Source organism: Pseudonaja textilis, chromosome 3, assembly GCF_049901715.1.
Source record: "Pseudonaja textilis isolate UNSWEBS1 chromosome 3, rPseTex1.2, whole genome shotgun sequence".
Classification (NCBI taxonomy): domain Eukaryota; kingdom Metazoa; phylum Chordata; class Lepidosauria; order Squamata; family Elapidae; genus Pseudonaja; species Pseudonaja textilis.
Genome location: NC_141992.1, coordinates 200,506,894 through 200,567,841, shown reverse-complemented (window position 1 = coordinate 200,567,841; position 60,948 = coordinate 200,506,894). Strand labels below are relative to the sequence as shown.

General features: G+C 56.1%; 3 protein-coding genes and 2 long non-coding RNA genes across 10 annotated transcripts; 3 read left to right on the top strand and 2 right to left on the bottom strand.

Annotated features, from left to right (window-relative positions):
- The first annotated feature begins 868 nt into the window (after positions 1-868).
- On the top strand, positions 869-3,114 carry LOC148126508 (uncharacterized). The gene is made up of 3 exons (XR_015743347.1): positions 869-899; positions 997-1,219; positions 2,280-3,114. It is a non-coding gene; the product is annotated as an uncharacterized LOC148126508 (long non-coding RNA).
- A 7,934-nt stretch (positions 3,115-11,048) lies between these two features.
- LOC148126507 (uncharacterized) lies at positions 11,049-15,420 on the bottom strand. The gene is made up of 3 exons (XM_087930414.1): positions 15,323-15,420; positions 11,967-13,668; positions 11,049-11,619 (listed from the first exon to the last, which is right to left on the bottom strand). The coding sequence occupies exons 1-2, from the start codon at positions 15,418-15,420 to the stop codon at positions 12,066-12,068; spliced, it is 1,701 nt and encodes a 566-aa protein (XP_087786540.1). The 3' UTR covers positions 11,049-11,619; positions 11,967-12,065.
- Positions 15,421-17,878: 2,458 nt separating this feature from the next.
- LOC148126506 (uncharacterized) lies at positions 17,879-21,361 on the top strand. The gene is made up of 3 exons (XR_015743346.1): positions 17,879-18,018; positions 19,859-19,942; positions 21,223-21,361. It is a non-coding gene; the product is annotated as an uncharacterized LOC148126506 (long non-coding RNA).
- A 1,174-nt stretch (positions 21,362-22,535) lies between these two features.
- PARP10 (poly(ADP-ribose) polymerase family member 10) lies at positions 22,536-29,863 on the bottom strand. 2 transcript variants are annotated; one of them, XM_087931907.1, is made up of 10 exons: positions 29,568-29,863; positions 28,772-29,017; positions 27,966-28,202; positions 27,032-27,876; positions 26,568-26,780; positions 26,323-26,446; positions 25,245-26,198; positions 24,966-25,099; positions 23,979-24,153; positions 22,536-23,211 (listed from the first exon to the last, which is right to left on the bottom strand). In XM_087931907.1, exons 1-10 carry the CDS (start codon positions 29,731-29,733, stop codon positions 22,889-22,891), a joined length of 3,417 nt encoding a protein of 1,138 aa, XP_087788033.1. In that variant the 5' UTR covers positions 29,734-29,863; the 3' UTR covers positions 22,536-22,888. The 2 variants fall into 2 exon arrangements, with proteins under 2 accessions (XP_087788033.1, XP_026577652.2); XM_026721867.2 differs by having other exon boundaries at positions 25,245-26,162; positions 29,568-29,837.
- Positions 29,864-32,504: 2,641 nt separating this feature from the next.
- GRINA (glutamate ionotropic receptor NMDA type subunit associated protein 1) lies at positions 32,505-54,282 on the top strand. Of its 5 annotated transcripts, none has more exons than XM_087931904.1 (7): positions 32,505-32,770; positions 51,042-51,347; positions 51,641-51,753; positions 52,282-52,482; positions 52,637-52,765; positions 53,163-53,306; positions 53,431-54,282. In XM_087931904.1, the coding sequence occupies exons 2-7, from the start codon at positions 51,059-51,061 to the stop codon at positions 53,578-53,580; spliced, it is 1,026 nt and encodes a 341-aa protein (XP_087788030.1). In that variant the 5' UTR covers positions 32,505-32,770; positions 51,042-51,058; the 3' UTR covers positions 53,581-54,282. The 5 variants fall into 5 exon arrangements, with proteins under 5 accessions (XP_087788030.1, XP_087788029.1, XP_087788031.1 ...); XM_087931903.1 differs by lacking the exon at positions 32,505-32,770 and adding an exon at positions 40,623-40,743; XM_087931905.1 differs by lacking the exon at positions 32,505-32,770 and adding an exon at positions 44,916-45,143.
- The last annotated feature ends 6,666 nt before the right edge of the window (positions 54,283-60,948 follow it).

The following is a 60,948-nucleotide window of genomic DNA, read 5'->3' as shown; positions in this document are numbered from 1 at the left end:
GATGTTCCCCCGCGGCCCCCACCATCCTGGGTCCCGAGGGACCCCATCTGACCCTTCCCTTCCTGCTCCCTAAGAGCTGCATCCGTTAATGGCCACACGGTATTAATTTATTACCTTCTTCCCTTGCATCGCTTGCTTTCAGAGTGGGATGTAGTCCCCCCCCCCCCCGCCGCATCTTCCATGGAAGGATCACTAACAATTCCTCCTCCGACCAGGATCCACAAGAGAGAGAGGAGAATCCTTCCAGCCCTGTCACACAAACACACCACAACCCGCTTTCCACTCTGCCTCGGGTGCTTGGAGCCACCTCAGTCCAGCTAATCCACTTCTGTCTGCAGGAAACTCACCCTGGAGGCAACCAGTGTGCAGGTGCCCAGTGTCACCTTTGGGCTCCATCTCAGTCTGCCCTTAAAGCCTCCAGGCTCTGGGACAAGAGGCTGCCGCCACTCCTGTCTGGTCAAGGGAGAGAGTGGGGGACGAAATCCCACCACTCTCCCTCCCCATTACAGCCTGATCAAGTGCCAGAGCCAGGGGGGACCTTGGAGATCAACTAACCCAACCCTCCCATCCAGGCAGGAGGCAGCCTCCATCAGCCAACCCGCAAGGCAGCCTCTTACCAGGGGCCACAAATCCAGATGGCCCCTCCCTGGGTCTCCTGTCACCTCTGCCGAGGAGGATCCTTGTAAAAGAGGAATTGTTCCTTACTGCCTCCCCTGGAAGAAGGGAGCTGGCGGGGGGAGGGGAGGAGGAGAAGGGATGGGGGGATATGGGAGGAGACCAGCATTGATGGGCTACAGGTGGCTAGTGGACGGTCTGTCCGGACTGCTGAATCAAAGCAGTTTCTTCTCTCGTTCCTGCCTCCATCCAGTCCTTAGGCTGCCCTACAGCTTGGGAACCTGGTAAGTACAAGTACGTACTGACAGGAGAGAGTATTTGTGGCTCAGGACGGGAGCGTGGGGCCCCTGTTGCTCTCTGAGCATGCTGGTTTTCTTGCAGATGTTTCATTGCTAGCACTGATGACGTTCCCTAGTTGGGTAACGAAACGCCTGCAAGAAAATTGCCACGCTCAGAGAGCACCCAGGACCCCCAACCTTCCAAGCCTGCACTGATTCAGCACAGAATGAAGAAATGAGCCCTGGAAGGGAAAGAGTCCAAGCATCGTTCGGGGAAATAGGACAAGAATAATGTTCCTTCGGACATCAGGAAAAATCGGCCCACGGTAAGAGGTTGCCTTGGGGGTTGGCTGATGGAGGCTGGCTCCTGCCTGGACGGGGGTTGGGCTGGTTGATCTCCACGGTCCCTCCTGACTCTGGCACTTGATCAGGCTGTAATCTCCTGCCACAATGGCCTCCTGCTCCCTGCAGGCTCCAGAGGAATTTTCCAATGGAGAGGGGGAAACCCAGTTTAACAGAGAGGCATTTGTTCCCTTCTTTGGTGTAGGTAACCAGGCCTACACCTCCGGCCTTCTTCCTCCACTCTGGGCCAATTTTACACTTCATGCAAGCTTAGTATTTGCTAATAATCCCGATTACAAAGGAGCATGTTGTTAAAAGAATAAAACACAAGAAGAACAAAAACTGCTATGCAAACCAGCTCACAGGCCACGCGCCAGTTTTGCGCAGCTCTCAAACCCATCCTGAGCTGATACCAAAATCTCTCTTCCCAACTGAAATGATTGTGAACAGCATTATGTGGTGCTTATAATGATGAAACCTCCAAAGGAAATATGGGGACATTTAAAAAGGTTTTCCTCGTGTCTGCCCAGGGGTTGGGATGCTAGCAGTTCTACCCGGCTCTATAAAACCGGTAGCTCTGAAGAGCAGCAGGCACTGAACCAATTGTGCATTTGCTGCTCTTTGGCCCACCTGCCCACCTGGGCTCTTACCTGTCCTTTAGTTCCTGCTTTTTCAACCTCTGCTGCTTTGTGTAGCACAGCAGAGGTTGAAAAAGCAGGGAACAAGAGGCTTTTCAAACTATGCGCACTCACGCGCAGTGCTTTTCAGCACAGCTTAAGGTTTTTTACACGCGCACAGCGCACATGTGCACACAAAACATAGTCACTGAGCGGGTAGTAAGACCAGTTGAATCCCAGCCCTGTGTCCGCCGCTCCTCTATGTCAGGACAAAGGTTCCAGGACACCCCAGGAGAAGAGGACTAAGGGGTGCGTGCGTGTGTGTGTGTGTGTGCGTGTGTGTATGGTGTTCTACGCTGGCGACCCTTTGCTTATTAAAATAAGTTGATCTTTGCTTTGGTCAACCTATTTCCCCAACCCCCCTGAGGGAAGGACGAGAAGCAACGGATGGAAACTCATCAAGGAGAGACGCAGCAACCTGGAACTAGCCAGTGGAATGGCTTTCCTCCAGAAGGTGTGAATGCTCCATCACTGGAGGTTTTTAAGAAGAGCCTGGAAGTGTCGGGTCTCCTGCTAGAGCAGGGGGTCAGACTAGAAGACCTCCAGGGTCCCTTCCAGCTCTATTCTGATTATGGGGAGGTGGGAAGAAGCCTTGTGAGGGACATTTTGCACTCGTGCAGGAAGGCAAACAGAGAGGTTGACGGAAGGATTATGTCGAAGTTCTTTATTTATTTATCAATTGAAATGGCCGCCCAGCTCATATACTGTAGGTGACTGACAATTAAAACCATAAAAATACTGTCATGAATTATAAACATAAGTAACATAAAAAGAGAAACTCTTTGTGACTTTGCCTTTAGACTGCAGTGCTGGCAGAAAGAAGTCCCATTCCACTGAGGAGAAGGTCAGCTTTTAAAAGTAAATACGATTTAAGCAGCACCTGTGTTGATGTAGAAGCCGCCCCCCTCCCCCGCAGAACAGCCTGGCCACGAGGGGAGGACCCTCTCTGTGTCCACTCAGGTCCAGGAATGAAGACGTTAACCCCTGACTTCTGGGCCGGTTTGGGGAGCAAATGTCACCCTCCAGCTGTCAAATGGCAGGAATCTGCACTGCCTCTCCATGCCCAGCGCCCCCACCCCCAGCCCCCCAGTCTTGTTTGCCCCTGACCTGGTGCGTGGCCAAGCAGCGTGTCCTCCTCCCATCTGCGGAGGGTGGAGAAGGCCCAGGCACACAGCACCAGCACCATCGATCTCGTGCGTAGACGACACACAGGCCACGGTAAAAAAGGAACAGCCGGAAAGAATCGCCGGCCTTTTCCAAGGAGTGAAATTCACAAGGGAAGAAGGGAAAAGGGCCACTCCAGCCGCCTCATCAGAGGAGGGAATGGCAGCAAATCAGAAACACAAAGTTTATGGGAAAGCACCCACCCACACACACATGCGACGGGTGTGCTGCACGCCAAGGTAACCTCCCACAAGAGGAGTTTGTGGAAACAGTGCTTAGACGAGCACAAATGCGGGAACCCTGAACACCAGAAAATGGAAAAGGACCGTCTAAACGGCCTCTTCCTACGAAGGGTTTATCCACGCAAGTTCATCTGAAAGAGCCTGCTGCAGCACAGCTCACCCGACCAGTGAAAGCAATAACACAACCACACTATCACAGCCTCTCAGAGTATTACAACCCTGCGGTGTCACCGTAGCACTGGAAACAACCCACGCCCTCCAAAACTCCCCCCGTAAACCAAAAGTCCCAGCAGGGCCAGGAGGGTAACGGCGCATCCACGAAGGCCAACCGGCAGCCAGAAGACGCCAGGGGAGCTCTCCCAGCACAGGGACACAAACGCAACCATCGCTACGGCTGGGAAGCAGGGAGCATCCTAGACCAAGCCGGGGAATTCCTGGAAGCCTGGCCCTCGGACAAATCAACAACCAACAGTCATACAGAGATAAACATTTCCACAACACTCAAAAGAAACAATAAAAAGGCTAAAGGGGAAGCAGAAACACCCAGGCGCCTCCTCTGCAGCAGCCAACACCCAGATAAGCAGGAATTCACACCAGGATTAACACTCCGCAATCCAGGGGTACACAAGAGCCTAAAGCTACACCCCCAACAACACGGAGAGAGCAAACTGCTACCTGTAAGCCAGAGGCCTCCAATCTTGGCCACTTTAAGACTGGTGGACTTCAATTCCCAGAATTCTCCAGCCAGCTATGTTTAAGTTTGGGGAGTCTGCATTCACAACCAATTCACAACCTCGTGAACTCCCACGCTGGCTGAGGAATTCTGGGAGTTGAAGTCCCCACACCTTACAGCTGCGGAGGTTGAGGTCAAGGCACCAGCAGCCAGAGCAGCCCTGGGGTCAAGCCGGCAGAGGAAGCATGGAGGCCTTGGATCCCTGGAGGAGATATTCAGGTGCTGCGACCTGGACCTACGAGGGTCCGCGGTGTGTAGGCCAGGGGTCTTTTCCTGGACTCCTGGAGAGGGCAGCTAGCAGCTGGGCGGGTGGGCTCCACCCCAGCAGCGGTGGCCGCATCCCTGGGAGGCAGAGCCCCCCTGGAGAGGGTCACTTGCTGCGTCTGGCAAAAGCCACCACCAATTAGCCAATCACATTTGGAGAAGAACCTCTCCTAATCAACGCTACTAGCATGCAAGTCCTCGGACCGAAACTCTGGGACCCCAATGGCAGCCGAGAGGCCCCTGGCTGGGAACTCCTCACCCGCCCTTCGGGAAAAGGCCGCCTTATGCTCTGCTCCGGCCCTCCCGGATCAGCAGGCAAGAGAATAGCAACGGCCCCCTTTGCAAGGCGAGGGTCGCAAAGCCCACTCCTGCCCAGAGAGACCCCCCAACCCTCAGGGCATCAACCAGGGCACAGCAGGGGGCATCCCCAGAAGCTCAGAGTTTCGGGGCGAGGCGGAAGAAGCCCAAACTCAGCTGGCTGCCTGCCCAGCCCCAAGGCCTTCGCCTCAGCCTTGGGCCAATTGGGTAGCAATCTGCCACACTTTGCTTTCAGCCACGATTCCGGCTCAGGTGGGAAGCCTCCGGAACACAGGGCAGCTGAGAACCTGGGCACTGCCAAATCCTCCGTCCCAGGCCTCGGCAGGCCAGAGCGAGCAACCAGCCAGCCGACCCTGGCAAACACCAATTCCCGGAAGCTGCTGCCCAGCAGGGCCTCCATAGGACCAGGGCAAACTAAGGCTTCCCTGGCAGACCCCACCCTCATTTGTAGAGCAGGGCATTGGTGCTCAGTCCAATCCAGGCCCACTTCGACAAAGCACGCTGGGCCGATGCAACCCAAACCTGAGCCCAACCGGCAAGACCAATGCGGGTGCTCAGAACTGGACGCGCAAAGTGGCAAGGTGAGAGAGACCACCGGAGCCGGCACCCCGACCCCACTTTCCCCTGGCCTACCTGCGATGCGGAGGACCGCCCTCTCTGCGGGGTCCAGCACAGATCCGTTGCCGCCCGCGGCTGCCTTGGTGCGCTTGGTGCGCTGGTGCTTGGGCAGGTTCCATGGCAGGGTGTCTCCCGGGGTGGGGAGCCGCTGCTGCCACTGGAGTTGTCTTCAGCCATCGGTGGCTTCTCCTTCCATCGGACAGACATCACCTCCTGGGGGGCAGTGTCAGAGTTGGGGGCACCCAGCCTCCCCAGGGCTCCCTCCCCATCTGCAGCAAGGGGCCTAGTCAGTGCCACCCATCAGCCACGGCCGGGCCTTCCCTTCCCCGGGCGGCCTCACTCGTCTTGGAGGGGGCAGGGATGGGGAAGACTGGCTCCCCCACCGAGTGGCCCTCCTCGCATCCTGGTTGCTTTTCAAGCATCTGTTCATGCAGCCTCCGAGGGCAAAAGGGCTCCAAGGCGGAGGCAAAGCGGTCCGAGACTCCCCCGCCCCCATCCCGACTGCCTAGGAAAGGCGCCCCGGAGGTGCTCCACGGGTGAGGCTGGGGGCCCAGGGAAGCGGCAGGGCTCTCGGGGGCACAGCGGGCTCTTCGCCGTTGCCATGGGGGCCGCGTTCCCGGCGCCAGTGGGAGGAAGGGGGCACGTGCGCCCCGACCCTCCCCACCCGGGACGAGCCCCGCCCAGCGCGGCGACGTCTCCCGCTGCCCCGCTCCGGCGGTCTCCGCCTGGGCACCGGGCGCTGCCGGAGCAGCCCAGCCGGAGGCGCTCGTGCCAGCCGCGCCTGTCGCTCTCGGGACGCTTCTCCTCCGCCCGCCGCCCCACGGCCGCCCCTGCCCCCGATCAGGCCGGCCGAGGGGGGCGCGCAGGATGGCCGGCCCGGCCGCCTTTCCCGGCCACGCAGCGGGCCCGGAGCGCGCCCCGCGGGCAGCCTTGCCAGCCCCGCCACGGAGCCGGCGGCCTCGCCCGCCATCCACTCACCGAGGGCGGGAGCCGCGGGGCGCCGGGCCGCTCTCGCGCGCGGTCGGCATGCTGGCGGGGCTGGCGGGGCTGGCGGAGCGGCGGGCGGGCTCAGCCGGGCGGCATCATGGCCGAGCGGGGCAACCTGCCGCGGCGTTTGGCAGAGGCGCCGCCCCGCGCGGCTCCGGCAGGGCGTGTGCGCGAGTGCTGGAGCGCGACAGCCGCGCGGCCCTATCTCGCGGCCCCACGCGCGCGGCTCCTGGCGGCCGGCCGGCCGGATTAGGCGCCGCGCTCCGAAGGGCGGCGGGAGGGAGCCCGGAGGCGGCGGCCTGGCCCTCTCGTCTCGCCTGCCGGAGGAGGAGCTGCCCGGGGCCCCAGTGGGGGCTTCGGGCGGAGGCATCCCGAGGAGCCCCGGGGCCGGCTCCGGCCGAGGGCTCGCCGGGAAGCGCCTCCCCGTCCGGCTGGAAGGAGCGCCTCGGGGCGGCAGGGCAGCCGAGGGCGTTCCGTCCAGCAGGGGCGCCGGGGTCGGTCCCCCCGCCTCGCCTCGCCTCACCTGCGGAACGTCGCTGCCAGCGGAGCAAAGCCCGGGAGGGTCAGGCGAGGGTCGGGACCCTTTGCTGGACTTCGGGGGTGAGTCGCCGCCTGGGACGCGGAAGAGCCGCCGCTGCCGGGGGCTTCGCTTTTGGGGCGCAGGCGGGACGTGGCGGGTCCAGATCCACCGCCTTACCGCGCTCGCCCCCCCGCCCCCGGCAGCTGCTCCTTGAGGCGGGGGCGGCGGGGGAGCCTTCAACCCGTTGCTGCTCCTGCCGGACCCCGCTCGCCTCCATTCACCGCTGCCCTCCGTGCCGGCGGGGGATGGTGAGGCTGGATTCGGCCTGCCCAGGACCTGCCCTAAAGCCCCGACCGGGCGGGACGCGGCTCGTCTCCCGCCTGCCAGCCGCTCCTCTTTCCCTCGGGCCGCCCCCGCGGTACCTGCCGTGCCCCCCGCCCCCGGCCGGTGGAGGTGCTCACACGGGGCCTGACCTGGGACGCCCCGCCCCGCTGGCCTCCTGCCCCGCCCCTGGGAGGCCAGGCCCCGCCCCGGACCGTGGTTCGCCATTGGCCGGCTGCCTGACCTGCTCCGGCCGTTTGCAGGTAGCCGCCGGCCGCGGCCTTCCGGAGCCGAGCTACCGTCTCCCCCGCCCCGCTCCGGCCGGCGAAACCTACCGGCCTCCTGAAGCAGCAGGAGCGGCAGAGCGCCAGAGCGAAGCGCCGACGGGGCGGCTGCATCGGGCAACCGGGCAAAGTCGGGGGCCGAGGGGAGCCGGCGAAGCGGATCGATGCAGGCGGAGGAGTGGGAGGCGCGGGAGCCGGGCTGCCGGAGTCGGCGGGCGGGCGGGCGGGGCGGAGGAGGGTCCAGGCGGAGGAGAACAAGGCTCCTCTGTCCGGACCCGCGTCCCGCAGCCCCACCCGCCCCCAAGGCAGGCACTTGGCCAGGGCTCCGGCCTAGTGCGGCTCTGCCAGGGCCGGGCAGCCGAGGCCAAAGCCTGCTGAGAGGCCCAGCCGAAGTAGCGGGGCTGGTGGGAATGGGTGGGCGGGTGGGGGAGACCGCCCAGGTGAGCGTCTGCCTGAGAAGCTCCAGGTTAACCAAGGAGGCCAGGGATGCAAAGGGGCGGAGGGAACAAGGCCAAGAACAGGTGTGCACAGGGGCGCATGGGGGTGGGGGCCCTCCAGGGGTCTCCAGTACTTTCTAGTTTAGAGGTGTCTCTGGGCAGGGGGCTGTGCCTCCTCTGGGGAGGCCTAGGCAGTCCGACAGTGCCACGTGGGGGGGAGGAGGGAAATGCAGGTGCTCAGAGGCCCCCAGTTGGTGCCGGCAGAATCTTCTCTCAAGGCACTGAGAAATCTTCCCTGGGTCAGCTCAAGCCCGTGCCCCCCACCCCACCCCCGCACCAGGCTGCCGGTGCAGTTGTGGCTGGGGGAAGCCTTGAGCTCATCTGGCTGAGCTGCCCAGGTTGTGCCCCCAGCTGAAGCCACCTTACCTGCTCCTTGGCAGCTGGAGAGAGCGCCCCCCCTGTGGCAGAGTTCCTGGCCTGGTCCCTGCGTGGCTTGGCCTTGGCGGCCTTTTTCCGGCGCTTCTAGAGATGCAAAGAGGGGAAGGGTGGTGGGTCCTGAAGCCCCTCAGTGCCCAGCTCTCCTGACCCCTCCTCGCTGCCCCCCCAGCTGAGAGGTGGGAAATGCCCAGCGATGGATGGCTGTGTGCCAGTCGCTGGTGGAGGCCCTTTCCTCCACCAAGAGCCTTCTGTGCAGAACTCCCCTCCCCCGCCATGCCAGGGGGCTGCACAATGAAGCCTTTGAGGGCGCTTGACCCACTCGCAGCAGGGAAGGGTGAAGGCGCAGTGTTTGCCGCCCCTTGCCTCGGGCATGGCATCCTCCTCCCGGGTCCTTCGAGGAAGAGCCCGGGGGCTTCTGGGCCCCTGTAGGGCACGGGGGCTTGAGGGCAAAGCTTACCTCTGAGGGGCCCAAGGACCTGGCTGCTCCCAGCTGCGACCCTGGCAGACAGAAGGGGAGAGAGTTAGGGTTGCAAGGCTGCGGGGAGGGGGAGGGGAGGCTGCGGTGGTTCAGGCTTTCCGCTCCAACCTTCCACGGAAACTGCGAATCCTCCCCCACGGCCGGGACCCAGGCCGGCAGGCAGAAGGGCCCACGCAAGCCCCTCTCCCCGGGGTCTTCCGGGCTCCTGCGGCTGCCCACCTAGGGAGGCTGCGGAGCTCCGCCAGGCCGCTCCCACTGCAGTGCCACCCTCAAAGGGGCCCAAGGCGGCGGCTGCCTTGAGATCCTGTCCCCCTCTGCTCCCACGGGCCTCTCAGCAGGCCCACAGCTGAGATGCCCCAGCAGAGGGTTGGATGTGGAGGGGCCCCAGGTGGCCTCCCCCACCCACCCACCCCCCCGTCTCCTGTCCTGGGAGCTTCCTGAGCGAAGACTTGGAAGCTTTCCTTAGCTGTCCGTGGAGGGGGAAGGAGGGAGCGAGGGGCAGCACTCGGCTTCAGGCCTTCCCAGACGGCAGGAGGGGCTCCCCCTCTCACGGCTCTCCATCTGGGCTCCACAGAAGCACTTAGGGCTCCTTCCGCAGCGCTTCCCCCCTCGCCGCCTCTGGGCCTTGGATCTGCAGGCGTCAGCATGTCCAGGATGTTGGCTGGTCCACCGATGAGTGTCCCTCGGCCAAGTCTGTCAAGCGGCCGGTTTTGCCTCTGCAGTGGGCAGCCCCCCCCTCCAGCCCTCTGAATTGGTAGAGACTCTGCAAGTCCCCTGCCAGCAAGGCGGGGGAGCTCTGCCCCTTAGAAGGGGAACGTTAGCTGGCTCTTCTCTGCTGGCCGGCAAAGGCACAGCAACAGGAGAAGCGGGGGGATGGGATAGATGTGCTCCTCCAGCCCCCTCGGCAGCCCAGAGAGGACGGGGGCGGAGATTTGCTGCTGGCTCTTCTCCCGCATCCTTTTTGGCATATCCAGCTGGTCTACCCAGAAAGGGCCACGCCTGGCATGGCACCCACTGATTTACCTACCTACCTACCTACCTACCTGACCAGAGGCTGGGGGGCGGGTGTCCCTGCCAGGAGCAGACCAGGAAGAGGGCCCACACCCCAAGAGAGCACAGCATCAGGCCGGCTACCCAAACAACACGGAGCCAGGCAGGATCGGTCGGCATCCACGGGTTCAAGAAGGCCATGCTCAGCTCCACTGTGCCACGCGAACCACGCCACGCCACTGCACCCAGCAGCAAGGGAGGGAGGGAGGGAGGGGGAGGGCAGCGGGTGTGCCGGCCTCATTAACCCTCACTGGCTTCCTTGTCTGCTGCCGGCCCAGATGGGTTCCAGATGTTCGTGGCCCCTCCTTTCCCTCCTCCCCCCTCCAAGCAGGCCGCTCCCTCTGAGTCAGCCAGGCGGCCCAGGGCTTTAACCCCTCCGGCAGTGTGGCCAGAGCTGTGGGGCAGGAGAATGGGGAGAGGCGAAGAGAGGGGACCCTCCTCTGGGGTCCCTTCCTCCCCTCGGTGGGGGATCTGGGCTTTGGGCTCCTGTTGGGGATGCCGAAGAGGTACTGAAGGACTCGGCCTTCTGGGTTTGTCTCCCCCTGCCCCCCGGTTCTGCTCCTGCCCTCTCCGCCCCCACCCCCGTCAGATTCTTTATACAGCCTGAGCAGCCCATTTAGCCTGCTCAAAGGGGGGGGGGGGAGCCTTCTCCATCTTCCCCGTCATTTGCTCTTCAGAGTTGGAGAGGAGGCGGCCGCTTCATCGGGCCTCTTCCGAAGTTCTCTCGCTTAAACGATGGGCGGGATGACCTAGTCCAATTCCTCACCTGGGGACCAAAGGACCCAACCAGAGCCGGTCTCTCAACCTCCAGAACTTCAAGGCGTATGGACCTCACCCCCAGAATTCCCTAGCCAGCACCGGGATGGCGGGATGGCTGCATGGCTGGCTGGCTGGCTGGGGAATTCTGGGAACTGCGGCCCCCACATCTTAAAGTTGCTGGAGAAGAGAAAGGCTGAAGGGTGTCGAACTCCGTTTCATTGAGGGCCACATCAGGGTTGTGTTTGGCCTCGGGTGGGCGTGGCCACGGCAGGCGGGACTTGGGACTTGTGGGTGGGGGACCTGTGGTGTCCAAGTACTAAGGCAGGACTTCCCTGAGACCCTCCCTCTCATTATAATCTCCCTTCCCTCTTCATTCTTCCCCTTTCCTTATTTTTCCTTCCTTGCTCTCTCCTCATCCACACGTGCCCTGCCTGAGGTGCATTTTGACTGGCAGAGGCACCGTGGGCCAGTCCTCTGAATTTAATTTCAGTTTTCCAAACAAAGACTGGGCACTTATCGCTGCTAAATTTCAGTCCATTTATTTTGCTTCTAAATTTTATTTGCACCTTTTAGAATTATCATGTCCAATTTGTATCACTCGGTAACCATTCCTTCTCCACTGTCATCTGCATGGGGGTGGCAAACTCATCACAACAGCATCATGTGACGCATCACAACTTCTTCCCTCTTTGCTAAACCGGGCGTGGCCAGCGCCTGACGAGTTTGACAGCCCTGATCTATACTATGAAGGGAAATATGAAAGAATTATAGAATCCAAAGCCTGAATTGAAAAAAAAACATTTATGTATCCACTCAATTGTGATGTCCTCCAAGCCATACCTAAAAGGGTTATTAATTAAAATCTCATGAGTTTAATTATTCTGTCAAACATGGTACAAAACCCAAGTTATGTGTATATCATTCCCACAGTCTACTAAGTAAATTATCCAGCTGAATAATAAGATCCGTAAGATTTGCTGGGGCCTCAGTTGTTTTCAATCTCTTTATAGATTTGTTGCTGAAAGGTTTTCCAAACATTCTTCTCAGGTTTACAGTTCTTGCACCTTGTCTCCTATTCCTGAAGATCAGCATTTCTGAAAGAACAGGCAAGATTTAGCCTTGATCCTTTAGCCGCCTGCAGCCAGCTGTTACTCACCTTAATCCTCGGGATTTAAATTGATCCACACGAAAGCCGAAGCTTTAACAAACCGAAGCTTCCATTCTGACCCTTCAGGCTACTTTTCAAATTTTACTGGTGAAAAGCATTCCTTTCTGGTTTGCTTTAAATCAGGGGCCTTCAAACTTGGCAGCTTTAAGACGGGTGGACTTCAACTCCCAGAATTCTTCCTCCAGTCATGTTAACTCAGGAATTCTGGGAGTTGAAGTCCACCCGTCTTAAAGCTGCCAAGTGTGAAGGCCCGATTTAAATCATGAAACTAACATCGGAGCCGAATAGCTACCGTCGGCCGTCTCTCCTGAGCAGCTGCTGCGCTGGCGCTCGGGCCTCGCCGGGCCCCCCTCCGAAGAGCCCCCTGGCCTTCTAGGGCTGCCTCCCTCGGCACTTCGCCTTCCCCGGCCGGCCCTCCGGGTGCCGTCCGACCCAGGGGCTGCGGAGCAGAAAAGGCGCGAGGCGCCGGGGTCCCTCTGGCAGGGGCAGGACATCCCCCCCCCCCAGCCCCGTTGGAGAGAAGCTCGCAGAGGGGAGGCCGAGCCCGGGGTGGGCTGGATGCTGCGGGGCCCCGGAGAAGAATCCCCCCCGGGGGAGGAGCGAGGCTCGGAAGGCGCCGACTCCTCCGCTGCCAGCCAAGGGAGTCACGTGGCAGGAGGGACCAAAGGGCCGGGAAGCACCGCCGCAGCCCCGTCCTCGGAGCGGCCCCCCAAACCTTTTGCGCTGCCCCTTGAGGGGTTCCGCCAGCGCCCCCCCCCACACCGCTGCTCTCCCACCCGGAATGAGCTCTGCGCATGCTCTGCCTTTGCTCCAGGCGGAGGGGTGCACGGGCTGCTCCTGCCCCCTGCTGGCCGAGCCGCCTTCCGGCAGAGGAGGGGCGCCTGGGCTCGAGGGGCGGGGGGGGCGGTTCCGAGGCTCTGGGCTCCAGGCTGTTCCAGCCCGCCCCTCCGAAAAAGCGGGTATTTCCGTGGAAAGTAGCCGCCGCAGCCCGGATCCGCCCGTGGGGAGCCAGCGCCCCTTTGATCGCCCTTTGGACGGGGTGGGGGGGACACAGTATTCCCCCGCCTTTTTCAGGGACAAGGGGTGGGGGGCGCTGCTTGCTTTCCGTTCGCTGTCGTGGAGCGCCGGGCGTCTCCCTTGAGCAGCAGCGGCTTCCTGGCCGGAGACCCTTCGGCCCCCCTCCCCCCCCACTTGCGAAGGCCCGGGCCCCAGTCTCGGGGGTGGGGTGGGGCGCAAAAAGCCCCTCGGCTCGTCTCCGCCCGCCTCCTCCAAAGCCCGGCAGGGCCTGGGCGCCCCGGGCCCGCGGTCAGAGCAGCGCCCCGCCCGCTGCCCAGAGTTGTTTTTCCGTTGCTTGGGATCCCGCCGCCAAATGTTCCGCCAGCGATGAGCAATCCGGGAAGAATGGCCCCCGGGGAGCCCGGCATTTCCTCGGCCGGCACACAAAGGCGCGGAGCTGCCAGCCTCGCCCCCGCCCGGCGCTTGGCTCGGGCCCCGGCCCGGGGAAGGAGCGGAGCCGCGCCCGCAGCGGCCCCTCCTGGCCGAGGATGAGCAGAGCAGCCGGGGCCTCCCTGCGTGGGGCGCAGCGGCGCTTGGCCTCGGGAGAGCGAGGCGGGCTGGAGGCGGCTTCCTGCCCCGAGGAAGCGGGGCCTGCAGGCTGCCGTGCGGGGGTTGGGGGTAACCGGGCTCCGACTGAGCAGCGTCTGCCCCCCGCCCCCCGGTTTTCCCGGCCCGAAGACGCTGCGCGGTGGACCTTCCTCCCACCTGGGATCCTCCTCCTCCTCCCCGCTTTGCATTTCTTCCCCTGCTTCCCTGAACTCCCAGGCTGGGTTTGCTTCCGCCGTTTTTACCCCTACGAGAGAGTCGCTTTTTCTCCCAGCGTCCCCGGGGCTGCTTCCCCTTCGGCTTAATAATGGAAGCCGTCGGAGGAATCCATTCCACGTGAAGGGATATGATCCTTGAACTTTCTCCATAGAAGCTGAGAAGTTGTGGGCTTTTCCGGGGCCTGCGAGCTGCCCCCTCCCTACTTCCTTCCGCGAACTATGTGGTGGTGGTGGTGGGGGGCTGGGGAAAGCGAGCGCATCTCCCCCCCCGCGCGCGAGCGAGCTGCGCCCGCCTCTGCCCCCACCCTCCAAGGCTGGGCGAAGGCGGCCGCTGTGGCTTTTCACTTCCTGGCGACGACAGGGTCTGAACTCAGAGCCCTGGGCCTTCTCATGGTAAATAAATAAACACACGGCAGGGTGTTTACTCGGGATGAAAAAGGCACTTTAATAATGGTGGGTACTCCTTTTATAGGCTACTTGTACACGTCATAGCAGAGACAAAGAAGCTTTCTACATAATTATGCTAATGCAAAAACTATGCCATAGCTGGTGTCTTATCGCTCCTACTTCTTAGCCCCGCCCAGTTACCTTTTATCTCCATAACTTTCGTTTCTCCCATATAACTCGTTTCTCCAGCCAGTATTTTTCCACACAGTCAGCACTTTATCACATGGCAACATTAGATTGTCCATCCATCACTTTTACAAGGTTGACCATTGCAACATTTAGCGTAACAGTACATTGCAACAGGCCGCTGCTCCCCCCCCCCCCCGCCCCGCGCCTGCAGGGCCCCCTTCTCAAAGCCTCTTGCTTGAACCTGATCGGGGTGGGGGGGGGGTGGGGGGAGGCAGAGATGGGAGGCACCCAAGGGAGGGAAAAGGTGAACCTGGGGATCTTGGGGCTACGCAGGACTGCAAGGCACCAGACTTCTACTAAAACTATCCCTTTCTCGCCAAGTGGGGAGCCAAGGTGGGCTTCTCTTCAGGGGTTGCAGTTGGAGCAGGCCTGACAGGAGAACTCATTAAACCATCCTCACGACTGGCCTCTTCTTCAGCGCCCAGGATGGAGAACCCCCAGTGTCCTGTATCCTGTACGAATGCAGACAGATAACTCCACAAAACATCCATAACAAAGTACTTTTATTGGTTCATCAGGTATCCTCATAACTCACACTTGTGACGAAGTACTTCTTCAATGACCAAGCCTTTGTATATCTGTCTTGTAGGTAAAAAGATGATTTATCTTCTGTCCTTTTCCCTCCATGTTGTAGCGATAGAAGTAGAAGAGTTACCCCTCCTCGCCCCCCAGTCCATGAGTTCAGGTAAGAGGGAGGGAAACCTCCCCCAACCCCTCCAGGGTCAAGTTAGTGACCAATCAGGATTACAGATGTGGTCACATGATATGGACTACATTTCCCAGGATACCTTAACTACATTTACCATAATGCATTCCCTTAAGGGGACAGCTCACAATTGCTACCCAACTATCCAATTCCCATAACACTGGCTGGGCAGCACACCCAGCTTCCCTAAGGAGATGGGTTTGGCTAAATGCAACGTATGCCCCATTTTTTTTCTCTATTTTTTGTGGCTGTGGAAAACGTGGCCCCGTTTAATGTGTGTGAACACTGAGTTTAGGCGTCTTCTCAATCTTCTCTTTGTCCGGCTAAACACGCAAGGAGGCACAAGGCTTTTTCCAGTGCAGGGATTTCCAACCTTGCCAACTCTTTAAGACTTGGGGACCAACTCCCAGAATTCCCCAGCCAGCCCTGGGAGATTTCTGGGTGTTAAAGTTGCCAAGGTTGGGCACCCCTGTTCTATGGCAACCCAGAATGGTTGCTCTGGCTGGCTCATGTTCAGCTTGCTGTCACTGGCCGTGCTCAGATTCTTCTCCGATGAAGAAGCCATGAATCCAGCATCTTGTATGTCTCCCATATATTCTTCTCAAAGGAAACCTCGTTCCTCTCGCCTCGTCTTCTTACCTGCCCAAGTTTGCTTGCAATCTCATTCCCCCACCTGGGTCTTGGCCAGACCTCCCGGTGTCTGTCAACTGCAGAGGTGAGCAGTGGCCCCTGAATCCCTCATCTGGGCATGAATAGGAGGAGGACCACCGAAGAAGACTGGCCTCCTAGCCAGATCCTTTGGAGATCGACTGGTCTCTGCTTCCAAATCAACACAGAGCCATTAATGTCAGGTCTCTGAGGTTTAGGGTTAGAGATTGCCAGCCAGTTGTGGGCCTGGGTTACTCTTGTACCCTCCAAGCCACATTATACCAGCCTATTAATGAGAAGATCACCTGGAACCTTTTTTGAAATCAGTGTAGATCAGTGGTTGCCAACCTGTGTGCCAGGGAACATTGGTGGTCTGTGAGAAAATTTTGGTGGTCCACAGAGAAATGTCCCCCCCAAAGCACCCTCCAAAGCAATTAATCCAAGGCTGCACCGCTCACATGGCCCACCCACCCGCTGGCCCCCACCCTTCGGCCGAGTGCAAACCTTACCTTGAGTAGAGCCACATGAGCTAGAACTGGAAGGTAAGGCCAATGGTGGGGGAGGGAAATCCACCCTGGGGTGGCTTGCTGACATTGGTGGGAAAGTCGGTCCCCTATTCCAGAGCTGCAGGAGATCCAGGACTGGCCCTTTGGTCATCCCGGAGCAGCTCCTCCAGTCCATGGCAGGCCCGTGTACCCAGGCGGAGAAGCAGCTGCTCCGGGGTGACCAAAAGGCCAGTCCTGGGACTACTGTGTCTCTGGAATATGCGACTGATTTTTCCACCAACGTCAGCAAGCCACCGCCAGTCAAAATTCAAATTAGTGAGCCGTGGGATTTAAAATTATGAGTTTGGTGGTCCCTGAGATCCAAAAGATTGGTGACCCCTGGTGTAGATCAGCGGTTGCCAACCAGTGGGCCGTGAGAAAATTTTGGTGGGCCGCAGAGAAATCCCACCCCCAGAGCACCCCCACAAAGCAGACCAAAGGCTATCCAGGCTATGCAGAAACACAAGGCTGAGCCACCCAAATGGCCCGTGGGAACCCTCCCCGCCCACTGACTCCTTACCCGGTAAACTTGCCTGCTAAATTGCTATTTTTCCTTTTTTTCCCCCTGACCAGCAGCTGTTCTGCTGTGCTGGGAGATTTAGATTAGCTAGGAAACAGGAAATGGCTGAATTTCTTGCTTTCCAGCTAGTCTTTAGATCTTCGGCTCTGCTTTCAAGTACAGCCGAACCTCCCTTAGGACTGAAGGTTTGCTTGCAAGCAAATTCAGTGCAGACTCACCGCAAGCAAATTTGAGAGACTGAGCTAGCCAATGGCAGATAGACAGATCACTGAATGATTCTGTGAGCAACTCAATCTGCCTGCTTTGCCTGATTTTGGGTAAAAGTTGCTCTTTTTTAAAATAAAAAAATCAATATTTACATGTATGGTGTGTTGTGAGTTAATTTTGTGAGTTTGCTTGCAAGCAAATTTTATGTGACAGACTGAGCTAGCCAATGGCAGATAGATAGATTTCCGAATGAATCTGTGATTCTGTGAGCAACTCCATCTGCCCACCTGCTTTTCCTGATTTTGGGTAAAAGTTGCTGTTTTTTAATAAAAAATTCAATATTTATATAAGTATTTGTAATATTTACATACAAGCCATGCCCAGCCAGTCACATGACCACCAAGCCACACCCACAAATTAGGCCATGCCCACAGAACCGGTTAGTGGTCCCTGGGATCTAAAATTATGAGTTTGGTGGTCACTGAGGTCAAAAGGTTGGCGACCCCTGGTGTAGATTATATCCAGGGGCGGGATTCTACCGGCTTGGACCGGTTTGGAAGAACCGGTTATGATTTTCCATAGTTAAGAGAATCGGTAAATAGGGCCTCGGACTGGCCCTGCCCCTCTTCGCCAGCTCCTCCGCTCCCTGCCCAGTCAATCCCTATCATGCATGCGCAACATCGTGCACATGAGGGACATGCCTGCAGCCCGCTTTTGCCCACCGGGCCAGCCATTGCTGCCTGCCTTTCGCTGTGGCCCTGCCTGATGTGATGACCTCCCTGGGTGAGTGCAAGCCCCAGTCGCCTTCCCTAATCCCCGCTTGCCTTTTGTTTTGCCCCTTCTCCCACCGCCACTTGCCTTCCGCTGGGGAACACGTGGAGAGGCTCCTGTTGGCTCTGGCCAGCTCAGCAGTGTTTCTCTCACCTGCTGCTCCATATGGGAGAGCGAGAGAGCCTCTCCTGGCAGAGCGAAAAGCTTGCGAGCGAGTCCCCCTCCCTTCAGGAAGCGGCTCCTGGGCAGCAGAGAAGCAGCCCGGTTGAATCCTGTTTCTCTCTGCTGCCCAGGAGCCGTTTCCCAAAGGGAGGGGGACTCACTCGCAAGGTTTTCGCTCTCCCAGCAGGAGCAAATGAGAGAAGCAGTCACTGACCTGGCCGGAGCCGACACAAGCCTCTCCACTGTTCCTTCCAGCTGAGTTAGGCTAACCCTAACCCCAATTGAGCAGCCTTGATCTGCCTGCTCACAGGTAAGCCTGCGAGTCATGCTAGCCCCTCCCCCACTGTCCCCGGACCTTGCCGGGCCCCACCATCCTCGGCCTAGGCTGGCTGGCTTCCCCTCCGGCATGGCCCCATCCCAACAGCAGTGCTGGCTGGGGTCTAGCTAGCCTCCCCACCACCATCCCCGGGCTTGGCTGATTGGCTTCCCCACCAGCGTGGCCCCATCCCGCCAGCAGCGCTGGATGGGGCCTAGTGAGGAGCCGCCCCCATCATCCCTGGGCTCAGCTGGCTGGCTAAGCCGCCATGCGGTGCTCTGCCAGCTCTCCCTACCATGTAGCGGCTGTGGCGCAGTGAGCAGCAGCCAGGGGGTCCCTTCCACCTCCTTTCTGGCCTGCACCCTCCCCTGCTGAGCTCCTCCCTAGCCTGGGCCACACAAATCGGCTTCACAAAGAGCTGTGCTGGCGCAGGAGTCAGAGTGCAGCAGTGTGTGTGTATGTGTCTGTGTGTGTAAGAGAGAGAGAGAGAGAGAAGGAAAGAAAGAGCAAGAAAGAAAAAGGAAGGGAGAGAAAGAAAGGGAAAGAAAGAAATAGAAAGGAAAGGAGGGGAGAGAGAGAAAACTCTGTGCTATTCTTTTTAATTTTTCCATTATTTATCATATATTAATATTTTACACTGTCCCTACACCTAGAGTCATTTTACTGCCTTTCTTTTGCCCAGGTATTTTTCAGGGTTTACATGTCTATAGTCCAGAGCATAAGTACATGTGTGTTTGCCAGAGTTGAAAGGGACCTTGGAGGTCTTCTAGTCCAACCCCCTGCTCAGGCAGGAAAACTCTGGATAGGATGCCAAAGTCTGAATAGAGGTCCTGGGAAATATGTCAGAGTAACAGAATGACCCTTAGAAGGGACTTTGGGAGGGAGCCCTATACCATTTCAGAGAAATGGCCGTCCAGTCTTTTCTTAAAACCTTCCAGTGTCGGAGCACCCAGAACTTCTGGTGGCGAGCAGTTCCACAGGTTGGTTGTTCTCACTGTCAGGAAGCTTCTCCTCACTTTTAGGTTGCTTCTCTCTCTGTTCAGTTTCCATCCTTCTGGTGCTTTGGAAGATACACTGTCCCCCCCCCTCTTTCTGGCAGCTCCCTAAAAGCCTGTTGCCAATCACCCACCTGGGCAAAGCCTGTGAGCCATTTCCTCCTCTCAGCGGCCCATGAAAGTCCATCTATAATAAGCAGGTGATAAAGTCAAAAAAGGTGACCAACATTTTTACACAACTATAGATAAGTTGAGGCTGGGGGTGAGAAGGAATGGCGGGGAGAGGAGGGGCCAGGCGAGGCACCCCTTGACGTGAGTGACATTGAGTTGGTCACACCCACCCAGACACATGACCAGTCACATGCCCACCCAGCAAGCCATGCCCACCCAGTCACATGCCCAGCAAGCCACACCCACAAATTAAGCCACACCCACAGAACTGGTTGTTAAGAAATTTGAGTCCCATGCCTGATTATATCCACACAACCAGGGGCGGGATTTGAATTTAACTGGTTTGGTAGGCATGGCCTAATTTGTGAGTGTGATTTGGCGACTGGGCGACTGGCTAGGCGTGGCTTGTGTGTAAGTATTGTAAATGTTTATGTAAATATTTAATTTTTTATAAAAAAACCCACTTTTACCCAAAATCAGGCAAAGCAGGCAGGCAGACTGAGTTGCTTGCAGAATCACAGATTCACTGAGAGATCTAACTTTCTGCAATCTGCTACCTGAGTCTGCACTGAAAAATAGAAGCTTCAGTCCTAAGGAAGATTCCCCTCTGCTTTTAGAAAGCAAGTTGGATTTCTTGCTTTCTAGCTAATCTTAATATCCCTTCACAGCTGATGGTCGGGGAAAAAAAAGGATGGAAAAATAGCAACGTATGCAAAGGCACAAGGAGGCAAGTTGGATGGTGTGCATGCCAGGTAAGAAGTGAGTGGGTGGGGGAGGGTGGGGAGGGGCCAGCCAGAGGTGCATTTTGCCGGTTTTCCAAACTGCACAGAATCATGACAACTGATTCTATAGAACTGGTCTGACCAGGTAGAATTCCACCCTTGTAAACAACTCTTTTCATAACCATTAGCCTCTATTGGCCTATTTATTTTACAAAGCCGCTTTTGGCAATTGTGTTTGTGTTGGAAGTGCTTGCGAATGGCCTCCTTTATTGTCTGCTCTAAAACGTTGACCCATCATGAGAGGATCCTCTTTCCTGCTGGAAGAGCGGAGTCCCGCTGGCTGGCCTCCCACCCCCTGGCATCTTCCAGGGTCTGCAGGATTCTCCCAGGACGCCTGGCGGAGGCCCAAAGAGCTCTTGGCCCTTCAGCCTGCTGGGGCGTCTTTCATCAGGGACTGGCCACATCCGGCTTAGCAGGCGGTCCCTTCCGCCTCCTTTCTGGCCTGCACCCTCCCCTGCTGAGCTCCTCCCTAACCTGGGCCACAGAAATCGGCTTCACAAAGAGTTGTGCTGGCGCAGGAGTCAGAGTGCAGTATTGCAGGCCAATTCTGCCGACTGCCGGTTCAATCCTGACTGGCCTGAGGTTGACTCAGCCATCCATCCTTCCGAGGTCGAAAAATGAGGACCCAGATTGCTGGGGGCCATATGCTGACTCCGTAAACCGCTTAGAGAGGGCTGGAAAGCAGTGGGAAGTGGCATCTAAGCCTCGGTGCCTTTGCTATTCCGCTGCATGCCAAGAGCCTTTTCCGTGATGGTTCCCCCACCAGCTCCTTTGGCCCCGGCATCTCGGCTGGCGCTTGCCCCTCTAGCTGTGGAGCTCACCTCCAACTTTCCTCCCTGACTCATGCTGACCCTTCCCAGGTGGCTCTGAGCTCCTCCTCCAGTTTTGGCTCCTTCATGGGAGACCTCCTCACCCTCATCGCCTCCTCAAGAGGTTCCTGCTTGTCTGCTTTCTCTTGGAATTGAACCCAGAACAGCATTGGCAGGGGCCTGGGTCTTCTAGTCCACCCCCGTCCATGGCAGGAGATCCTATGCCATTCCAGCTTTTCTTTGCACTGGATGGGACACGTAGAAAGAACAACAGGATAGAAAAATAGAGATGGAAGGGACCTCGGAGGTCCTCCATTCCAACCCTCCACCCAAGTAGGAGAGCCTACTACACCATTCTGGACAAATGGCTTCTTAAAGACCTCCCAGAACTTCTGGAGGCAAGCTGTTCCACGGGTTAATTGTCAGCAAGTTTCTCCTTAGTTCTAGGTCCAAGACTGCCAGTCCCTCGAGGGTACAACCGCCAGGGGCCTGCAAGCCTGGGACCCTGGCAAGGACTGGCTCAGTTGCCAGAGGAATTCTGGGTCTTTCCAGCAGCTGAGACAGACCCCCTCGGGCCCCGTGGGGGTAGAAACCAACCCTGGTCGCAGGGTTTCCCTGGGAAATAGCCCTTTCTTTAAAGATGGAAGGAAAACACCTGGATAGAAAATGGCGGCTACTCTTCATCAATGGAGGAGCAAACCACGTTTTTAAGAATACAGAAGAGACATTATTGGCCATTACGACTAATATTACGGCTAGTGGACTGCTGCAGGATCTCACCCTTTCCGCCCATTGGCTCTTTTTATCCATTTTAATATGTTTTACCTCTTAAGATCTGATGGTCTTTTAACACTGTAATTGTTTTATTCTCTTACTTATGACATTGTAAGCTGCCCAGGGAAGAAAGATGGGCAATATTCAAATTGAAATAAATAAATGAGACTATTTACCGAAATCAGCTGAATAGCAACACCTCTGCTCTGTCTGGATGCCTTAGCAGCCACTGAAAGCTCAAAAATATTGAATACACAACAGGATTTTCTGGAAGCAAACCAACAGCCCAGCAATATTATTTTTTCTTAAGTTATTAAAGTGCTAGAATTGAATACTGCTATATCTAAGAGCCAGTTTGGTCCAGTAGTGAAGGCTAGAAACCAGGAGGTGGTGAGTTCTAGTCCTTAGCATGGAACCTGGCTGGGTGACCTTGGGCCAGTCACATTCTCTCCGCCCACAATGCCAGGATAGGCAACAGGCGGGTTGGTCAATTCCAGTCACAAGAAGAGATTGATTGGGAGGTAAAAAATAACATGCTCTTAATGCTATTCAAAAATTTATAATTGAAAACAGGATTTTAAAGATTTGGGGGAGAATTGAATGTTCAATTTTATCTCAGCAATTGGAATTCACATAGTTTGCAGGCTTCCAACGTATTCTGTTCAGACTGTTACAAAAGAGGGAAGGATGCAATCATGGGAGGTTTTAAGGCAGGGGTGTCCAACCTTTGCTGGCTGAGGAATTCTGGGAGTTGAAGTCCACAAGTCTTAAAGTTGCCAAGGTTGGACACCCCTGTTTTAAGGGTTGGCTAGATGGAATTCACCAACTCCGCCCCCTTGACAATTAAAAAACTTTGATTCAGGGTGGTCAAGGCTCAATTTCTTCTAACAACTGAATATGGTCATTTGCACATCAATCGATTGTAAAATCCTGCTCTTTTGGGGTTTAGCAGTTTTATAGCTAATCTTAATCAGACACACTCAAGTTCTTTATTTTTATTCACGTCTGTAGCTTTAAAGAAAAAACCAGCTATTTAAAAAAAGAACAACAAAAGGGGGGGAGCACTTGAAGAGCAGGACACCCCAGTGTGTGTCTTGGGTGACCCGATCATCTTTGGGGCTGCCTGGAAGGGGACCTTGGCGAGGGAGCCTTCCAGGCGCTGCCCCGGGGCCTTGAGGCCCACCTTCAAGGAAGGGGGCACGGCGAGTCTCTTGTGGGCACCGCCATGCTTTGCCCTCCGTGAACTGCTCCCACTGCTGTGCCCTGTTGCCCTTCCCAGTTCTGCCCTTGCCTGCTCAGGAGCCCACTCCCCCCACAGGAAGCCAGCTGGTCTTCACCAGGTGGGGGGACGCCTCCCCTTCGGGTTCACCCACTGACAGGTGAGGAGGTATTCGGGGTAGGCCTGTGTGTCGTTGAAGATGACGAAGATGGAGGGATTCTTTGGGTTGTCTACCGTGCTGTCGTACCGCCGGGGGGTGGCATCTCCTTCCCGCAGGGGAGGGGCTCGCATGCTAGCGTTGCCCGCTGTGTAGTCCCCCACCAGCGTCCTGGTGACAAAGATATATTTGTTGCCATCGGGGCTGCGAGGCGAGTAGCGATCATGCACCGAGATATGCGCCTTGACTGCGAAGTAGACGCCGTGGCCGTAATGAGTGGCTGGAAACGGGTGGAGAAAGGAGCCATTCAGTCAATGGAGGCACGGAGAAGGGAAACGCGTGGAAAATATGCAGAAGCATCCAGACAGACAGGAATGCGGTGAATAACCCGCAACAAATTAACGGACATTTACGGAGACTGTAAGCCCTACGAAGGTTTAAAAATGTGAACAAAGCGCAAAGGGAGCTGTATTACAGCGAAGGTTTGACACTGAAAAGCAAGAAAACACAGCATGCAAGGGAACACAGAATAATGTGCAGTATCTCACAAGTATGAAGCTGTGGGGCGCTGCCCATCCCGTCCCTTCAGGGCGCGAAGAGGAAGCGAGGCCGGTGCCTGGCCAGCCGGTAGCTGATGCAGCCTCCAACAGCCCCTCCGAGAGGCCAAATGCCAAAAAGCAACCTCAGCACCATCCTGCCCAGTTTTTCTCCATCTCAGAGACTGGCTGGGCACTGACTGGTGCTGGTCACCTATAAGCCGCCTCCTGGCAGCGCAGTGCCCAGAAACCCTCTCCAGCTGTGCAGCCCCTCCCCCACCCAATTCGACCTCTCCAGCTGCTGCCAGTCCCCTTCCTGCCCCCTCCCACCAAGGGCACCAACGTGGCTGCTGCAGCTGCTCTCACTTCTGGTGTGGCTTCTCTGCGGCGGGTGTGTGGGTGTGCGTGCTTCTTGGATCTGGGCACCCCCCAGGCCAACCCCTTGCCCTCCTCACGAGAATGCCCCCTTAGGAGCCACCAAGGAGGGGTCCCTCTGCACGCAGTCACTGACCATTCCTGCCACAAAAGCTGCGGTTGAAGCCGTGCTGGCAGATCTCATGGCTGGACTCCTCCGTTGTGCCGTGGTACAGGATCCGCTCCACCGCCCGGTGCCCACAGGCCTTCTCCATGGCAGCCTTCTTCAGCTGGTACTGCTGGTAGAGCAGCGGGTGCATCACCTTCTCCAGCTGCAACGCAGGGAGGCAGGTGAGTCAGCCGCACACGCAGCTCCGTTCCCTCCCTGCCCCACTGGGCACACGGGGCCCGCTCGACCCCAAGCCTGGGCTGTCTCCAAGCACCCCCTCCCCTTTCTCACACAGGGACCCCAGCTCCATCTCTGCTCTGAAGCAGCCCCAAAGAGGGGCAGCTATGCGGAACCGGGGGGCGGGCAGGGGAGGAATTCCCATCCCTCGTCCTTCGAGCCAGGGGTGCCAATGGCAGAGCCAGGCTGGGCCAGCTTGTGGGACGGCTGCCCTAGCGCCCTCCGGGCCAATCCTGGACCACTGCCCTTTGCAAGGAAAGGGGGGGCTGTGCCCCAGTGGCGAGACCAGGCGGGGGCCTCTCCGCAAGGCTGAGGGGGCTCCCCCAGATGGGGGCTTGGCAGGGGCTTGGGACAGAGGAGGCCAGCCGACATCCCTCCCAGCAGGGCCGAACCGCCAGCACAGAAAGAAGCGGCACATCCCGGAAGGGCCCCTGCTCTCACTGCTCCTCAGCAGCCCTTCCCGGCCCGGCTTTTCCAGAGGGGACTTGCGGGTCAAAGGCAGGGTGTCCGCTGAACCCACAGCAGGGGCAGATGCCAAGGAGGGGACCTGTAGAACTGAGGCCCTCTCCAGGTTTGGCTCAAGGGAACAACCCCACATGAAAGCAAGAATCCCCAACGTGGCAGATAGGAACTCCAACTGACCTGGTTAGGGGTCTTCTGCTCCTGAGACCCCACCAGCCAGCCTCATGGCCAGAGAGGGCTGCCCCTGCGCTGAAGGGGAGAGAGACAAACAGCTACCTTGACGATGCAGAGCTGGCTGTGAAGGCCGCCCAGCGTGTCATAGAAGCCTTGGACGGTCATCTGAAACTCTGCAGAGTCCTCAGCCAGTGGGAGCAGCTTCACTTCGCCCTCAGCTGGGGGGTCTAGCAGGGCTGCAGAGAAACACAGACCATGGAGGAACAGCTGCTCTCCACCCCCAGGCCAGGGGCCCCCACTCTGCATGTTCAGGGAGGTCTGTGCTGCCACAACAGGGGCACCAGGAACCCACTGGGTGGGGCACATGTGCAGGGCATCTACCTGGAGAAGAGAGTGGAGGCTGGAGCTCGGTGCGGCCAATGGGCAGAGTGCGGCCATTGCCAACGTCGTACTCCTCCATCCGCTCAAAGTCCACAGCAACAGGCCGCCCATCGAAGAACACCTCCAGGCGCTTGTGGCCGCGGCACCATGCTTGCTCCAGCAGGGCACTGGCCTGGGCCGAATAGGGGGTGGGGAAGCCCTGCTCCGAGGGCTCCCACCGGACCCAGCGGGCATCCCCACTGCCCATGGCCACTCCCACGTGCAGCAGCCGAGCCAGCAGCAGGGCGAGGTCTCGGGTGGCGGCCACAGGATAGTCCAAGAAGCCCGACACGGTGGCTACAGGGCCAGCAAGCTTGATGCTCACCGCATGCTTCCTCTCCAGGTAGGCCAGGTAATCAAGGCAGAGAGCGGGCAGGGACAAGAGGGCCTCATTCTGCACCATTTCCTCCCGCACCTGCATGCCCAGGGCATGTTCCAGCTCCTGCACCACGGCCTCTGCCTCCTCCTCCAAGGCGGTGTAGACCTGCAGATGGGTTGCAGCCGCTGCCTCCAGAGAGGCTTTTATGACAGACAGCATGTCGGCATCAGGACTGGATGGCTGCTCCTGCTCAGAGCGCAGAGAGAGCTCCGTGGCACGCGCCAGCTCCTCCACTTCCTGCCGAGCGCTGTCCATGGACTGCTGGATGGCCAGGAGCAGCTGGGCCTCCTCCTCCTCCAATGCCGTGCTTGGAATGGGGCCTGGGATGGGCAAGGGCCCTTCTTCCATTTCGTCGAGGTCAGCCAAGCTGGCCTGCTGCTCGAAGGCGGGGGGGACGTCCGCCAACGGCTCCACGGCTGTGGCTGTCTGCCCCTCCTGCCCTGCTGCAGGAAGGGCCATCTGGGGAGGCTGGAGGGCAGCCAGCAGGCCCTTGATCTCTTCTGCAACGGGAGGGGGACCCAGCTGAGCAGGGAAACCTGCACAGAAAGGGGGAACCCTGAAACTACCCCAACCCCAACCCCACCCCGAGCTCCAACCTTACACCAGGAAGGGGATGGTGGGCAGCCCTTGCTGTCCTTCACCTCCAGGGAGAGGCATTACCCAGGTTAGCTTCGCATGGCTGGTCAGCCACCCCAGCTGGGCTCTTCAGCTGCTGCTTGCGGCCATGCAGGGAATCCCGCCGGCACACGAGGGCAATGGGCTCCTGGGACGTCTCCAACTTGTGCTGGTGGGGGGGAGGGAGAGGCCCTTCAGAGGCAACCCCCACTTTCCAAGCTCTTTTCTCCCCTCCAGCCTCCGGGCCCAGTGCACTTCCCAAGCCCCACCCCCTCCTCCAGGGGACGCACCTGGGTCTCTGGGAAGTGCCACTGGAGGTTCTCCAGCCCGAAGGCACAGCAGCAGCTCCTCTCCAGGCCCTGCAGGATGGCCTGGCCACGCTCCTCCAGCAAGAAGCGGCTCATACCAGGCAGATGCAGCACCACAGACCGGACACGGATGGCAGAGAGCAGACTCTGCAGGAGGTCAGCTGCAGCTCGACACGCCCAAGTATCACCGCTCAGCTGCACAAGAGAGACACCATGCCCGTTTCCTTCTGGCTCACTTGTTTTGCTTGGCAAAAGGTCGGCAAAAGCAGGATCTGAGCCCCTCCCTCCTCTTTGGCCACGGAAGCGGCCATTAGCCCAGTGCCCAAGGACTCGTGGCAACCCGCATCAGAGGGAACACTGAAGGAGGGCAGAGCTGGCAAGTGCCTGGCACCCCGTGTGTTGCGGGCAGGACGTGGAAGGCCCCCGCAGCAGCTGCCCCCTTTTACCCGCAAGCCCGTGACCTCGGTTCCCTCCAGGGGCAGCAGGGTGACATCAGCCAAGCTAGCCAGCAGTTCATGGCGATGGAGCTGAAGGTAGCGAAGACGGCCAGGTTCTGTGGTCACCAGCACCTCATCCGGCAGGCAGTCCTGCAGGCCTCGCTTCAGCTCAGCCACGTTCTCCTCCTCCAGGCCAGGAAGGGTGAGGCCCTCCAGGTGCTCCCCATCCTCAGCCAGACGCACGAGGCAGCAGCGCAGTCCTGCCTGCACCTGGGCCCAGTGGGGGGATGCCAAGGCCAGCAGCTGCCGCTCGGACAAGGGCAGGGAGATCGAGCTGAGAAAGGAGTCCAGGAGGGAAGCAGCCAGCTGAGCCGCGGACGGCTTCAGGGCCATGACCAGCACCTCCTCTGCCCTGGGAATGTAGCAGGCGCCCACCCCGCGCTCAGCAAGCCGTTCCACCAGGTGCTCCTGCACTTCTGCCAGCTGCAGGAACTCGAGCACCCAGGCTGAGCAGGGCAGCCGCTCCTGCACCACTGCATGCAAGGCGGCCTGGATGTGCTCCCGCAGCTGCCGCCGCCGAGTTGGATCCCCACCCGAGATGTGTAGCCCAGCCTCCTCGCAGCGTAGAATGCACTCGGGAGCAAAGGCCCCCAGCTCCTGCAGGACACCCGTGGACTGCAGCAGTCGCCTTGTAGCTGCTTCTGCGACAGGAAGGGTGGTGGGCAGGGCCATGCCAGCTCCTGCCGCCTGCAGCTCTGCCGCTGCCTCCGGGGGCTCCAGGAAGTCATAGTGAGGGGAGACCTTCAGGTCACCAACGGGGAGCTGGTGGGGTTGCTTCAGCACCTGATCCACCACTGCGGGAAAGGAAGGCAGCAGGATGAGAAGAGCCTTTTCGGCACCTCTCGGAAGTGGAGCCAGGAGACGCGTCTCGAACAGCCCTCACCTGTGCGGTCCTGAAAGGAGACCACGGCCAACATGCCCCCCGGGAGAAGCCGCACTGCCTGCACACGGCCCCCGCCACTCCGCCTGCTCTCAAAGTAGAGGGTCAGCACCTCTGGCTGCAGCTGGCTGTTGTGGGGACTCCGGACCAGGATGCTGTCTGTCTGCTCCACCCAGTCCAGCACCAGGCTGGCCCCGTCCAGCAGCTGGCTTTGCACACGATCCGCCAGCGCCAAGAACTCTGCCAGGGAAGCCGAGGAACCAAGTCAAGGCAGCCAACGAAGACAAGCGGCTGCCCTTCAGCTTTGCCCTAGGAACTGCCCTCTGTCCTTTCCACCCCCACCCCGCCCCCCAAGACAGATTGCTGGGAAAGGATCTCCCCTTCAGCTTCTCTGGAGGTTCCAAGCGGGGAGCCAGCTAACCTTCCTCCCTCCTTTGGAAACTGATGGCCCAACTGGAGGCCAGAGGCTAGTTTCCAGGCCCAGCGAAGCCAGGAATCCCTGGCAGATGATGGCTAACTCTGCCCATAATGCAGGATCCTCCCTGGTGGGCACACAATCCCAGCTAGCCAAAAGCTGCAGCCTACGTGATGTAGCTTGGTGCAGGACTGCAACGTTTGGCAAGGCAGTGGATTTCCTGCCCTTTGGGTATCTGCCCCTGCTGGTGTTTCTCGGGGAGGGGGGCAGAGTAAGGGAGCATGGGCCAAGAGGAGGCCCAAGGCACCTGGTGGCAACCCCACTTGGGGGCCAGGAAGGCCCCTCAGGAGGCTCAGCTGGCTGCGTTCTGAATGGAGGAGGGCTCCACAAGTACCTGCGTGGCTGAGCACCACCTGCAGCTGCACCAGCGCCTGGTCCCCGGCAGGGCTGCGCCAGATGGAGTAAGCGTCCCTCTCGCAATCCAGCAGGTGCTCCACGTAGAGCTCCACCAGCTCCAGGCTGCTCTGTGGGTTCAGGCCCTGGAGGAGCACCTTCCCGTAATCCCGAGGAGCAGCGGGCTGGACCGTCAGCTGCACCCCTTGCAGGGCATGGTCACTTCTGGAGAGGACCCTCTGGGCATCTGCCAGGGAGGAGACCAGCAGGGGAGCTCCAGGAGGAAAGTCCTCACCTCAATGGCCAGCCAAGCCACTACCAGGGACAGGCCGAGGCAGACCCCAAGCCGGCAGGCCTCTGTGACCAGCCTCCCATCCAGGGCCTCAACCCCTCCCAAGCCAAGTCCCAGAAGGACCCAGCCACCTGTCTGGGGCAAAGCTGGAGCACTAAAGACCCCAGCCTCATAGCCACCTAGGTCCCTTGCACAATGGACTACGCTTTCCATCATCCCCAACCTCCTCAGTCTTAGAACACACGGACTCTGTAGCCGGAGGTCAGTGGCTGCTTTTGCAACGCCTGCTAATAAGCTCAGCTGGGGTCGACGGGGAGCCGCTGGGCCTCAGTGGGCCGCACAAGCCCGCGCAGCGGACGGCCCAGGGAGGGTAAGCGGGTGGCGGGCAGGCATTGCGAAGAGGGCAGCCGCTCTGTGAAGCCCTTGGGGCTGCCGGCCTCCCCCTCGGGCAGAGCCCCGGGGCCGGAAGCGTTGCTGCCCGACTCCCACCGGCCGAGGTCCTCACCTTCGGGGCGCTCAAAAGTTAGCGTGGCGCGGCCGCCCCTCCGCCGCCAGCTCTGCACCGGCCCGCCGCCCGAGCGCCGACGGTTCTCAAAGTAAAACACCAGCAGCTCATCGGCCACGTCCGAGGGGACCCCGAGCACCGCCACGGCCGCCGCCGCCGCCGCCATGGGAAAAAAAACCCAAAAGTCCGCCCGAAAGAGCGAGGAAGTCCGGGAGGGCGGAGAGCCCGAGGTCCGCAGCAGCAGCCGCGCGGGAAACGAAAGCGAAACGGCCCGCGAGCCAGAAGGGGCGCCGCCGCAGCTGCCTTCCTCCCTCCGGGCGGCCGCCCCGCCCCGCCCCGCCCCGCCCGTCGGATCTCCCCAGCTGTGCCGCTGGACTCCAATCCCCCCGGCCCTCTGCGACCACCGCGCTTTCCCGGGGGGGGGGGCGGGGGCGCTGTCCTGCTGCTCCTTCCCGGGGCTTCGGAGCGAACTACGATCCCCAGGCAGAAAGACCCCCCGCTGCCCCGCCCCGCGGCCACGAAACCCCGCCCCGATGTGGCGAAGCCTTCGCATATGCCCGACTCGGCGGTCGGGGCGCTGCTGGACCCGATGCCTGGAGGCGCGGGGTGGGGGTGGGGGTCCCTCAGGCGGAGGCTGGGCCGGCGAGCGAGGCGCCTGCAGGGGCACGCGTGGCCTGGGGGGTCGTGGCCCTTCAGAGCCACGCAGCACCCTCCGGCGGCGTCGCCCGGGCACAACCCCGTTGGAGGAGCCCGGGGGCTTCAGGAGGACCCTGGGACGCCCCCGCCCCCCATGACCGCTTGCCCAGCCCAGCCCAGCTTCCGAGAACCCCTCAGAGCCTCCCCGGGTGCCAGGCAGGCCAGCCGGCCGGGGCCAAACGCCGGCACGGCCTGGCGGGTGGTCCTCGGGGGGGGGGGGCAAACTACACTCCCCAGCTGGAGGTTTCCTGCTTTCTGCTGCCGTTGGGGAGGCCAGAGGGATTCGGGGTGGCTGGAAGGCTGCGGGAGGCAGAGCTTCGCCTCCTCCGGTGGGAGGGAAGAGGTTTTTCAGGCTGGCCTTAGCACGTTTCCCCTGGGTACCTAAAGGGTCCCGAGAGGTTGGCAGGGCTGAACTTGTTGACGGCACATTTTATAGATTTGAGAATTTTACTCAGCACCTGCGTTCAGTAATTCCCAGGGAGGTGAATTTCTAGTATAAAACTTAGTATATGCCAGTCACCATGAGTGCAATCCACACTACACAACTGCAATTACACAGCAGTTGCAGTGAACATGCTGTGATTATTGGCTTTGTGGGTCTAATATCCTTACTTTTTAATTTATGTTATTATTGTGCACTTTCCTAGGTGGACAATGGCACATTTTCTTTGTTTTTCTGTGCTGCAATTTTGATGATCTGATCTTTGATCATAAAAGATCAACCTAAACAAATCACAAAACAATCTGTAAGTACATTCAGAATTGGGCAAGGCTTACTGGAGGGGTGGCTAATAACAGGCAGAAATAGGGATGAATTCTGGAAAGGAGTCCAACAAAATGGAGCCCACAAGAGAATGTCAGGGGAAGGAAAGCAGAGCCCATCACTGTTGCAATGTACTGGTAAATGAGAGTAATATGGGAGAAACGAAAGTTATGGAGATAAGAGTAACTGGGAGGAGCTAAAAAGTAGCAGCATAAGATACCAGCTATGGCATAGGTTTGCATTAGCATAATTATGTAGAATGCTTCTTTGTCCTGCTATGACGTATGCATGTAGCCTATAAAAGGAGTACCCACCATTATTAAAGTGCCTTTTTCATCCCGAGTAAACACTGGTGCCGTGTGTTTATTTATTTACCATGAGAAGGCCCAGGGCTCTGAGTTCAGACCCTGTCGTCGCCAGGAAGCAGGCAGTGAAAAGCCACACATCACCCCAACTGGGCTCCTTTCATCGTAGTTGCTGTGCTCCAGGTCTGCGTTGGAGTAGTCACCAAAATAGTTTGATTGCACACTCTGTGATCAATGACACATTTCTGAGCCATGCACTCACCATGTACAAAGGTTTATCGGGGAGGGAGGGAGGGAGGGATGAAGCAGGGACAGCCCCCCCCCCAAGCACCCAGAGACCTGCCTGGCAGGGGATGGGCTCCTCTCCTTGGGCTCGGAGGGCGGGAGAGAAGAGGGTCAGGCCGGATTCCAGAGGACTAGAGCAGAGGCAGCCTTCATTTCCTGGTGGTGTGGAAAGATCCAATGGAAGAAACGAAAGACAGCAACACAAAACAGCAATTCTTACTTTGAGATTCAGAGGTTTATTTTGCTAATAATTTGGGGCATAAACAACCATCATAACACAACTTACTGTAACGAACCATTGCAATGAGTCCACTGTCACTGGTCCAGTAAAGACAGCTTATGGACCAGTGGCCCAGAACACACCTTCCTGGGCATACTTTTTGTGCTCTTCTGCACGCATTTCACAGCTGCCTTCCTTGTTCTTCCTTTCTGAGTCACTTTCCACCGTCCTGATGCACATCTGAAATCTCTATCCATCTGCTACTTTCAGTTCCCTCTTTCTCACGGTTGCATCCTCCTGCGTCCAAATGTATCTACGGTATAATGAAAGCTCCGTCCTTTGCAAAATCATGTTTCACGATTAGCAACAGCTCAACAGGATTGCAAATAGTTCTGATCCATGTTCATCCTATCTAAAACTTCGGTTCGTGTGGCTCGCAGGGGATGGCTATTTTCCACTCCCCGCCCCCAATTCTAACGGGATTGTTTTTCCTCTCCCTCGCCGGGAAGGCAGCTCGACAAGAGGCCTCCGCCCGGGAAGGGCGCCGGGGGCAACGGCCTGGTCCACGGCCGTCCAGGGCAAGCCACTCTCGCCTTCTGCCGACGCTGCAGGGGCCTCCCGGGGCGGCCCTTCCCTCGACCAACCGGCGGGCGGGCAGTCCCGGGTCTGTTGCGGCTGCGCAGAGCTTCCGCCGCGGAGGAGTCCCGGCTGCCCGCCCCTCGCGCCGCTCCTTCCCCGCCGGCTCAGCGCTTTTCCCTGCCGACGGTCCGGAGGGAGCCCCGCGCTCGCGCTCGTGCCAGCGCCGCGGCAGTTGGGGAGCCCGGCCGCGTTCCCGGCACCGGCTGGCGGGCGAGAGGCGCGGCCGGTGCGGTCGTGGTCGCCGAGTCCGCCCCCACCAGTCGACGCGGAGCCCGGCAGCGGCCAGGCCAGGCAGGTGAGGGACGCGGCTCGGCCTTGTCGCCTTTGCCGCAGAGCGGAGCCGCCCCCGGCCGCCCAACCCCGGGGCCTCTCCGCGCCGGCTCTCCTCGCTCGGGCCTCGGACGGAGGGCGCCTGGGGCTCCTTTACGGGGGCGGGAGGCCGGTGGCCGGGAAGGGGAGCCTCCTGTTTCCCGCCCCGGGTTGTGATCGCCGGTTAGCGGTGAAGCTCGGCTCCTTCTCCCCGCCGTGCTGAGACTCGGGCCTCCGCCAGGCGGGCGGTTGCCCTCCCGAGAGTCCCTGGGCCCTTTGCCCGGCTGATGCCCGGCTGGCCTTGCCCGGCTCAGCTCTGGGACTGGAGTCTGGCTCCGGGTGCCCGACGTGGCCCCCGCGGTCTCTGGGCCCGGCCTGCGGCGTCCCCCGAGGAAGCGCCCGCAGAGCCCACCAGTCCTGGGAGGCGCCCGGGCTGGGAAGCTGAGCGGAGGGGGCCTCCCGGGGCCGGCAAGGCCTTCGCGACCCAGGGGGAGGCGCCGCCTGTAGAGGAACTTCCAGCCAGAGCAGGGAGGAGGAGAGGAGATCAGGCAGGCGGGGAGCCTCGGGCCCGAGAGACCCGGGACTGACACCCCCCCACCCCCACCCCCCGGGGGAGATTCCTGGACTACAGTCAGAATTCAGGGAAGTACTTCGCTTGGACTGTGGACCTGTGGAGGGGGGGGGGGCTCTCTTGCGCCTGGCCTGCCCCCCTTAGCGAAGGAAGACCTCTTGTGGAGGGCTCACACACACACACACACACACACCCACCCAGCAGGGCTGTTTGCAGAAGGTCTCCCCTGGCCATAGTCCTCTGGCCTGGCCCTCCCCTCTCCTGCCCTCCCTCCCGGCCCCCCTGCTGCCAGGCAGCTCTCTGGGTGCTTGAAGGCAGCTGCTCCCTCCCCCTTAGCTGCTTTGTTTCTCGGGCAGGTGCACCTGGGTGTTTTTACCTGGCCCCCAAGCCCTCTCCATCCTGCCCCCCCCTCCTCTGAACTCCTCCCATCTAGCAGGGTCTTTGGTTTAATGGGGGAGCCCCCACTGCACACAGGCCTCCCAAGGGCTCCGGCCAGGGCCTTCCTGGAATTGGAGGACTGAACGTGGCCCGTTCCTCCCCAAGCCCTCTTCTCTGAGCAAGGGGGCCCTGGTGCTGCCTGAGCCAGGTGGTTTTCTTGCTGACGTTTCATCACCCAAACTAGGCAACATCATCAGGGCTAGAAGGGAGTGGGGTTTGCTCTCGTTTTGAATTCTAATGACTTGCCCTGAATGCGGGTGAGGGAGATCTCAGAGGCTCTTTGGCTGGGCTGTTTACTGTTAGCTAGTTTGGCAGGTTGGGGTTTTGTTTACTTCTTGATTGTTGGTCTGAGGTTAATCTTAGTGTTAATCTATGCTCATCTGGATATTGATAGGGGTGGGGAGGTGTTTGGTCATTTTGTTCCCTTTGGGGGTTTGTTGATTGTCCCTTTTATATACAGTATGTAGATGTTGTTTATGTCTATGTGTCCATTGATGGCCAATTGGTCAAGAGTGCCAGTTTTAAATTTTTTAATTTTTACACATCTCTTTATGTGGCAACATAATTCCAGATTATAACACTTGTACATAATCATACTTTCATTTCCACCAATCTTATATAATATCACCTCATATTATCCATTTCACTCATCTTTAAATAAGTTTCCATTTCATATTTCAATTCATTAATTCAATATCATTTCATCCACATATAGATTCCCAGTTCTTTATCCCCTATTATTTCCATTTTTACCTTACCACCTATTTTATTTAACATTAAACATCATTCTTATCCTTAATTTTTCCTAAGCCAATTATATAATAAACAATCTAAAAAGAGCAAAAATAAGACAAAGCTAATATATTTATGATCCACATGGTATATCTCCTCAATCTATCTAATTAAATAATTCATTCCCCACCTTTAAACATATTAACATTAAATAATCAACTGTATATTTTAAAACATATATTTTAAAGTATCCCCCCATAAAATCGCTAAAATGACTTCTTAATATATCTCATTTCTTCACTTTTCTTTTAATCATTGATAATCATATTTCTCCCTTTTCTACTTAGCCAAAATTTATATATTTTAATACATTTCACTTTCCTTATAATCAATATTTTTTCTTCCTTACCACTTATCCAATTTTTTTCTATATATTTTAATACATTTCCATTCCCCTGTTTTAATCCTCTAATGTAAGGGTTCATAACAGCATAATTTATATACAGTGTGTGTGTGTGTGTGTGTGTGTGTGTGTATCTTTGGTTATTTGGGTTTTCTCCCGCGTAAAATTGGAAGTATCTAGGCGACGTTTCGATGAAGTCTCATTCATCGTCTTCAGGCTTGTGTCTTCAGCAAGCCTGAAGATGATGAATGAGACTTCATCGAAACGTCGCCAGATACTTCCAATTTCGCTGAGAAAACCAAATAACCAAAGATCCACATACAAAGGCCGAACCTCAGAAAAAAATAAATATATATATATATATTATATATAGGTTCTATATATATATATATATATGGATCTTTGGTTGTTCGGGTTTTCTCCGCGTAAGATTCAAGTATCTAGGCAACGCTTTCGATGAAGTCTCATTCATCATCTTCAGGCTTCTGTCTCCGGCTCTGTGCTTCTCAGAGTAATGGAGATTGCAGCTGCTTCCTCCTTTTAACTGCCAGTGGGGTGGGACTTGATTGGGTGGGGGCTTGGCTGTGTTCTGATTGGGTGGGGTGTGTTCTCATTGGTAGGGGTTTGGCTGTGTTCTGATTGGTTGGGGGTTAGCCGTGTTCTGATTGGTTGGAGGCGTGTTCTGTTCAGGTGGGGGCTTGGTTGTGCTCAGGTTAGTCTTAGTTGCTGGGGGATTTGAGCTGGTGAGCTGTGATCTTGCTGTTTGGCTTCGAGTTCGTGGTCGTGCTGCATCTTCATAGTGGGTGTCGGTTTGCTTCATGTATGGCTCGGAGGGGTTTGAAGTGGGTAGTGATGCAGCTGCAGTGCAGCTTCTGGTCCATGGTCGTGTCTCATCTTCTGAGTGGGTGTGAGTCTGTTTTCTACATGGAAGTGTGGTGGTGGCATCTTGTGTGGCTCTCATGGGTGTGGGTCTGGTGTCCTTCTTCATGTTAGGTACTCGTCTGTTCATGAGGGCGGGTTTCCAAATGGCTGGAAGGCGGGAGGTGTCATCTCCTTTGTTCATGCTGTGTGGGCGTTTTTCTATCTCTATGGCTTCTCTGATTATTCTGCTGTTGAAGTGTTCGGTTTTGGCGATGGTTCTGGTATTTTTAAAATCAATTTCATGTCCTGTGGCTTTGAGGTGTTGGACCAGGGAAGAGGTCGTTTCTTCTTTTTTGATTGAGTTCTTATGTTCTTCAATGCGTGCACTTATTCTTCTGTTAGTTTGTCCAATGTATGTGGTAGGGCAGGCAGTGCAGGGGATTTCGTATACTCCTTGGTTTTCTAATTCGATTTTGTCTTTGGGGTTTCTTAGGATGGTGGATATTTTTCTGTTTGTGCAGAATGCTGTTTTGATGTTGTGTTTTTGGAGGATCTTGCTAATTTTGTCTGTAGTGCCTTTTATATATGGGAGGAGGGCTTTGCCGTTTTCCTGTTCTCTGTCTTGGATTTTGGTTGGGGTTTCTTTTTGGATTAGGTGGGTAATCATCTTTCTTTGGAATCCATTGGCTGTAAGTACGTTGGTGAGAGTGTGTAGTTCGGTTTTTGGTGTTGTTCATCGGCTAAGCATTTTGTTCTGGAGATGAGTGTCTTGGCTACGGAATTGATCTGTGCTGGGTGGTGGTGTGAGAGTGCATGTAGATAGCGGTTTGTATGTGTTTTCTTCTGGTAGATGGTGTGTCCTAGGGAGCCATTGGATCTTTTGTATACCAAGACATCTAGGAAAGGAAGTTGATTGTTGGCTTCTGTTTCCATGGTGAATTGTATTTTGGGGTGTAGGCTGTTGAGGTGTGTGAGGAAGTTGTTCAGTTTTTCTTTCCCGTGTGGCCAGATTATGAAGGTGTCATCTACGTATCTGAGCCAGAGTTTGGGTTTGTGGTCGTATTTTTCTAGAGCTTGTGTTTCAAAGTGTTCCATGTAGAGGTTTGCGATGACAGGTGAGAGGGGTGATCCCATGGGTGCTCCTTCTATTTGTTTGTATTTTTGTTCATTGTAGGTGAAGTATGTATTGGATAGGCAGTGGTTGGTCAGATCTAGGATGTGCTTGGGGGGTTGTATTTGTTTCGGATGGCTGTCAAGGCTTCTTTTATTGGCACTTGGGTGAAGAGGGATATGACATCGAAGCTTACTAGTAGGTCGTTAGGTTGTAAGTTTTGTTTCTTTATGATCTCGATGAACTGGAATGAGTTTCTTACGTGTGAGTTGATGGATTCTGCATAGGGTTGTAGTTGTTTGGCAAGAAATTTGGCCAGGTTTTGTAGAGGTGAGCCTATGGAGCTGACTATTGGTCTGAGTGGGGTTCCTTCTTTGTGTATCTTGGGGAGACCATAAAGCTTGGGACATCTGGATGATTTCTCTCTGGGTATGATTCGTTGCTGGATTTCTTCACTGATGGGGGAGGCTTTTATTTTGGATTTGGTAGTTTTTTCTAGGTAGGTGGTGGGGTCTGTCTTTAGGGGTTTGTATGCGGGGTCTTGGAGTAGGTTGGTTAACTTGGTTTGGTAGTCAGATGTGTTCATAACCACTGTCGCATTGCCCTTGTCTACTGGTAGGATTATTATGCTGGTGTCTTCTTTCAGGTTAAGTAGTGCAGTTTGTTCTTCTTTGGATAAGTTGCTTTTGGGTGGTTTGCTAGTGCAGAGGATGTTGGTGATTTCAAGTCTGATTTTGTTAGCATCATCAGGGTTGGTTCTGGTCAGGCTGGTTTCAACTCCGCATATGATGGTTTCTGTGGGGATGTGTTTGGGAGCGACAACAAAGTTGAATCCTTTTGAAAGGACCTTGGTTTCAGCTTCAGTGAGGATCTTGTCTGAGATGTTGTGCACTGTTTGTTTCATGTGTGGCTGTGGGGGGGGAGGAGTTGGTTTCTGGCGTTGTTGTAGTTTCCTGAGTTTGTTGGTGTGTGTGTCTGTCTTGAGGGTGGTCTGTGTTTCGGCTCTCCAGACAGCGAGTTGTTTGGATTTGTCCCAAAGTAGGGGGTAAATCTTGTTGCTGAGTCTGAGGTGGAGTGTGAGGAGATCTTTGTTGATTTGGTCTAGGAGAAACCTTTTTGTGTGAAGTTCATTTCTAATTAGGGCCAGTTCTGTTCTTTTTAGGATGCGTTTGGTGGCTGCTGTGTTGGTGTGGAATTTCAATTGGAAGCTTGTGGGAATTAAATTTTGATCTCGGCAGTTGCATAGGAATGCAAGGTCACATAAAATGGAAGCTCTTTGGACTTCAAGTTTTTCATAAGTCCTGGTCAGATGGTGGGTTTCCTCCCCGTAGTGGTGCAATATTTGTTTTCTGAGGTTCTCGCGGGTATTTGTATGTGGATCTTTGGTTGTTCGGGTTTTCTCCCGCGTAAGATTCGAAGTTTATACACACACACACACACACACACACACACACACACACACACATATATATATATATATATATATAATCCTAAAATAATTTTCAGAAAATTTTAAACTAAGTACCAATATATATTCCCATGTGGTATCCCCCTTGTACAATCCCTAACCCTTATTTCTAAATCTCATAACTTTATCATTCCTTTTAATTTTGGCTAGGTATCCCTTTTCTAAGTTTCCCCAATCTATCTTCTTTTTTCCTTCTAGTTTTATTTTTATTTCCCTCTGCCTGTCAGCCATGTTCCCCACTCACCCCTTTTCAGTTCTCTCTTTTTGGGTTTCTTCTTGCATATCTTTTTTATTTGCCAATTGCTTACAAGATAATAGGTATAAGTAAAAACATAGTTATGAATACATGGATACATATAAGAAAAAAAAAAAGAAACAATAGGACAGGGGCGGTAGGCACGTTGGTGCGCTTCTGCAGGCCCCCTACAGACCTCTTAGGAAAGCGGGGAGGTCAATAGTAGACAGACTAAGGTTAAGGTCTTTGGGGTTTGGGGAAGAAACCACAGAGTCAAGTAGAGTATTCCAGACATTGACCACTCTGTTGCTGAAGTCGTATTTCCTGCAATCAAGCTTGGTGCGATTAACCTTGAGTTTGTATCTATTGTTTGCTCTTGTTATGGTTGAAGCTGAAGTATTCATTGACAAGTAGGACATTGCAATGTATTATTTTACATACTATACTTACATTGGATCAAAGGTGGCGTAGTTCTAGGTTTTCTAGGTCTAGAATTTCAAGTCTGGTGGTATAAGGTATTCTGCAACGAGTAGAGGAGTGGAGAACTCTTCTTGTGAAATATTTCTGGACTTTCTCAACTGTGTTAATATCAGATACGTAATGCGGGTTCCAGACTGATGAGCTGTATTTGAGTATTGGTCTAGCAAATGTTTTGTATGCTCTAGTTAGTAGTGTGATATTACCAGAGAAAAAGCTACGTAAGATTAGGTTAACAACTCTTAACACCTTTTTGGCTACGTAGCTACAGTGGGCTCTAGCACTTAGATCATTTGAGATGAGTACTCCAAGATCCTTGACAGAGTTTGGATCACCAACAAGGTCCTGACTATTCAGCCTGTATTTTATTTTCTGATTTTTTTTTGGCCAATATGTAAGACAGAGCATTTATTTGTTGAGATTTGAAGTTGCCATTTGATTGACCATTTTGATACACAGTCAAGGTCTCTTTGAAGGGTAGCAGTATTGTCTGTGGTGTTGAATAGCTTTACATCATCAGCGAAGAGGACACTTTTGCTCTTGATATGATCACTGAGGTCATATATGTATTGCATTGTGACTCTATTGTATATCTAAGAAAAATTAAAGCAACACACACAGGCCCAAACACAGTTATTTGAATTAAAAGAGGAAAATAATAGCCTTGATGAGTATGAAGAACTTCATATTATTATCATCAAGGCTATTATTGTCCTCTTAATTCGTCCTTTCTGAACTTCCTTTGTTCTTCTGCGAGCTGTGATGCCATTAGTTTACTCAGCATTATCTCCACCAGTGTCACCCTTTCTTTAAACATCTCTCTCACATTTTGGAGCTCCGACTTAAATTCTTTGCTTATTTCTTCCATTTCTTTGGTCTATTAAGTTATTCTTTATTTTATTAAGGATCAAGTTTTTCTGTTATAGTCCTTGTCAAAAATCCCTGTTTTTTTCTCACTTTCTCTTTCTTATGTTTTCTTGTCACAATCAACCTCCAACAGTCCCAAAGTATTGCATTCTTTTATATTTTACTGTAATCCCCCCTTTTTAAAATAAAACTTCTGGAGATCATGTTTATACAACCAATAATTTTCCATAGAAACATAAAAGAAGGAAATCTTTAACCCTTAGGTGATGCTCTATATCACTTTCTTCTTAAAATTCTTTTATTTTAAATCACTTTTCCATAGTATTAATATTCAATTTTATCCATTCCAAATAAATCCAGTATTTTATCCAGTGCCTGATTAATGTCCAATTCCGTATATTGTTCCAAATTTAGTCTCTAATTACATATAATTCTTTTATTTCCATTTTTTTCTTTACCTTATATTTTCCTCTTATTTCTCGTTTGCTGCTACCACTCTTCCAAACGAGGGCTCTTTCTTTCTGCTTTTTTGGGGTTATCAAAAAGAATGTTCAAAGTCTTTTATCCAGTTACACACTGCTCAAACACTTTCACACTCAAGCACAAACTTGTGTCCCGGCAGCTTCCCATTTTCAGGGCAGCCATTAAAGACTGAGGCTTCTCCCTGTCTTCTAGGGGGAGTTTACCAAGCCAGGGAGGGGAGATGCGGCTCCTCTCGACCCAGCTGACTGTCTCCCCCTCTTCCCCTACGAAGAGGGTCAGATGGATCCAGTCCTTTAAGGACCCCTCCAACAGGGTAAACACGGAACAAAGCCGCGCACAGTCACGGTCTCTGATCCGTTGCTGACAAGAACGCCACCGGAAGTCGAATGCGTTTTCATCAAGCCTTCTGCCTGCCGGTTGATGTTCCTAGGTGGATTCTGCTGGTCTTCTAAACCTGCTTGTCCTATGGCTGCTGCGGTCTTGACTCTGCATGTTGTAGATTACACCTGCCTTTTTTTCTTTTTCTTTTCTCTTTTCTCTTTTCTTTTGGGGCCTGCTGGGTCTTTTGGTTTACTAGGGGCGTTTTGGAGGGTCTCCCTCCCTCCCTCCCTCAAATGCCTCCCCACCAGGACCCCCAAGGTTCAACCCAAACCGGGAGGGGAGCCTGCCCAGTGCAGGAGGCAAGGAACAGGATCGGCCTAATACGGCACCTTCTGGCTCCCTTGGGGGGCTTTCAAAGGATTCCACAACCTTCTTCACCAACACGGTTACCAACCCGGGGAGCCCCTTCTACGCTCGCCCTTTTCATGTTTGTTTCCTAAGTAAAGAATTCAAAACGCCATTTTCTTACCTTCTCCAGCCTATTTGGACTGTTTGGGTTGCATTTCTGCCTTCTAGGAAATTAACCGTCCCATCCTATTTGACCTGCGTTCCCCTGACTTCTTCCTCCTGTGGTGGTAAAAGATCCCCCCGCCCACCATACATACACACACACACACACACACACACACACACGAGTTGCAGTCATAGAGTCAACCTCTGAGATTCCCTCCCCCCGTCCCTTTTAAGTGCAAAGGGGCTTGAAGTGCCCCAGGCAGGAAACCTCCCCAGGGAGCTGAATTGGCCCTGGCAAACCACCATGTCTGTTCCCGGCCTGCCGTATCTCGGAGAGCCAGTGCGGCTGCATGCTGACCTCGGAGGAAGGGATCGAAGGTCACCAGGTGGGCTTATCAGGAGCAGCCCAAGGCCATCTTGTGATTGTTCAGGGCTGCCCGACCAAGGGCCACCTCTTTGCTGGTCTTTGGTGCACACAGTTTGTTGTTTGCATGCTTAACAACTGTGGGGTGCTGGGTGCTTTCTGGGCCGGGGTGTTTTCTAGTCGATGCTTTCATTCCCAAACTCGGCAACACCATCAGTGCCCACCGAGGTACAGATTTTACCATCTGTCAATACACTTTGTAAATTTATGTTTTATCTTCAAAACAATTTGGTTGCTTTAGGCTAGGGACTCTCCAGACCTGGCAACTTTAAGACTTCTGGGCTTGACCTCCTCCTGGGAATTAAAGTCTAGAAGTCTTAAAGTTGCCAGGGCTCGAGACCCCTGCTTTAGGCGAGGAAGGTTGCGGTTACAACAACCCAAATCCGTAATGGAAATGTTGGAGGGGGGGAGAGGAGCCTGCGGAGGAGCCCCGCCCAGGACCTCTTCCCAGTTGAATGAGGAACCAGTGAAGATGATGATGATGATGATGTAGGAGCCCCGGTGGGTGCAGTGGTTAGAACGCAGGATTGCAGGCCGACTCTGCCCACAACCAGGAGTTTGATCCTGATGGGCTCAAGCTTGTTCCATCCTTCCGAGGTTGGTAAAATGGGGCCCAGATTGTTGGGGGTCATAGGCTGCCATGTAGGGGGCAGTATATAAGCCAACGTGCTATTGCTATGTTATGTTTTGACTACAAGTTCCTCACCAGAGTCGAACCCACGTCGCGGCCATGCCACCCAGCCCACAGTTGTTGCTTGCTAACCAGCATGCCACGGGGGTCGTTTGCCAAAAGTTTTGCTCAAATGAAGGCAAATTCCAGCTACAGTGTTCCCACTAACTGGTAAGGAGCTCTGGTGCAGTTTATCCTTGACCGATTCATACTGGCTGAAGGGTCAGCCTCTTCAGGGGTGATCCCTTTGCGCCTTTTCACAGGTAAAATAAGAGGAGGGAGGGGTGTTGGATATTTTGCCACCCTGAGTTATTTGTAAAAATAATAAAGATGGGATACAAAATAAAAAATAGGTAAGCACCCATTTTTCTTCCTCCATTTGCTTGGCCTGCCACTAATTCACTTGGTTCCAGAGAAACTGGGGGGGGGGGGAGAGCTGTCAGCTTATTTCCCCCCTTCCCCCTTCCCGAGGCGGTTCCTCTGGTCTTGGAGACTTGGCTCCTGCAGAGGGAGAATCCGGGCTGAATGTGCAGGTGGCAGCTCAGCTCGGAGAAGGAGTGAAGAGCCACCGAGCAGCCTCTGGGCTCCCTTCCTTCCTTGAGCCTCCCTGGCTAACCTCCTGACCAGCGCTTTGCAGATCGGGACTCCACCCCTTTGGGTGACCCCCCCACCCCCCCTCCCTCCTCCTGACTGCCATGGGTTCCAGGGGGGCTTTTGGCAGTGGCTTCCCTAGGAACTTGCCCCCCGCCTGCGTTCCTTTCCTTGCCACGGGAGCCGCTTTTGCGGGACGCTGAACTGATTAAAGTCCAGTATCAATCGGGCGGTTTTACTTTCCCTTAAAAGCCAACAACTTCAGCCTTCTGGACTTCCGCCACCGAGTCTGCCCTGTGGGCTGCCCAGGGCTTGGCCAGAGCGTCCAGCTGTGAGGCCTTGACCCCCCTGTGCCTGGCGCTTCCTGGCCTTTGGGGTTGATCTCTGTGACTGCAGGGGTGCCCCTGCTTTCCATCAGAGGGCCAACTGCCGTGATCCATGGGCGGTATTTTATTAGATTTGACAAAATTTCTCACGAGGCCCTCCTTGTGAAATGATAAAATAAGGTTAGGGAGCAAAGCCCGCACTCACTAGTACTGATGATGTAACCTAGTTGGGTCATGAAATGTCTGCAAGCAAACCACCAAGCTCAGAGAGCACCAAGGACCCCACGGTTCAACACTAAGCTAGTTTTAAAATAAACAAGATAAAATAGGAGGCGGATGTTGTAATTATTAGCTCGATTCATAATTTCCTGATGGCCCTCGAATAATTCTCCACCATGGCTCCAGTGCGGGCAGCAGCCTGAGGGGAGGTGCCAGGGGGCTGTGCCCTGGCCCTCACCCAAAGGCTTGGAAGTGGGAATCGAGGGGACGGTGACCCTGCGGGCTGGTGCCATGGAGCTGGGAGCGCTGGCCGACCCTTTGGAGGGCAGAGAGAAGAGCCCCGCTAGCCCTCTCTTTGCAGAGCTTTAGCAGGTCCTGCGGGGGAGGAGGGGGGGATTGATGACCTCCGCAGCCCCTTCCAACTCAGTGATCCTACATCTTATACTTGCCATGCTGGACAAAGCTCCAGGCGGCACAGAGCTCTTCCCTGGGCAGGCAGGCAGGCGTGGCTGGAGAGGTGGCTTGGTTGGTTGAGGAGTCCAGCATTCCCAGGGAATAAATGGGGGGGGGGGAGGGGAACCGGCTTGATTTGTCCGTGGGATGTTGGGGCAGTGTCAGTCCGGGGCTCCACTGAACTGAATTGGGAGGAGGGGCTGCAAGTCAGCCAGGGAGCAAAGCCTGTGAGGAGAGAAAGAAGAGAAGGGCCCGGCCTCCGGTCTCCTCTGGGGCGGAGTTTTCAGCCCCCTCCCCCGAGGAACTCTGGTGCTCCAACACTGGAGATTTTGAAGGAGAGACTGGACAGCCAGGTCTCCTGCTTGAGCAAGGGGTTGGACTAGAAGACCTTCAAGGTCCCTTCCAGCTCTGCCGTTCTGTGGTTCTACTCTTGTTTAAATCTCCAAGTGTCCTTTTGGGTTCCCTAGGTGGGAAATGGAGCCTGCAGAATCCTCCTCCCTTTTCTGCTTGTCTATTTAACCAACTGACGCAGCACTTTGGGGGGCTCACAGAATTGCAACCAGAGCAAAGAAGAGCCACAAATCAGAATCACCACCTGGGTTTGGAAATGCAGCCAAGGGGGAGACGGGACGCTTCAGCTCTGCCAGAGGTCCCGGGGGCATCAGGGTCACTTCCAGCCCACCCGACCTGGTTAAGCTGGTTGCCAGTCGGTGCCCAAGACAACCGGGGCGGGGGGTTTAAAGGGGGATGGGGGAAGAAGTTTGAGACGGACTGGGGCTCTGGCTGCTCCCTTTCCAGATCAGGAGGTCATTCTGAGCAGCATATATAAGTGGGGTCGGGTGGGTGGGTGTTAAAGGGTCGTGTCGGAGGAGAAGGCAGAAGAGGTCAGGGCTACTACTGGGGCGGGGTGGGGGGGGCGGTTACCAGAACAGGCCAGGCTTATCCCGGAAGGCCTGGAGGTTTATTTTGGAACCGCTCTAAGCCGGGAAGGCTTCTTCCGAGCGTTGCCCCTGCCCTCCCTTGCCAGCCGTGCTCGCTCCCCCCATCCGTAAGCCGCTTTGCTTTGGGCGGTCACTATAATGACCTACTTACAGGGGAGCGTTTGGCTGCAATAGTCACTCACTCCGTCCCTCGGTCGGCCGGTGGTCTTTGGAGAAAGGACCCTGGGAGACTCCTGGATCGCAGCTGCTGCCCTGGCAGGTTTGGCAAGGCTCCCCGGTGGCCAGTCATGGGGGGGGGGAGAGAGAGGGCTAGGGCCCCCAGTGCTCTGTCCCTTGCTGGGATTTTGGCTTCACTCACGTCCAGCCCAGAATCTGGGAAGAATTTGCCGTCCTCCTTGCGCCAGGTTTGGCGTCCAAGGGCTCCTGCTTGTATGGTCTCTGCCGGAACCTGTCCTGCCAAGATGCCTGAGCCCCTCTGCCATTTTGAGCTGGCATTGGCCGTGGCTGACTGCTTGCAGCTTTCCCAAAGCCAGCTGGCTTCCTTCCTCCGGGACCTCGCGATGCGGTGCGGAGGATCCAATGGGGAGCACACATTGGGATCTCTGCGGTAGCGGCGTCCATGATGCAGCCCCCCAGGAGCTTCGCTGGCCGGGCGCTTTGCACTGGGGCCTGCGTGGGGACGTCAGGCTTCCCGCAAAGGGCCGGGGGAGGGAACCCAACGGGGTGCTTTGCTTCGGCCGCTGCGCCCAGGGAGATGAGCTGCCGGCCTAATGGGCCCTGATCTCATTAGCTGGCACCTTCCAGGGTGCAGCGCTCGCCGTTGCCTTAATTTCCTTTTGATTCTGTGCGGTTGCACTCCATTTGGGCCGAGGGCAACGGCTGAACGCCCATGGTCAACCCGATGACCAGTCCAGGTGGCCTCTCTGCTCCCCTTCTTCGTCTCTGGTGAAATTGGCAGTCTCTTCTGCATAACAAGCAGATAGTAACGAATTGAGCCAGGCCAAATTCAGTGCCCATTTAGGAAAGAGTGCGGGGGGCGGGGGAGGACAGGTTCCTGGCCTACCCAGGGCAGCCTGGAAAGCCCTGGGGTTAGTGGGTGACATCCCAGCCATCATCACCTGGGCTTGGGCTGCTCGGAGCCCCCTTGAGGGGGCCAGGCGCCTCGTGCTGCTTCCCCAGGAGGGCTGGGCTGGTGGCCCCCTCCCCGCCCCTTTGAGACCTCTCCCCAACCAGCCCAGCTGCTTAGAGCCAAGAGCAGCAACCCGGCTGATCCGTGTGTGGTGGGCAGTTGGTGTGGAAGGGTTCTGGGAGCGAGAAGGTCTGGCTCTTCTGCGCAGGAAGCAACTTGATGTTGAGGAGAAATGTAGTTTACTCCTGGTAGTAAGGAGCAGCAGATGACCTGGGACTACCACGCAAGGGCCTGCTGGGGTTGGGTTGCCCAAAGGCCAGGGAGGCTGGTTTGGGCCCTTTGGGGCCCCACTGAATTGGGCACGTGAGCAGGGCCCAGTTGCAGGGGGAGTCTTGGCTGGGGATCTGCCGCGGGTGGGCCCAGAGCCTTTGGGGCTGGAGCGGATCAAGGTGGTGGACCCCAAGGGGTGTCAATGTGGCCACTGGGGCTGTGTGTGCTGCACTAGGGTGTACGGTGGTGTGTGTGTGTGTGTGTGTGTGGCTGGCAGTTCTGCAACCATTTTATCCAGTCCCGGCTTTGCTGCCATTTCGGGGGAGGGCAGAGGGCACCGGGGAGCTCTCCTCCCTCGGTGGGCATTCGCTTGAGGGAATCCAGGCATTTCCAGGGACGAGGCGGGGAGAGGATGGGGCGCAATGGACCGGCCGGGGATGCCTGCCTGCTCAAGACCCGGGACGGGCTCCTGGGAGGGAGGCTTGGCCTTGCGGGACTCAGTCCCCGCGCACGAAGGGCGGTCAGCGGCCCCAGCCCGGACTGCCCCCACTGGGCCAAGGGGGCCCCGGAGGGCGGCGGTGTCGCTCGGGGGGGGGCGGGGGGCTCGGCCGGCGCCGCGTCCGACGATTCGGTGCAGCCACAACCTGGCCTCGCCCGTTACGGTCCCGCTCTCTCAGCCGGCCTGCGGCTCTCCGGCGGGGAGGATGGGGGCGGCGCTGGGCGAGGGGAGCCCCTCCCGGCGGAGCCCCAGGCAGCGCCCCCGCGGCTCCTGCCCGCCGCCGCCTCCCCGGCCGGTTGCCGTGGGGAGGGGCGTGCGGGGGAGCTGAGCCGCTGACGTCACCGCCCCGCCCCCTCGGTGCCCGGCCTGGGCGGGGAGAAGAAGGAGGAGAAGCCGCCGCCGCCGCCGCCGCCGCCCCTGCGCAGCCTGAGCGCTGCGGGCTCCGGGAGCGACGGTGAGTCAGCAGCCCCGGGAAGGGCGGCGGGAGGCGGCGCGTTCCCCGGGCAGCCGCAGGGTCCGGCTCCGTCCCCTGGAGCGGCGCATCGGGCGCGGGGTCCCCGGCCGAGGGGAGGCTTCGCTCCGGGGGCTTCCGCGCCGAGGCCCCGCCGCCTCAAGCGGCTCCCCGGCCGCCGAGCCGCCCTCATCCCCGCCGACCCCGAGGAGCAGGCAGGAGGCAGGCGGAGCCTCTTCCCGGTGCCCCTCCCGGCATCTGGGCCTCCGCAGCTGCCGAGCCCCCCGGAGGAGCCCCGCGAGCGGCTTCGAGAGGCCTCGACCCGCCGGAGCGGCTCGGCCGGAGCTCGGAAGGGCGGCCGGGCGGCGGCTTCTCCGGGGGCTCCGCTGAGCCGGGAGAGCAGCGCCGGGAACGTTTCCGCAGCCGCCCGCTTGAAGGGCAACTCTCCGGGAATTGAGGGGCGCGTAAATGTAAAAACCACAAAAGGCAACCAGGTAAAACTTGGAAACGTTAAAAAGAAAAAACCGAAAAACTGGTCCCGACCCGGTGAAGGAGCCGCTGCCCTCCGGTCATCTGGCACCGCTTGAGGGCAAAGGCAGCCCTGGGAGGCCCCACGGAGGGCTACAGGGCTGGGGGGGTGTTGGAGGGGCTTCTGCCCAGAAAAGGCTGGTTTCCTGGGCCCCCTTGGGGAGGCGTGGATCCCTGTGGGAAACGGGGACCCTCCAGGCAATCTGGCCCTGTGCCGCCTACGGCTTTAAGGGGAGGAATTGCACCGAGAACGAAATGGGGGACCAGAGCAGCTGGCACAAGAGAGGGGCCACCCCTATTCTTGTGGGGGTCCTGCTGCACCGACTGAAGTTTCTGGGTGGTCTTCAAGGGCAGCCCCATGGGCAGATCATTGCAGGAGTCCAGGCGGGAGGGGACCAGACAGACCATCCGTGCAAAGGCCTCCCCGGCCCTGGCTGCCCCTTCGGCAGGAGTGTCCCCCCCCCCCGCCCCGCCCTGCGCTTCAGCTCTGTCCAGGGAGCCGGAGGTGAAGGGTCGCCTGGGCGGGGTGTCTGTGTGAGAGACCCGAAGGCCCACAGCCACCCGGTCTCGCCAGGACCACGTGGGAGCCGGCCCTCGCAAGCTGCAGGCCCTCAGCCAGCCCTGCCGGGGCCTCCCCTGTGCAGCTGGCCTTCGTGGCAGACCACGAGTGCCAGGCCTCCCTGGACCCTTCCCTCCCAGGGCTCTCCCGTTGGGAAGGAGAGGCGGGAGGCCCGGCCCCCAAGACTCCCTCCCTCGCAGGGCCCTGGGCCTGACCCTCCCCTCCTACCAACCCTGGTCACAGAGGAAGGGGGAGAACCAGGGGGCCTCCCCCTCCCCACCCCGAAGCAGGCCCAGAGGGACCCCGTGCTGGATGGTAGCCAAAGCCACCCAGAGGGCAACCATCCCCGACCCTCCAGACGGTCAGCGCCCTTTCAGGGCTGTGGCCAGGCTTGAGCCCAGGCTGAGAAGGGTCTGGAGAGCTGGCCCCACCCAGGACCCTCGGGAGCCGTGTGCCAGCCCCCCCTTCCCTAAAATGGGATTAAGGGTGGAGACTGGACGAGCGTTCTCCAATACTGCGGGGTCCAGGACGGACCCCTCTTGAGGTGGGGGCGCACCACCCCTGTCTCCTCCAGGGCCTGCAGCCCCCTCCCCTCCTCACTGAGAGGCAGTCATTACTTCGGAGAGGGGCAGAATCGGGCACCATATGCATTTAATTGGGGTGAAGAAGTAAAAGAGCCTTAAGTTTCCCGAGGGGGTAAAATTTTCGACATTCCCGTTTATCTTTTGAATCTTTGTGACCTTTGAGAGGTGCCTCCATCCAGGCTCAAAGACGGCACAGTTTCGACAGGGACGAGCCCGTCCACTTGGCCAGCTTGCCCTGCACAGTTCAGGCTCACGGGGGCTGCAGCTCTGGGCCTGGGGGGACCCCCAGAAATGGAACCCCGGAAGATTCCTCCTCGGCCTCTGCTGAACCCCTGGCGGTGGCTGGCTCCCCCCTCTTGCTGTTCGTGGGTGGGCTCTGGATTGACAGGCGGGGGAGGCTGGGCCGCAAAGGGAAGCCCTGGCTGATTGGGGGGGGGCAGGATGGCATCTGGGCACAGTGCCAGGATTGCTGCCAGGAGGTTAGCTCTGTCCAAAAAGTCAGTCAAGGCGCCCCCTTCCCCCCCGCCCCCCGGAAGCCTCTCCAGGAAGAATAACGGTTCACTGGGTGCCATGGCAATGGAGCCCATAATAGAAGCCCACCGAGGTGGTAGCCGTGGGGAGCTGCTCCTGCCAGGCAGGGGGCCCTGGAGGTGGGTCAGGCCTTGCTGGGCCAGGCTGTCTGAAAGCCTGCAAAGCGGGCTGGCAAAGGATGCCACGGGGCTGAGTGGGGCCTGCCTGCCTGCCTGCACAGTTGCAATGGGCCCGGAGGCTGGAATGGGCTGAGATTGGGGGCGGGAGATTTGTATAATGGGGGACAGCTGGGGACCTTCCAGGGATCCTCTTCCTTGGCGCTGAACCCCTCCAGCCCTTGGCAACCTCAACTGAATGCTGTGGCTTATGGGTTAGAGCACCTCAGGGTCAGAGGCCAGGTCCCCCCCCCCCGATGAAGGGGTGGGGGCCCAGCTCCGTCTCTCCCGAAGGTGTCTGTCTTTCATGGCGGCTCCTTCCCTGTCCAAGTGGGTCTTTGGGGGCCCCCCAAGGGGAGGTGCCCCCTGAGCAGCCGTGGCGGGTGAGGAAACTCCCCATGGCTGCTTCTCGGTTGGCTGAAGCAGCTCCAGCTGATCTCAAGGAAAGCCAAGCAGAGCCGGATCCGGTTAGCGCTTGGATTGGGGCCACAGAGCCCTGGAGTCCCCAAAGGGCCCCCCTCTCCCCCGCTTGGCCTCCTTGCCCTCCGTACGTGCCTCCAGGAGTCGAGCTGGGCTCTGGGGGGCTCTGCCCACAGCCAAGGCGGGAGCAGTGCTGAGCCAGCTCTGGTCACTCAGGGAGACCCACATGGTAGACCACAATCCCCGAGGGGGCTGCCTGCTGCTGGGAAGGAGGCCTTGCACCCCTCAGTCGAAAGCTCCTGCCAGGCGGGAGAATCTAAACTGGGGGAACCCCAAAAGGCTCAGGCTACAAGGCCGAAGGGAGGCCCAGGGCCACTTCCTGGGAAGAGCAAAAAAATGGGCGCACACGGGGGGGGGGAGGAAAGAAAGAACTCCGTCTGGTCCAACCACAGCTGGAAAAAAAAGTTGATGCATTAATCTCTCTGTGACCCTCAAAACCTTTAACGCCATAATTAGAAATTTCTTGCCGAATTGCTTTGGCCACCTGGACTCCCCAGGTGGGATCCCACGGGAGGAGGGCATAAACTGCCCCACCCCCACCCCCAGGGAAGGATGAGCTGCCCTGGAGGCCTTGGCAGGATAGCCAGGCTCAGCCTGGGGGCCGCCTTGAAAGTGGGGGGCTCTGTGAACACCCTCAGAAGGGGTGGCGGAGGATCCTCCCAATCTCTCAGGTTGCTGGGCCCTGGGGCAATGGGGGAGGGGGCATCTGGGGGCTGGTGGGATGTGGTGGATGAGGAGAGGAAATCGAACCCCCAGCAGGTGGGGGGGTCTAAGGGCCACGCCTAACTGAGAAGCGAGATTCTCACCTGATCTCTTTAGGGCATCTCAGTTACTCAGGAAGCCTGGTTTTTTTTGGGGGGGTGGTGGGGCTGATCCCTGGCATGTGGGGAGGGGATTGTCAGGAGAAGGAGAGACTGTACAGATGCGGCCACGGCCTCTTCACCTGCCTCCCTCTCCTTCCCTGCAGCTCCCAGCATCACCGCCATGTCGCACGAGAAGAGCTTCCTGGTCTCGGGGGACACCTATCCAGGCCCGCAGCCTCCAGCGGCCCCTGGCTATGTCCAGGCTCCGTACCCAGTGGCTCCCCACCCACAGGGTCAATTCCAGCCTGCACCGTATGGCCAGACCGGCTATCCACCGAGCCCCTACCCGGTTTCTCCCTACCCCCAGGCCGGGCCCTACGGACCTTATCCACAAGGCGCATACCCGCAAGGGCCGTACCCCCAGGGCCCCTATGTGCAGCCGCACCCCGGAGCCCCTGTGAGCCCCCCTGGTAAGTTGTGCCCTGGTGGGCCAAGGGAAGGGGACAGTTTCCTAGGCAGGGGGCTCTGCCTCCCCCCCACGCCAATCCTGGGCTATTGGGGGAGCCCTCCTAAGGCATCCACCAGCTGTGAGCGGCCTCTGGGGGTACACGTCTCCTGAAGTCTGACCAGGCAGAAGGGGGCACCCTCCGTGCGGCCTGGGGAGCAGACACTCACCTTCCCCCGCCCTGCTTTCCGGACGGCCGGGTGTCCGGGGGCTGCAGGGAGAGCTGCTCAGCCTGCCTGCACTGCTGCTTCTGCACAGGGCCGATGCACAACAACTACCATGAGGACGGCCCCCCTTCTTACTACGACAATGATGGCTTCACCCCCAGCAACTGGGACGACAAGAACATCCGGCAGGCTTTCATCCGCAAGGTCAGCAGGGGGGTCCCTGTAGGGCTTGACAGGCCGCGTGCGGCTCCTGGTTGGCTGAGAGTCTGCCCCTTTGGTTGCTGCCCCCCTCCCCAGCCCCCCCACCCCACCCCGGTGTCCCTTCCATGGGAGGCCTCACCGGAGGCTCAGCTCAGGGAAGCGCTCCTTGCAAGGAGAAGGGAATGGTCCTCTGGCCGGGGGGAGGGCGGGGGACCCCAGCTGCCCCCGGAAGGGCCTTCTTCCACGGACCTTCTTGCAGAAACGGGAGAGGGCGTAGAGGAGAGGGTCTCCGTGCTCTCTCTCCCCTTTGGGGGAAGGGCTTCCCTCACTGCCCAAGAAGGGGGTCTTGGGAGGAGCCAAGCAGGACAGGGTCCCCCGGGTGCCCTGGGAGCAGCTCAGCTGACGTGGAAGAGCGTCGGGTGCCTCTTGTAGGGGAGAACCCGGGCAGGGGGAGGAGGGGGCCCACCAGATCCTTCTATTGCCCCAGAGGGCTGCCCTGGCCAGGCTGAGCTGCTGCCCTTGCCCTTGCAGGTTTTCCTGGTGCTGACCATCCAGCTCTCGGTGACCTTCTCCTTTGTGGCCATCTTCACCTTCGTGAAGGACGTGAAAGGCTTCGTGCGCAAGAACGTCTGGACGTACTACGTCTCCTATGCGGTGTTCTTCATCTCCCTCATCGTCCTGAGCTGCTGTGGGGATTTCCGGCGGAAGCACCCGTGGAACCTGATAGCCCTGGTAGTGCAGGGCCCTGGCGGGAGGGGGAGGTTGAGGCTGCCCTCCACTGGGGCTGGGCGGGCCTGGCTGGCTCTCGGGAGAAGCCCCCCAAGGCAGCAAGGAGGCCCCCGCCAAGCTCTGGTGGAGGCACTGACACCCTTGTTTCCCACTGCAGTCCATCCTGACGTTGAGTCTCTCCTACATGGTGGGCATGATCGCCAGCTTCTACAACACGGACGCCGTCATCATGGCCGTGGGCATCACAACTGCCGTGTGCTTCACCGTTGTCATTTTCTCCTTGCAGGTGGGGGCCCTCGGCTTCCTCTGGGATGGGGGAATTGGGCCACGTGGCCGCATACATAAGTTGGGGTCATGTTCCCAGGTGTGCAGGGGGGATTGGAGAGCACCCGCTCGCTTTGGACCCCAGCATTTCCCATGCCCATTGGCAGTGCTGCTCTGGGGTATCACTGGGAGCGAAGAGCCCGGGAGTGAGGTTCCTGGTGAAGCCACCGTGCCTTTGCCAGAAGGGTACAGAATCCAGGTCCTCTAGAGCAGAGCCCCTGCCTCCTGCAGCACACACCCCGGCTGTCCTCCAACCGGAGAGGCAGAGCCTTTGAGGGTTGCGTGTGAGCGGGGGTCAGTCTGGGAAAGCAAGTCAAATCCCTCTCTGACTTGCCCTGTGGCCCCCTCCCCTCTGGCAGACCAAGTACGACTTCACCTCCTGCCGCGGCGTGCTGATCGTCTGCCTGATGGTCCTGTTCATCTTTGCCATCCTGTGCATCTTCATCCGAAACCGCATCCTGGAGATCGTCTACGCGTCCCTCGGGGCCCTGCTCTTCACCTGCGTGAGTGACTGGGCCCCACTGGGAAGGGGGCGTCTCCTCGTGGAGCGGCAGGGGCTGCTGTGCGGGAGGCGGAGAGGAAGACCCCCACCCCCAGTTTGGGGACTAACTCCGCTGCTTCTTGCAGTTCTTGGCAGTGGACACCCAGCTGATCCTGGGGAACAAGCAGCTGGCCATCAGCCAGGAGGAATACGTCTTTGCGGCCCTCAACCTCTACACGGACATTATCAACATCTTCCTGTACATCTTGGCCATCATTGGCCGTGCCAAGGATTAGGACGTCTCCAGCCCTGTCCTCCCTCACAACCCCGTCCCCTCCCCGGTTTTGTTCTCTTTTCCCTACGGGCCCGGTTGGAGTCCTGATGCTCCCACGGGAGGCGGCTCCGCAAGGTGGCAGCGGTGGGCACTCTTCTTTGGCCTGCCTGTCCAGAGCGGGGAAGAGAAGGGATTTATGCCCGGCCTGTCTTGGGTGAACCGAAGTTGAGGAAGGGGTGTACATAGGCTGCTGCTCTTGTCCGCTGCGTTTTGCTTGAGAAATGTCTTGTTTCATTTTGGAAACTGCCCTCCTGGGCCCAGGAGCCCCCGCTGAGCCCCTCTGATGCCCACCCTGGCCTGCCTCCCCCTTGCTTGCTGGGCATGACCTTCCCCCTTGGCCCGCCCCGGCCGTCTCGGGCAGAGTGTTTCACCCTGGGGGGAGGGGGGGCTGTGGGTGTTGGGCAGCCCTGAGGGTGCCCACCTCGAAGTCTCTCTTGGCACCTCCGTGTTGGGGGTCTGCCGAGACCTTTTGACCAGGATGTTGATGTTACTTGAGGGCACTTTCCTCTCTCTTCTCCCCCCCCTCCTCCCCCTCCCCCACATGTGGCTGGCTTTGGGGGGCTTGAAATGCTGCATGTTGAGCCATTGCCACTCTGCCCTCAAGGCCAGCCTCTGCACTAAGCTGTATAAATAGCAGTCTAATAAAAGTCAGAATACGCCCACAGCAACGTCTTTGCTTTTCTGCATCCAGCCAGGAAGGAGAGGAGGGAGGGGGCTTCCCTGGGCTGGGGGCTACCTGATCATGTGAATGAGCTCCTTTGAATGAGTGGCACAGGAGGCTCCAAGGAGGGATGGAGAGGTGACCGTGGGCGCTGCAGGAACCTTCCAGGGCAGCTGTCTCCAACCTTCCTGGCTTTGCGGATCGACAATTGGGGATGGGGGGGGGCGAGAGATGGTTCCACATTTGTGCGAGTGACAGATGCACGCAGGCCACTTGTGCAAACGGATCAGATGGGCATTGGGAAGACAGGCTGACACCGCCACTTTCACATAAATCCAAATTACACACTCCTCCTCTCAGCGCCACCATCCTTTAAAGACTCCTGTGGCGATGGGCCACCCTGACTGGCACCTATGCTCCCCCCAGGACCACCTTGGATAATAGAGCAGTAGAACCAAGATCGTGTGAAGTGTTGGTGCCACTGTATAATGCCTTGGGGAGACCACACTTGAGAATATTGCATCTGCTTTTGGTCGCCACAATGTAAAAAATAACAGATAATCACAGTTGGAAGGGACCTTGGAGGTCATCTAGTCCAACCCCCAGCCCAAGCAGGAGATCCTACACCATTCCTGACAGGTGGCAGTCCAGTCTCTTCTTGAAAGTCTCAAGGGATGAAGCTCCCACAACTTCCAAGGGCAACTTCTCTTCTGTCTGTTGATGGTTCTCCCTGTCAGAAAATTCCTCCTTATTTCCAGGTTGAATCTCTCCTGGTTCAGTTTCCTTCCCTTATTGTTCCTTGTCTGGCCTTCCGGTGCTTTAGATGTTGAGACTCCAGAAAGAGTGTAGAGAAGAGGAAGATGTCCGCGATAGGCTAAACCATCTGCAGAAAGTGGGTATGTCTTGCCTAATGAAAAAAAGGACCAGGGGTGACGTGATAGCACTTTCCCAGGATTTGAGGGGCTGTCCCAAAGGAGAGGGGGTGTTCTCCGAGACACCTGAAGACAAGAACAGGGGTGGAAACTCACCAAGAAGCAACCTGGAACTAAGAAATTTCCTGACAGAACAATCTGGAACAACTTGCCACAAGAAGTTGTAGGGCAGGGGTAACTTAAGTCACGTCATCAAGTCATTTGATGAATCGGGACTTTCCCCTTTCACTAAACTGGGCATGGGTGTGGCCAGAGCATGGTGCATCCGGTCTGCAGGCAAGGAGTATGACAGCCCTGTTGCAGGGCCTCCATCAGTGGAGGTTTTGAAGAAGAGACGGAACAAAGCAGTATTTTCTGCTTCAGACTAGGGTTGGACCAGGGTTCAGCCAAGGTCCCTTCTGACTCTTCTCCTGAGATGAAAGACGGGCTCCATGAAGAAGCAGATACCCTTTGATAAACAGTGAGAAGCCTCCAGCGCACGGATCTTGCTTGTTCTCTTCAGTGTAAGAGAATGGTGAGATTCTGCAGCCGGGTGGGAGTCGTCGGGAGAGTGAGCAAGTGTGACAGCTCCTCTCTCACCAAAGACCTGTGCAACACGCAACTTCCTCAACTCTGGTGCAGGTTTCCACTTGGCTACCTGTAATAAGACTTCCTGGCTGTACCTCGACTCCAAGCATTGCACCTTATTGTGTCCTTGTCAGGAGAAAAAGGGGGATGTCAGAATGCGCCTGTGTTGTGCTGACTGCTGGACAGAGCAAAGGCGCATTGTCTCCAAAGTGGAGCTCCAAGCTGTGACCTCAGGGAAGCGAGGCCATCAAAAGACTCAGGCCAAGCTGAAGAACCCCAGCACGGCTGCTGCACTGGCTGAAGACGGAGAAGCCTCCATCTTGCTGGCATAGCTGAGTGTGACAGAATGCTTCAGAATGAGGAGGAGATGCAGGCTGGTTGGTAGGCATCACCATCATTGGCATCCCAGAGCCTCGGTGGCACAGGGGTGAGAGTGTAGTACGGCAGAGGCTTTCACAAGTTTGGCAGATCAAATCTCACCAGGCTCAAGGCTGACTCCATCCTTCTGAGGTTGGTAAAATGAGGACCCCAATTGTTGGAGGCAATATGCTGACTCCATAGACTGCTTAGAGAGGGCGGTAAAGCACTAAAGCGGTGTCTAAGTCTAAGTCCTGTTGCTACTGTGTCTATCAGAGTGACTTATCAGCTGCCAAGGAAAGAGCCCTCACGGTTGCTGGCAGGATAGTTCAGAATAAACTGCAAAAAATGCAAGGCACCCTACAGGGATCGGCTGCTACTTGAAATGGTTTTATGAAGCCCTTAACAGACCTGTCTGCAGACCTCAGTCTCTTGCCCGAACGTAGGTGGTACAGTTCTCATGACTGAGGAGGTTCAGATCCTGCAGAGATGGGCAGAATGCTTTGAAGCCATCCTCAGTCCACTATCGTGTATTAACAATGGGGCAGTAGGCAGGATTCCCCAGATCAACATCAACAGCACCACGGGTGAGCCATGAGTAGTAGCTAAAGTCCCAGAAGCTGTCAGCCAGCAATCCAGTGACAAAACCCCAGGGTGGGCACCATAATGGCAGACATCTATACAAAGTCAATGGTCTTAAATTTAGAGGAAACACACATCAATTTATTTTAGGCTTTTTGGAAACAAGGATCCATTAAGGATCCATTCCTCAAGAACTTGAGAAATGCACACATCCTACATCTCTACGGGAAGAAGGGCAATCGTCAAGTATGAGAGAACCATTGAGGAATATTGCTGCTCTCCATTGCAGGAAAATCCCTTCATCTAGAGCAGGACTTGCTGCCAGAGTCAAAGTGTGCCTTCTGCAGAAGTGGGTGGGATTAACGACATAATTTTTGCTATGCACCAACTTCAGGAAAAGAGTCAGGAACAGTATCACGAACTCTATACAACCTTCCTTGACTTCATAAAAGCCTTTGATTCTATCCGCCAACATGGCTGCCCCACCAAATTTATTCAGGTGCTGTGCTGGTTCCATGGCACCACGAGGGCCAGGGTGCTAAGCCATTCCCAGCCACCCATGGCGCTCACACACGATGTTTACCGCCATGCTGTCTGAGGCCTTTCAGGGCAGCAGAGCTGGAGTCCAATTCAAGTACAGAGTGGGTGGGAAGCTCTTCAACTTAAGGAGGCCTCGGACTTTCACCAAATGAAGGAAGTTTTACATTGACATTTTATTTGATTTGTCAATCGCTTACAAGATACAGGTATAAGAATAAATATAGTTTTGAATACATGAGATACTTATAAGTTGTTCTGAGGGGATTCCTCTTAGCTGATGACCATGTCCTGAATGCTGGCTCAGGGCCAGAGATGCAAGTCAGTGTGGACAAATTCTCCATGGTTGTGACAACTTTGGACTCCCCACCAGTATTCAAAAGTCGGTGGTTGTGCACCAGTCTGCTCCTTGTGCATTGTACGCAGAACTCAAAATCACAATCAAAAGTCAGAAATGAGAAGCAGTGGACCAGGTCAAGTACTCTGGCAGCCTCTCTCCACTGACTGTGCTGGTTAAACCGTATATAGTTAGTTTGGGAATGAGAGCTGTCCCCTTGAGGGAATGCTTCGTGGGAAATGTAGTTAATGTCTCTTGGGAGATGTAGTTGATGTCATGTGGTCACATCTTTAGTCGTTATTGGTCACTGAATTGACCTCTAGTTGGGTTGGGGGGAGTTTCGGTCATTCCTACCTGGACCCCAGCATCATGCTGGAGTCTTCCTTTGCTGTATCATTATGGGATGAAGATAACTATCTTTTCACACTATGAAGACAACAGTGTAAAGGTTGGACATCAGATGAATCTCAACATAACTGTGAGTTATACCTTGAAGATGCCTGAGATAGTCCAATAAAGAAACTTTGTATGGAAGCCTTTGTAGTGTTTAACTCCTTACCTCAGGTATTTTGAGAAGATAAATATTGCCTGAGACGAGGCAGTGAAAAGATATGGAATCTGATTTCCTATAAATGGTGAAAACATAAGTTTTTTGATTCCTTCTTAAATCAGGAGCAAGAATTTTGAATTGTATCTTAGAAGAGAGAAGAGGAACTGTTAAGCAAATAGAAGATTGCACCCATGCTGTTTCCCTGTCTCTCCCTGCGAGCCCTCCAGTTTCGTACTAACAAAATGCAGTCGAAAGAGTCCAAGTGATCTTTTCTTGTGTCCTAAAACAAAGAAACTGCATTATTCCTTATCTCTGGAACTGCTAGAACAAAGGTTTGATTCCTCTCTGTGCCACGGAGGAAACAGGCAATAAAAAGGGGCCCAGCTTTACTTTGAGTTTATGGTGGTGGTCTCCAAGCAACCGAGTTGTAAATACCTTAAGCTACTCCGCATGGAAACAACGTCCCCCCCCAGCTTATAGCTAAAAGAAAGTTGCCGTCCTGTTATTCCCTTTCCAAATTGGAGAGGCAAATCCTTAGATGAATTTAGCAAGAATCAGTCTAAATTCTACACAAGGAAACTGCCCAAACCCAGCTGAACAGAACATAAGATTAAATGACAGCATCCTTTGATGGCTACTCTTCAAAGCATAACTGCCTGCAATCAAGCTACCTGTTGCAGCGCGCCCCAGTAGCCAACATGTGTATTGCACCAGTGTCTTCAGAGCTTGCAACACACTCTAACGGCCAACCAGTCCAGAGCTTCCAGAGCTTGCAATGCACTCTAGCAGCCAATCAGTGTTCTGCACCGGTGTCTTCCAGAGCTTGCAATTCATTCTAGCTGTAAGGCATCTAGAAAGTATCCATGATATCAATCACTCCAAGACATTTTATCTCCAATTGATTCATTTAGGAACAGATCTGGCATGTCAAAGGCAATTTCCCAAAGTGAAAATTTTTCACGCGTTACACAGAATCCACCTTCTCTCCTCCCTTGTCTCCTCCCACTTCTACACTTCATAAATCACGAGAACCAATTAACTGCCACTGGACTTTCTTAATACGACATACAGAATAACCTTGAACTTTTCAACTCCTCCAACTCTTCTCTTAAAAAAATGTGGCAGCTGAATTTCAAAGCTGACAGGCGTCCCCCCCCCTTGAAAACTCCTCCTCCTAAAGGAAAAAAAACACATACAAGGGTTAATACATTGCCCTTAACACCCTCTCCCCCCTCCATGAGGACCCTTCGGTTTGTGGGGAAAATCTTCATGGAATTGGTTTACCAATTGATCAGCATGAACATCCTAACTCTTTACTCAACTAGTATCTGAAAGGGGGTATCCTTTCCATAAGACCAAATATTGCAATCGACCATGGTGTAATCTAGAATTGAGAATTTTTTGAATCTCATAATGTGTTTTCCCCGTACCATTACAGTTGAGGGGGAGCGATTGGCAGTGGTATTATTATTGATGCAGTAGCTGGTTTAAGTAAACTACAATGGAACACTGGATGAATTTTCCCCAATAATCGAGGAAGACTTAATTGAACAGTGACTGGACTGATTATTTTTGAAATTGTAAACAGACCCAAGAATTTTGGACCCAACTTCTTACTGGGCAGCTTCAACCTAAGATACTTGGTCGACAAATATAGTTTGTCCCCTACTTTAAAAGGTGGTTGAAGTAATCTACGTTTATCCGCCTGTTTTTTATAATTTTTTTCAGCTTCATTCAAAGCTTTTTTGTATCTTCCCATCCTTTCTTTAATGAGTTCATCCATTCTGTTAGGGACATAGACGAGGGAGGTTGGCTAGGTAATTCTGGCATCAGGACAAAATCCATTCCAGTGTTGATTTGGAATGGAGTCAATCCCAGGCTGCTATGTACTGCATTATTGTAAGCAACCTCTGCAAAAGGTAATAACTCAGCCCAATTTTCATGTTGTTAATTTACATAGCATCTAATGTATTGTTCAATCATGGTGTTGGTCCTCTCCGCTGCTCTGTTACAAACAGGATGGAAAGCTGAGGATAACCCTTGAGAGGAACCAATGGATTTCAGAAATTCCCTCCAAAATTTTGCAGTAAATTGTACCCCTCTGTCCAATATTACTCTACGAGGTACTACATGTAGTCTATAGATATGTTTCACAAACAGCTTTGCAAGTTTTTTTGCAGATGGAAGTCCTTTGCAGGCTATAAAATGGGCCTGTTTATAGAATAAGTCAATTATAGTCCAAATGATCATATTCACTTCACTCTCAGGTAGTTCAACAACAAAGTCCATTGCGATTTCTTTCCAAGGTTGGGTTGGTTCAGCAACTTGTTGCAGGAGGCCAGGGGTTTTCTCAGTTCTGTTTTTTCATTGTGGCACAAATTGAACAACTTTTTACATAGTCCTCGACATCAGATTTCATTTTTGGCCACCGGAACTGTCTTCTCAGTAAATGTAGGGCTTTTAGGAATCTGAAGTGGCCTCCCAGACGGGAGTCATGGCTATGCTTTAGTACCAGTAGTCTTAGGGTTGTGGGTACATAAAGCTTAGTCCATTTCCAAGCTACTCCATCATTCATGGTCAACTCGGCTTGATGGTCCAGGAACCAAGGATAGGTAAATAGGCCGTTTTCAATTCTGCAGTCAGCTTATCTTCCAGGCATTTGGGGTTGCGGTTGGCTTGGGCTTGAGTGGTCACTTGGCCTGCCGATTGAGCATCTGAAATTAAGGCTTGTACTATTTCTTCTTGGTGGCTGTCAAACTGAGGTTTTTGGGACAGACTATCCACCAGTACGTTTTTCCCTCCAGGGA

What these genes read in the sequence shown, in the direction of transcription:
- LOC148126507 (XM_087930414.1), bottom strand. Translation starts at nt 15,420, where the DNA reads ATGGCTTCTTCATCGGAGAAGAATCTGAGCACGGCCAGTGACAGCAAG. An exon ending in TGGGTTGCCATAGAACAGGG is followed by an intron (nt 13,669 to 15,322) that starts GTGCCCAACCTT and finishes ACAACTTCTCAG; the next exon opens with CTTCTATGGAGAAAGTTCAA.
- PARP10 (XM_087931907.1), bottom strand. Translation starts at nt 29,733, where the DNA reads ATGGCGGCGGCGGCGGCGGCCGTGGCGGTGCTCGGGGTCCCCTCGGAC. An exon ending in CCGAGGTCACGGGCTTGCGG is followed by an intron (nt 26,781 to 27,031) that starts GTAAAAGGGGGC and finishes TCTCTTGTGCAG; the next exon opens with CTGAGCGGTGATACTTGGGC. An exon ending in GGCACTTCCCAGAGACCCAG is followed by an intron (nt 26,447 to 26,567) that starts GTGCGTCCCCTG and finishes CCCCCCCACCAG; the next exon opens with CACAAGTTGGAGACGTCCCA.
- GRINA (XM_087931904.1), top strand. Translation starts at nt 51,059, where the DNA reads ATGTCGCACGAGAAGAGCTTCCTGGTCTCGGGGGACACCTATCCAGGC. An exon ending in GGCAGGCTTTCATCCGCAAG is followed by an intron (nt 51,754 to 52,281) that starts GTCAGCAGGGGG and finishes TTGCCCTTGCAG; the next exon opens with GTTTTCCTGGTGCTGACCAT. An exon ending in CGTGGAACCTGATAGCCCTG is followed by an intron (nt 52,483 to 52,636) that starts GTAGTGCAGGGC and finishes TTCCCACTGCAG; the next exon opens with TCCATCCTGACGTTGAGTCT.